The sequence below is a fragment of the Siphateles boraxobius genome, unplaced genomic scaffold, assembly GCF_051911475.1.
Source record: "Siphateles boraxobius isolate OS27281-9 unplaced genomic scaffold, OSU_SipBor_1 12, whole genome shotgun sequence".
Classification (NCBI taxonomy): Eukaryota; Metazoa; Chordata; class Actinopteri; order Cypriniformes; family Leuciscidae; genus Siphateles; species Siphateles boraxobius.
This window is the reverse complement of record NW_027508722.1, coordinates 34,669,690-34,741,778: the sequence shown is the minus strand read 5'-3', so window position 1 is coordinate 34,741,778 and position 72,089 is coordinate 34,669,690. Positions and strand designations below refer to the sequence as shown.

Here is a 72,089-nt window from a genome sequence, read left to right as displayed (position 1 = left end):
TGGCTAATAGTCGTTATTTTCTCATATGGCCTCTAGGTGGCAGAGCTTAGTTATACAATCACAAACAGTTTCTATAGTCACGTGACCTTTAAAATGCACATCATTTTACGAAACATATGCATTTGTAGATTTGTATATATATATTTTTTAATATATATATATATACATTTTAGAGTTGCAGGGATAGTGCACATTAATAAACATTTATGTAAATGTGTCAGTTTAGCCAACTTGGCTGATTTTACAGTGATCATCTTTCATCACACTGCACCATGAGGGATCTCTGATCCACCAGCATCCTGGAAATTGTCAGTTCCCTTTCGAGGGAACTCGCACTGCGTAGTTGAAAATGACTCTTTGGGGACGCTCCCTTAGCGTGCGTCTCTGAAGTATGAATGAAACTGTTCCAATCCTGATTGGTGTTGCGTCATGACGTAACATGTGACGGCATAACCGGATGTATAAAAGCGACGCCGGCACACACACACACTAGCTTTTCGCTCTTCAGCAAGCGCTCTATGTTACGACTGTCTGTCTTATATGGTGTTGTTTGGCTGATTCCTCATATATATATATTATGGCCAGCCAACAGTTCAGAATGTGTGTGCACCCCTGTCCTTGTTTTATTACGGATGGGGACACGCATGTTTTGTGTGTGAACTGTTTGGGAGCGCAGCACGCTCAGGCTGCTCTCGAGGGAGCTGCCTGCGTACACTGTGAAGCACTATCCATGAGGGTGCTGCGCTCCTGGCTGGCGTGCTTTGATGAGCGCGGTCAGGCTCGCGTTCCCCGCGGTTCTGGTCCCGCGTCTGTTGAGGCGGCGCGGCGACTCAGATCGTGGGGTTCGCAGCGGGATCTTGCAGATGAGAATGAGACTGCTGCGGCACTTTCTCATTCTTCATCTGAGGATCCCGAAGCCCCTGTGAGTGGTGCAGAAGCCCGCGCTGCGGCTTCTTCTGCCCACGACCAGGTCCCCGGTGCTTGAGCTCTCTGCTTCCGAGGAGGCAGAGGTGATCAGCATCGAGGATGACCGTGAGTCGAGCGCGCCAGTTCACGGCCAAGCTTATGAGGAGCTGGTGGAGGTTGTGACTCGAGCCGTGGCCAGACTTAACATCAGCTGGCCACAAGATGAGCAGGGAACGCGAGTCAGAAGCAAGTTAGACAGGTTTCAGGAGGCGAAGAAGCAATCTGCGGCGTTCCAGCAGTTCCTCCCCCGTAAATCCAAGTCCAAATCGAGTAGGGTGGGGCAAGAACATCAGCCCCAGCCATCAACCAGCTCCTCACACCGTCCAGAGCAAAGGGAGAGCGTTTCCTCTAGAGCCCCTCCTCCGGGAGGTTGGCAACGGAGGAAACGCTCCCAGCAGAAGCCCCCCAGCCAGAAGGGTGATTTGAGGGATGTCTTTCAGGCTAGGAGGGCTTCAGGAAAGAGGTCCTAGCCAGTGTGGTGGGACCACTGAGGGCTGTCCCCTCCGTTGCAGAACAACCGAGGTTGTTCTCACAGCGGAGCCCTCAAGGAAACGATGTGAGTTGCCCGCCGTCGGTGACGCTTCGGGCCGCATCATCTTCCAGCGAACGCACTGTGCGTCGTTTTTCTCAAAAAATTAAAAACGAGCATCAGTTATGGTCACGAAAGCCATATCGACTACAGCCTGCCGGTCTTCCGCTTCAGGGGGTCGAGAAGGATGCTTGAAAAACACCAGAGGCCAGTCTCGAGAGGCTGGTCCCCTTAGTAGATTCTGTAGAGGCATGGTATCATCTTCCCAACATATCTCCATGGGTCCTGCATATAATAAAGTCAGGGTACAGACTGCAGTTCGGGCACCGCCCCCCCAAATTTTCTGGGGTGGTGCAGACTACAGTGGTTCCAGAGCAGGCTCAGGTGATGGAACAGGAAGTGCAATCTCTGCTGCTAAAGGAGGCCATAGAATGTGTTCCTAATTCAGGCAGGGAGTCCGGATTTTACAGCCGGTACTTTATAGTTCCAAAGAAGGATGGGGGGTTGAGGCCAATTCTAGATCTCAGGGTTTTGAATCGGTCTCTGAGGAAGTTCAGGTTCAAAATGCTCACTATTCCTGTCATCGTGAGTCAAATCAGATCCGAGGACTGGTTTGTCACGATATATCTAAAAGACGCCTATTTTCACGTATCCATCCTTCCATGTCACAGGAGGTTCCTGAGGTTCGCTTTCGGGGGCGAAGCTTACCAATATCGGGTTCTTCCGTTCGGCCTACTACTCTCTCCCCGCACATTCACCAAATGTATGGATGCAGCACTTGCTCCACTAAGACTTCAGGGCATCCGCATACTGAATTATATCGACGACTGGCTCATTCTGGCACAGTCTCGAGAAATGGCAGTTCGGCATCGAGATGGGGCCACATTCAAAAATTGGGGTTGAGACTCAACACAAAGAAGAGTGTGTTAGAACCGTCCCAGTCCACAACGTTTCTGGGCGTTGTGTGGAACTCGACTACGATGCAGGCACGCATGTCTCCGGCGCGTATCGAGTCCATTCTGGCGATGGTGTCCAAGTTAAAGCTAGGCCAGGCCACCACTGTAAAGCAATTTCAAAGACTACTGGGCCTCATGGCAGCGGCATCCAACATTATACCTTTGGGCATTCTACACATGAGGCCCCTTCAGTGGTGGCTGAAAGCCAAGGGGTTTTCCCCCAAGGGGAATCCATTTCGTATGATCAGAGTAACGCACAGATGCCTTAGTTCTCTAATAATATGAAAGAAACCTTGGCTCCTGTCCCAAGGTCCAGTGTTAGGAGCGGCATGTCGCCGGAAAACCGTCTCGACAGATGCCTCTCTCATTGGCTGGGGCTCGGTCATGGGCGGCCGCTTTGCCAGGGGTCTGTGGCAGGACCATCATCATTTTTGACACATAAATTGTCTAGAGATGTTGGCTGTGTTCAGGGCTCTGAGGAGCTTCCTTCCAGACATCAAGGGTTACCATGTCCTAGTTCGATCGGACAATACATCAGTGGTAGCTTATCTGAACCGACAAGGGGGACTCAGATCGCGCTCTCTGTGCAGACTGGCGCATCAGGTTATTCTTTGGTCCCGAGGGAAAATACTGTCTATCAGAGCTATGTATATTCCGGGGGTTCAGAATCAGGGAGCAGACATCCTGTCAAGGCAGGGGCTGAGGCCCGGGGAATGGAGACTTCATCCAGATTTGGTGAAGTTGATATGGGAGAGGTTTGGACCCATGGAAGTGGATCTATTCGCGTCTCGAGAGACGTCCCACTGCCCACGTTGGTTCTCCCTCTTACATCCAGCCCCACTGGGGTTGGATGCCATGGTACAGGCCTGGCCGAGGCTTCGCCTGTACGCATTTCCCCCGATCGCTCTGCTTCCGGCAGTCCTGGATGGGTCCGTCAGGAGGGCATCAGTCTACTTCTGGTTGCCCCAATGTGGCCGACCCGAGTATGGTTTTCAGACATAATTTCACTCCTGATAGCTCAGCCATGGCAGATTCCTCTGAGGAGGGATCTATTGTCTCAGGCGGAGGGCAAAATCTTCCACCCTCACCCAGAGCTGTGGAAACTGTGGGCCTGGCCTCTGAGGGGGTTCAGTACCTAAATGCTGGTCTATCAGCCGGGGTGGTTGAAACCATACTTAGCTCTAGGGCTCGTCTACTAGGAGATTATATGGCCTCAAGTGGAATGTTTTTGTCACTTGGTGTAGAGAACATAATTTAGACCCAGTTAACTGCCCGGTGGCTTCAGTTCTGGAGTTTCTTCAAGATCGTTTCTCTGCGGGTCTCTCCCCTTCCACGCTTAAGGTGTACGTGGCTGCCATTGCGGCTTTCCACGCGCCATTAAGTGATGGGCCTCTGGGGTGGCACCAGCTGGTCATTTGTTTTCTCCGTGGTACTTGGAGGATGAGACCGACAACCAGGTCCAGGGTTCCGGCCTGGGACTTGGCAGTGGTTCTGGAAGGGTTATCCCTGGCCCTCTTCGAACCTCCTCAGTCGGCTTCGCCTGAAGATCTTACTTACAAATTGGTCTTTCTCTTAGCCATCACCTCTCTTGAGAGGGTGGGAGATCTCCAAGCCCTGGCAGTGACACCAGCTTGCTTGGAGTTTGCCCCTGGCAAGGTTAAGGCCTTCTTGCACCCGAGACCGGGCTATGTGCCTAAAGTGCCTGCTAATACGGCTAGGTCTACGACCCTTCAGGCGTTCCATCCTCCACCTCATGTGTCGGCAGAAGAAGAGAAGCTTCATTTGCTCTGCCCTGTCAGAGCTTTGAGTATTTACCTCGAGAGGTCCTCTTCTTGGAGGAGGTCCGACCAACTGTTAGTGTGTTTTGGTTCACCTACAAGAGGGCTCCCGGCATCCAAGAAAACTATTAGTAACTGGATTGTGCAGGCTATTGCCTTGGCTTATGAGGTGCGCAATTTGCATTCACCTCTGGCCATAAGGGCTCATTCGACTAGAGGCATGGCGTCCTCTAGGGCCCTCCTCTCGGGAGTTCCCCTCCAGGAGATCTGTGAGGCAGCCGGTTGGGCTACCCCTCACACTTTCTTTCGGTTCTATAGTCTACACCTCCCTAGTACGCCTGGCGCACATGTGCTCTCGTCCTAGCTGAGTGCCTGAATTAGTTTGACTCCAGGGCAGGCCTATTTCGGTGCGTGGCCTAGTGGGCATTCGTTCCCCAAAGAGTCGTTTTCAACGACGCAGTGCGAGTTCCCTCGAAAGGGAACGTCTCGGGTTATGACTATAACCCTTGTTCCCTGAAAAGGGAACGAGACACCGCGTCGTCCTGCCACGCCCCTTAGGGCCTGAGAGCATCTTGCTTCATCGCTAGGCTAGTGTGTGTGTGTGCCGGCGTCGCTTTTATACATCCAGTTATGCCGATCCATGTTACGTCATGACGCAACACCAATCAGGATTGGAATAGTTTCATTCATACTTCAGAGACGCACGCTAAGGGAGCGTCCCCAAAGAGTCGTTTTCAACAACACAGTGTCTCATTCCCTTCTCAGGGAACAAGGGTTATAGTCATAACCCGAGACGTTCTTCTCACAGACGCTGCAGCACGTCGCCTCTTCAGGTACAGGATAATTAATGTCAATCTTCTGTTTGTAGGGCACTTCATACTCAAAGTTTTTATTGTTTTTTTTTAATGTTCCTTGTTCTTCTCCAGAGCATCTTGAGTTTGTTTCAGCTCATTTTGCTTCTGTCATTTGAACGTGCTTTTAGATTACAAATATTTGCCTCCAACTTCTTCCGTTGTTGAAAGACATCTTGAGACATCTTCAGAGTTTTTGGTTGTATTGTGTCAAGAAACTTGAACAATCCTTCCATTCCTCTAAAACTGAGATTCCATGATCGTTCCTGTATATTTTCATCATCTTCATCATCTTCTTCAGCAGCAGCACCTGGCTGACAGTTGTCAAACAGATAAAACACTGGCTGATTCTGTTCATTCACTGCACACTTGATTTCAGCCTCTTTAACAGCCATCAGGGCATTTTTAGGTCGAGCTCCATTTGAGTGTGTGAAGAGTAAGATAATGTTTTCAGCATTATCTTTCCCAAATAAAGACTGAACAGAATTCAATATGTATATGAGTCTGTCAGAGAGTCGATTTTGATGTGCCTTAATCACCAGACACACTGCATCAATTTCATTGTTCTTTTCTGCTGATTTACATAAACTAAGCAAACTCATGGCGATCTGTTTTTCAAGATCAACTCCACGTGTGTCTCCATATCCTGGTGTGTCGATGATTGTTAATTCAGTTTGACTCTCTCGTAGATAAAACCCATAAACAGTGATGATGGAGGTCTGACTGTAAACTGATGTTTGATCACTCTGTTCATCTGTGATCTCAAACCAAACCTTGTCTTCTCTCTGAACACACAACATGTAGTTGATCATCGTATTGATCATGGTTGTTTTTCCTGTTCCTGTTTCTCCCATCATCAGAATGGTTTTATGGGGTTTGTTTTTGTCTCTCTCTCCAAAGGTCATTTTTCTATATGGTTCAGATTGATCTATATTGTCTGTCTTTGTTTGCAGATGATATCGAGCAGGATTTCCATCTTCAATTAATATGCTTTTCTTGATGAGATCATTTTTGTTCTGTATGTAAAGCATAAAAACACAATAACAATAAAGATGGTGATGCATTCATTTTGTACAATGTCATATTTTGAAATCATCATCAAATTATTAAATGTTCACCAACATCCCTGATATAATAAAAGCCCTTTCAAAATAACTCAAACAAGAAAAGGTAAGCATTATACATTTATCATTTGTCATTTTCCCTCATATGCTAAATGCCAGATTAGAATTGATGTAATTATTCTGTTTTGTATACTTTTATCATTAAATTCTTTGTAAGTACATTTGCATCCCACACGTCTTCTGTGACGCTAGTTTACCTGGTTACCTACAATAGAAACCTAAAATTGCCCTTTAATGAGATTCTATCAGCAATGCTTGTGAACATCAGAACAGTAATTGTGTTAGAGGGTACAAGTCATGTGTAAACTGAAAAGGCTGATATTTCATGAATCTGCATCATACCTTCGTGATAACTTTTGTGACATCAGATTCAGCGGTGTAGTCGAGTTTCCCCACCGCTGCACACTTAATATTGTACTCAGTATCTGGTTTGAGATTAGTCAGAGTAACTGTGTCCTGGTTCTTTGACACAGTTTGAGATGTCCAGTCTTTCTCTTCCTTCATTTTGTACAGTAATTTGTGCTCCTCTGTAGCAGAACACGGTGGAGACACTTTCAGATCCACTTGTCTATATCTGACATCTTTAATTATTGGACAGTCTGGTTTTGATGGAGAAGTGAAGCAAACAGATTCATTACATCCATTTTTATACAGAAGAATGCAGGAACCTGGATGCTTTTCATGCTCTTTTATGGAAACCATAAATGTACTGCTTTGACTGCTATATGAAGTCATCAGCTCTTTAAATGTTTTCAAATGTTCTATCATTTTCTCCCTGATGCTTCCAGTGAGCCATGATTGAGACGCCACATCAGGTTTCTTCTGTGGATTTCTCATCATTTGAGGATTCATGTAATTTTCTTGCTCCTTAAGCAACTCATCTGGCTGCTCAAGAGAACTGAAAGTGTAACAAAACACATTCTCCACCTGAATATCAGACAAATTTGAGTCCAAGCTTGTGTTCACTCCGGCTCCAAAGTCCATTAACTGTCGAAGAAACTCATTAACGGTGTTTAATTCATTATCTTTCACTGTGATCCACTCTTTCAGACTCTTTTCACTGAATGGAGACTCATCATGAGCTTGAAGAAGATCCATCAGAGCACAAGACTCTTTCTCACAAGCTTTAACTGACTGGATCACAGATTTAATTCGGTCACTGAAATCTTGTCGATACTTTTGGCAGTTTTGCTGGATATCTTGTATTTTCTTATGAAGTGCACTAAAAGTCGTTTCCCTGTTTTTTTCCAAAAGTACACTGCACTTGTCTTCAGTCCACCTTAGATTTTCGATAACAGACTCTTTGGCCTTGATGAGATTCTGGTTTATGACTGTGAGACGCGTCACATCACTCTCTACGGTGTAGTCAAGTTTTCCCACCGCTGCACATTTAATATTGTACTCAGTATCTGGTCTGAGATCAGTCAGAGAAACTGTGTCCTGGTTCTTTGACACAGTTTGAGATGTCCAGTCTTTCTCTTCCTTCGTTTTGTACAGTAATTTGAGCTCCTCTGTAGCAGAACACGGTGGAGACACTTTCAGAACCACTTGACTATATCTGACATCTTCAATGATTGGACAGTCTGGTTTTGATGGAGGAGTGAAGCAAACAGCTTCATTACATTCATTTTCATACAGCAGAATGCAGGAACCTGGATTATTTTCCATTTTTTTTGATGCAGCAATGAATTTGACTGATTTGCTATTGTTTAAAACAATCAAGTGTTTAAATACCCTCAGGTTGTTTCTCATAATCTTTTGGACGTCAGGCGTGAGCCACGTCTTGTGATCAGATTCAGAGCTTTTCTCTTCATTTTTTCCTTTTGTTGAAGGACTCAGGAAGGCCTTTTGTTTAGAAAGCAGAACATCTGTCCAGCTCAATGATGTGAAAGTGTAGCTGACCAAATGTTTAACTTCCAAATTCATTAAATTTTTATTGAGGTTGATTTGTACCTTTGCTCCAAAATCATTCAGTTGAGTGAGCAATGATTTAATTATGTCAGATTCTTCCTCTTTCTCTTTCAGCCATTGTTCAAGAGCGCTTCTTTCAAATGGAGATTCCTCATGATCATGTAGAAGATCGATCAATGCTGTGTCCTCTATGAATTTTCCACGGATCTTTGGTAAGAGAGAGCCGAGTGTCTTCATGAGACTCAATCTACACTGGCAGCAGTTTTTCTTCATGTCATTGATTTTGTCATGAAATGCAGTAAATGTCGAAGCTGGCGTGTCTGTCAGAAGATCACTGCATTTCATCTCAGTCGTACTCAAACTCTCAATTACAGATTCAATGCCTGAGCTTAAACATGTGCTGATTTCATGTTGAAACTTTACAACTCTTGAGAAAAGTTTGTCCAAAGGATAAAGCCAAACTCTCAGAGGAACCGCAAGCTCTTTGTTTTCTCCCAGCAGTTTTGGAAGATCTTCAAAAACCTTTATAGCATCTTCAAAAGTGGTCGGGTTACATGGTAGCTGGAAGTCGCCATAAAATGTACAGCTGAATTTTTGGACAGCTGTTTTCAGATTGTCATTCAGATTAATGTTTGCACCAGCTGAAATGCCTTTAAGCTTCCCAAAGACCGCTTTTACATCTACGTCTATCACTCTTTTATCCTCATCTGAAGAAACTTCTCTATCAAAAACAAAGCATGCATCTGCTCCGTACAGCACTGCGGTCACTACATGTGTGGCGACGTCATCGTCATAGTGAGCCGTGTCTCCAGAAGCGAAGTGGTTCATGATCAGTTCTTCAAACTTACTGGTTGAATGATAATGTAATGTCAGTCTCTGTTGATTGAATGATCTCTTGGTGTCCTTGAGAAAATTAGCAGCTCCAGTTACACTGATGAGTCCTCCTAAAACACTCAGTTTAAGACATCCATCAATATTCAGCAATCTAGACTTTTCCTCAATCGAGTCTGAAGCTGTGACTGTGAAAACTGTATTAATTTGGGGTGTCTTGCTTATGTTCTGCTGAAGCTGCTCTTTACTCCAAAGTCTGATTCCTGTAATGAAGAATTTTTTTTGTCTAAATACTTTATTCATTAAACAGTCATTTAATCAGCCCCTTTGCAAAATGCAGCTTGCATTTTCTCCCAGTAGAACACTACATTATTTTTGTGTTTCTTGTCCCCATTGACCATTCTCTTAATTTTATATTTAATGTATACATAAATGACTCTAAACAAGTGAATCACTAAATATAACACTGACAATCACATTAATAATGGCAACAATCATATTGCAGAGCTACCAAAACTCTCTCTCCTCCTGTAACAATTCCTTCCCTCGTACCTTAAAAATGTAAGCCCTAAAATTATTTTTTAAAAATTGTCCAGAAAGCTTATTTCATTTCATTTTGATATTTGTTTTTTAACTTTAAATTACTAGATTGTATCAATAAATAAAACAATAAATAGAAGTTAAGCACATTCTTCACAGTATTTCAAATCAAATTAAAAAGAACGTCCTGGTTGCGTGTGCAACCCACCGTTCCCTGAAGGAGGGAACGGAGGACGTAGTCGACGGTCGACTGAATGGGGATCTCGCTAGAGAGCCTATCCTCTTCGAGTACTATTGAACGAGCCAATGTAATTGCCGTGCGTGATCTGCATCACACACTCCGCCCCCGCGGCGCGGGTATAAATACGGAAGTGGATGCACGCACTAGTTGCTTTTCTCTGAGGAGCCGAGAGTAACCCGGGGTCAGCGGTGGTCCAGCGGTAGTGGCAAGGGGACTACGTCCTCCGTTCCCTCCTTCAGGGACGCAACCAGGACGTTCCCTTTAAGTCGATAACGTCAGAGGTAGTTGACGGTCGACTGAATGGGGATAACCTTTGAAAACGCCACTAACGCTGCCACCTTCCAGTGCCTAAACCAAAGCCTCCTGATGCCCCCGCAAATTTAAAGCGGGGTAGGTCAGGGCTTAGGCCAGGGAAGTCACTGCTGTTCCTACAGGACCACTGGGAAAGCGTTCCCTGTACATTGGAAGGAAGGGACGCTGCGGAAGCCACATCCAACCCAGAGGGAGGTAACGTGGAGAATACAGATATGAACTGGGCGGAAACCGGGCAGTCTAACATATGGAATGTCACTGGGGTGGCTCCAGCCTAAGACGGGGGGAGACACACCGGACTGTGATGGCAGAGAGACTCTGCCGAGGGAAGACACGGGCTCGCCACAGGGAGCCGTATCGTGGAAGAATACACATATGGGTCGCCGTAGGGACAGCAACATATGGACCCAGCCTAACACAGGTTCCACACTGCTTACGAGTGGTAGGTCTAACACCAGACGTTCCGCACGTCCGACGTCGGAGGGGTGTGGAGGAACTCAACAGGGTTCAATTTTAAGGGAACTCAACTGGAGTAGAAAGGCACACGTATCCAGTCCATAGGAGGGGAATGGCGGAGCAAGCCGACACTTGAACCGGGATCACGGTGAAACTGGCTTCATGAGAAGGGAGCCCACGGGAAGCAGCGGTTCAACTAGGTGTCGTCCAGCCCCCAACTCTAGAATCTGTTTAGCAAAGCATATCGTCAACGCCCAGGCGGAGCACTTTACACTCATCATAGAGGAGCTCAACACCTTAGTGGACATGTTGCATCTCGGATTTTTACCGAAATGAAGGCAAGCACTAGGTGCAACTTTGCATGGAAACAGCCTTCCCTCTCTGCTGAGTTCCAACATATATTTGTAGAGCTGGTCTGAGGTCTATGGCTTGCATTCTGTACACGTCCAAGCGAACGGACAGAGAAGCCAGGGCTGGATCTGCCTCCTCCAGGGCAGCGCTTGCAGGCTCACCACCTGCTCCTATTACGGGAGAGGTAGGAACCTTGGGCACAATCCGAGCCGGGGTCTCAGCTTGTGAGAGTTAGCCGGCCCAGACTCCAGGCACAATACGTTGACCGAAAGCGAGCAAGTCCCTACCCTCTAGTAGAGACCACGCGAGCAGGAGAACTGATATAACAGAATTTTTAACTCACTGCCTGCAGTGGCTCAGGGGCGGTCTCTGCAGTGCAGTCGCACCAGGGACAAGGCCCAAGAGGATAAAGAGGGACGCAAGGATTTACAAGACCTTGCTCCTCAGGAACATGACGACCAGAACCTGCTTCTGCACACTTTTGCAACACGATGAGCATCGTTTGAACATCATTTTGAGGGTGAAGGAAAACAGCCTACTCCAACCCATTTTGCAGGAAAGAGAGCACTGAAGTGATCGAAAGCTTTCAGGATCTCCTCTGGAGAGAAGACGCACTCAACGACTAGGTTCCACTTCTAAAGGCGTAAGCACGCTACCCATTTCTAGGGGGTGCTCGCAGAAGTGATGGTAACTATCACATGTCCCTGTGATAGCCACCTGAACCTCCGCGTTCAGATGTAAGACCGCCCGGAATCTCCGGGGGAAGATCGCGGGTGCCATCGTGCCCCGTCCCTGAAAGAGTTTTCAGGGGAAGTCAGGAAGGCTGTCGATGGGAACCAGGTCTAGTTGGGCCAATAAGGGGCAACTATGAAGACCTGTTCCTCTCCTGACTTGGCACGTAGGTGCAAGCGACGGGCGCAAAAAGACAGGAGCATTGCTCAACACAACATGTGAAGATCACTGGGCTTCAGGAGCATTTTCTGCTCAGCACTTGAGTGTGATAAGTTCACTGAGCTTCAGGAGCATTCCTGCTCAACACCTGAGTGTGATAAACTCACTCAGCTTCAGGAGCATTTCTGCTCAACACTTGAGTGCGAAGAACTTCACTGAGCACCAGGAGCATTTCTGCTCAGCACTGTGAGTCGCTTTTAGAAGGCTCACTGGGGTTAAACGCATTTCTGCGGGCCCCTGGGGTAGCTGAGAGCCAGTGTTTGTCCAAGGGTACTCCGCTCGATTTGTACAAACACTGGCAGGAAGACAAAACCGGAGGGGCAACTGAGCGGCCCCGGAATGGTCATGACCCAGCTGGACCCAGGGGATGGAGTCTCCACTTGCCCTGGGTATAACTGTCGTGAAGCTCGATGGCGGCACGATTGAGTAGAGCGGGAAGCGTCCTCAGAAGCTTCTGATTCCAAGGAGGAGGTGACGGGTGAGTTGTGACATGCAAGGGAAGCCTGCGCAACGGTCGCAATGTCTAACAACTCGAGGCACGAATGCCCGTGTAGTCGAGGGTCGCCCAGGCCCCCGTTAAAACACGCCCTTTGTACATGGCCCCTCTGTTGAAGAGGGTTTGGCAGCAGACCGGGATGAACTATAGTCACACAGGGTGAGCTGCTCTGCCACGGTCACCTCGGGACTCGATCATGAAGCTAGCGCTGAAGCGGTCACATATGGAGGAAGCCAATGGCTGCAACTACCATATACCCCAGGAGCCTCTGAAAGTTCTTTCAGTGGGACCCTTTCTCACTTCAAACACCAGCTGAACACATTCTCATTGGATAGACGTGTTAGACCGAGTCCATCTCCAAAACTGAAAAAGAAATACTCAGCCCGTGGGCGAGATTACTCTCTTCCAGTTGACCTGAAGACCCAATGGGCTCTGGAGCACTCGAAAGGAAGGACACTGTACTGATACTCCACCCTTACACGCAACCCACAGGATGGCCTGCGGTGCGGAAGGTAGAGATCTGTTTTTAAGCACGTCTTTCAGGTCGGAGCTGCAGACCAATCTGGGCCAAGATGGTCACGACCCACCACCTAGTAGCACGAAGAACGAGTTTACAACTGGCCTTCGTACCGGCTGGAGGAGCGGCTATATCAAATCCTTCGCCAGCAGGATAAGATAAGCACGCACAAGTCAGGAGCACTGCTCAACACTCGGTGTGATGAATATCACTGAATTTTCAGGAGCACGTCTGCTCAACACCTAATGTGATTACTATCACTGACTTGAGCGGGGTAGCCGAGCCTGAGGTGGGGCAGCAAAGCAGAGAGAGTAGTGTTAGTGTGCTGTGCAACACTTACCTGTCTCCACAAGCGGCAGGGGGCGCGTGAGAAGGCGGATGACCGGGTCCTCGAACGCACCAAGCTGCCTGCTGGGGACCAAGGGGGAGCTGAGGGGTGTAAGGCTATACAGGGTCACACCCGCCAGACTGGCCCTCTTGGGACCCAGGAACAGATGAAATTGCTCTCTCTTTGAAGTGTGGGTACCGCTTGCTCCGCTTTTTTTTCTTTTTTTTTTTTTTTTAGGGAGCCAGCAGCGGAACAGACACACACACAAACTAAGGCTCGACCCGGCCCTCACCCGGGGGGAGGGAGTGATCGTGCCACTCCAAGAGCATCTTATTCATTCCTGGGCGGCCCGCTCCGGAATGCTTTCGCTGTCGCTTGCCACCTGGCTTGGCAGGGCCTGGAGCGGGCTGGGCATCTCTACTGCGGCCGGCTCCATGCTGAGGCCTGGGTGGAGGCTGCTGCGGAGGGCCAGCAGGAGCGGCGGCCGGGGAACGCCCACGGCGACGAGCAGGCGGAGGAGCTGCCACCGGCGGCGGGTGGAGGCAGTAGCTGGCCACCGGGTCAGGATGTGCCGGATGACCTCCGTCTGAGCTTGAGCGGCAGAGAACTGTTGGATGCAGTTCTCGACCGCGTCGCCGACCAGCCCAACTTGGGAAATTGGGGAGACCAGGAACCGAACCTTGTCCGCATCCGCCATACCAACCAGGCTGAGCCAACGAAGGCGCTACTTGACCACCTAGGTGGACATCGCCAGACCGATCACACACGCTACGACACTCATGCCCCGGAGGGTGAGGTCGGATGCAGTGCGGTGCTCACCTATGAGCGCACGGTCTGGATTACCCTCGTGCATGCCATGGGTGCCCTTTTTAGCCTGCAGCAACGCCATGGCACGCAAGAGGAAGCGGCTTGCCCACAGGCTTTGTAAGCTCTGCCCGTCGGAACGGACGAAAACTCACAGGCCTTAGGGGGGAGACGAGGATCCCCCCAAAAGGCAGCGGCCGCCGGACACAGGTGCACCTGTGTCGACAGACCGCTCCAATGGAGGGACACCTCGCAACCCTTCACCGTTCCTCCATCAAGGGTAATGAGGGGGAAAAGCTATTCAGGCAGTTTCTGGCAGAGAAAGATGCTGTTTACCTCCTGATAAGCTCTCCATGCATTTCGGGAAAGAAAGGCACTGGGGCGGCGAGCTGAGAACCAGCGCGGCCCGCCCCAAGTTACCAAACTCCAGATTCCAACCGAGACTGAACGGGACACGGTGGAGGTTCCACTCGAGCCCGGCAACCTCGGCGGCCCGTTTCAGCATAGCTGATAATTCTGGATCCGGCTCGGGCAACATTGAACTCCCGGAGGGAGACAATGGAGCCGAGTCATCATCTCTAGAAGTCAGCTCACCCTCCGATGCTGCAATCGGAGTCCTGTCCTCCAGGGGAGCCCCGAGTGTAACCGCTGGCCCACCCATTACAGACGGACCAGCAGATAACACAGGAAGCTCCAGTGGTTGCAGTGGAAGGGAGGAGTGAGGAGCCCACAGGGAATGGTTACCGGGCGGGACATCCAACACTATCCTCCGGTCACCCATCCCACACAGCACCCGAGGGTGGGGCATGGTAATGGGGACTCGCTCTCCGCGAACGAAGGCGAGTCTCGCCCTCAACACTGCGACAATCATGTTCCCACAGTGAAAACATGAGCTGTCCACAAAAGCTGTCTCAGCGTGCTGTAAGCCCAAACACGTGACACAACAGTTGTGACCATCAGAGAGAGACAGGGAACGACCGCACCCAGAAACACACGGGCGGAATGACATCTTGAAAAAGACGCAAACGCACCCCATGTTGCTCTTTCAGAAAATAGGACCGTCACCAGTGCCGGAGCACACAGGGGAATGACCGCGGCAACACTGAACAGAGAACTGAAACAGTGAAGCACTCACTTTTCCGCCCTCTAACCAGCCATCAACACACACAAACATTTAGAAATTTGTTGCTGTTAAAACAGCAGTTGAGAGCTCAAAGCTCGCGATCACCACTGCACTCGCGCTGTAGAACACCAGCACTGGGAGAGTCTTCCTGAAGAACACGAACACACTCGCTCGTTGTAGACAACAGCACTCTCAGAGACATCAAACGATTGGCTCCGAAGCGAAAGGCAACTAGTGCGTGCATCCACTTCCGTATTTATACCCGCGCCGCGGGGGCGGAGTGTGTGATGCGAATCACGCACGCCAATTACATTGGCTCGTTCAATAGTACTCGAAGAGGATAGGCTCTCTAGCGAGATCCCCATTCAGTCGACCGTCGACTACATCTGACGTTATCGACTGAAAGGGAACTCAACATTTCATGCATAAAGCTGTTAATTCACCTCAAAATATCTTACATTGAATGTCTGTGCTGACCACTTGTGGGGGAAAAAAAAATATATATAACATGATATTTCATGACTCTTGCCAATAGATGGCCTAATAGCTCTATGTGGAGCAAATGAGCTGTTCCTCTGGGTCCTAAAGTCAGTTCCGTTCAGTATGTATTCAGATACACATGTAGACATTATAAAATATTTTTTTGGTAAAGGTTTAGCATTTTTAGTTAGAATTTTGAGCATTTCTAGGCTTTTTTTTATGTATACTGAAGCATTCCTCGTATTCCGTTAATTTCTAAGGAGGTCAAATTGACCCACGAGGGAAGAATTTGTAACTTCTTTTTATTACAACCACATAAACTACTCGAATCCATTTTTTTTAATGATTTTTTTTTTTTATGTGTATTCGTGGTTAAAGTGCCACAAAAGTCCTTAAGTCTTTGACAACTGAAGATGAAGAACACTCCATTTTTTTATTTAAAATAAATAAAAATGAGTGTCAGGTCAAAATGACCTGAGGGAAGGATAAGAAACAATTCAAACTAAAGTAAATGAATAAAATAAATGATTAATGAAAATAAAATCATAAAATACTGAAAAATACACAACACAATTAATAATAAAATATCGATATATCACATTGAGTAACATGTCTGTTAAAACAGTAATATATTTGCTATGGGTATTTAAAGGCCGTAAGATGTGAATAAATGCTGAGAAAGCTTTTAATTTAGGGATTTGTATAGCCTACATTAATATAGCTAAATACACCTTTAAGTAAAACCTCGAAAATTACATAGTTGACTCTTGTTCCTGCTGACAATCATGAACATATTTATACACACATATATTTAAGCACTCTATTCCTTTTCTTTTCCCCTTTGTTGTCTATCTTTTTTTAATTTAGTTGCTTGTTCTATGTGTTATGTGTTTGACTATGTACAGCTGTACAGTATGTTCTTATTTATTCCCGTAGCCTCTTGGCCAGGTCATGTTTGTAAATGAGAAGTGGTTCTCAAACAGTTTACCTGGATAAATAAAGGTTAAATAAAATAAAATAAAATAAATGATTTAGTACGTTTGATATTGTTCTTTACTACCTCCTCATAAATAATAGATAGGCCTAAGTTATTTTACACTAATCATTTATTCGGCTTCACAGATTGTGATGAACAGTGGTTGATCACCTGGTACGAGAGCATCTCTCCTGAGGTCATACAGCATCCCCAGCTGGAAGGGTCTCCCTAGAGCTGCAGTCTCTATTGAGTTCACTCCCACTGGATCCATGCTAGACAAAACACAGTAAATAAGAAATCAACCAGTGAGATTACTGATATAGAGGTTTGACTGATATTTTTTAAAGCTAATATTCAGCTATCAATTCGGAAGTTGATTCTTAAATATGAGCTTTAGCGTTATCTGGTGAGTCTATAAAAAGCCCAATGCCTTAAAATTCCTCAATTTAAATAAACGTTTGTATTGCATTAAATTTGTCCAAGTAGGAAAATAGTCGGAATTCAGTCAATTTTTTTTGATAAACAAAAGGTGTATTTAAGGATATATGGATATCCTTAAATTATCGTATTATATGGATAAGGCACAATTGAATGGTTTCTCTAAACTTCAAATACAAAAAAACAAAGACTAATTTAGCCTAGAATGTAAAATAAGTCTTGTCTTACCCGGTCGAAGACAGTTGAGTATCTGTCATGACTGGTTTCCACAGCAATGCTGCTAAATAGGCTAAAATACAAATAAAATAGTTTTTTCCACAAAAGACACAATGCCCACTGAAGAAGACCTAACAAACCATTAACTTTAGATGAGAGAAAGTCGCCACGCAGCGCAAACTGTTTTTGACTGTGGAAGAGAAGCACATTCATATTCAGTCGAGCATATGAAATATGCGGATGTGTCAAAATACGAGGAAGTTCAGAATCACGGTGAAGAACCAGAGGCACAATGACAAATGAAACATGAAACTTAATAAATACTGTGACAATGCATGATTTGTCTGTGTTCATCAAGCAATGTCGGGTATTTTTTAAAAATAATAATGTGTTGTATTACACATTAATTTATTCATATATTATGCCTCAAACTGTTATCCACATATCGGATCGCAATCAGATTTCAAACTCGTCGGTGCGTTATGGGCTGACAAAATGGATTCAAATGTCTTAAATGTTGATGCTTACTGAAATTAAAATAATATTAAAAGGAGAAATGGCATCTGTGCTGATCATTGTGTATTTAGTCTTCCGTTACTTTATATGTTTTTTGTGTTTTTTTTTTTTTACAGTAATCAGGTGATAATTACGTTAATTTAATCTGTACTGTAGAACAATTGAATTCCTTTCCCTTTGAACACTCAGAACAGATTGATAATAAACCGAGTCAAAGGTGACATTTCATTTAAGTTTAGATGTTCTGAAATTTTAACAATGTGTTTGTGTATTGGTAATAACCTTTCATCGTGATGTAGGCTATCTGTTGTAGAATAAAAAATAATCACTCAATGATCATCAGGTTAATCCAAATCGTTGTTTTATTAAATGTGCATGTTCTGTGAATACAAATATAAATATGAATATAAACTTAGATAAAACACAACACAATATTAATAAAGCTTATTTGGTAAATAAATGTAAAATATAATACAATAGCCTATTACAATCTCTATGATGAGATACAAACTATGTGTGCGCTAGCGCTGTGCACATGAGCATATAGCTCACAGCTTTCATGATTGTAAAAATGCAAACATTTATTAAATAAAAAAACATTAATATTGATTCCAACTTTGCTGCATTTCAAAGTTAAACTAACTAATTTATACATGAAAAATGAACAAAAACAAAATGCTGGTTAAATTAATTTATTGATATAAGTGAAACAAAAATGAAAGCATTTAATATTCTCTCTGTATATTCTCAATAAACACGTGAAGCATGAAGCACTAAACACAAGGCCCAAAAATGTATAGTAAAGCAGAGTTTAGAAATGTCATGTCATGTCAATGTCATATCATGTTTTTCACCTGTTATGATAATCAACAGTTTCTCATATGGCCTCTAGATGACAGTGCTTTATAATACAGTTAAAATATAACAGCCTCTTAATTACAATGATTAGGCTACAGTACATGCACATAATTTTATGATTAATTACAATGTTCTAGTTTTTTGTAATTAATTTAGCAGATGCAGTTTATTTAAAGCATCTTAAAAATGGAAAATACAAGCAAGTGTGATGATAGAAAAATGTTAGATTCATAAAACATTGCAATTACAATCAATGATAATATAGCTTAACATCACATGAAGGACATGCTTTTGAACACAGCAGAAACATTTTTAGGATCCTATTTTCAGAGTTTTAGCATCATTTGAGATGAGGCATTATTTGTTTATTTTTTGTATTTATTGTATTTCAGTGCTTGGTTTCATCTTTTCCTGCTCTCTTCTTGGTGTCTTCAAGTGTTTTGGCTTTTCAGGCTCATTTATTTCCTTCAGCTTCTTAATCAGAAAATCAATGTGCTGAAGTATGTTCAGGGAATCAGTGAGATTTTCTCCAGAGTTATTTTCTCTTTCTCCAGTTCTTGCAGTTCTTCTTCCAGCTTCTTGACCACAGACACACCGTCTCAAATTCTGTCATAATATTTCTTCTTTAACTCTTCATACTGGATGTCCTTTTCTTCTTTGTTCTTAAAGGGTCACTCCACCCATTTGCATTAAGAGGTCCATTGTTAGACAACCAGTCATACTATTGAATGGTCGTGCAACATTCTTTCATTTTCCCCTGAGACGAGAGAAATCTACTATTTACCTTTTTCACTTCCTCCTACAATGACGCAAAAATCGTCATTTGACGTCATTGTAGGAGGAAGTGTAAAAAGGGGGGATTTCTGTATAGACTACAAGCACAAATTTCCACCCTTTCAAACCCGACCATAGGGGGTTGTGCCTAATGCGCTAACAGAGCTATCACAGATCAGTGGGTGGGACTTCACTTGCAAATACTGAAAGCAATATCAGCCATCTTGTTTATAAGCTAAGCTAACAAGCGCTGTGGATATAGGAAGTTACGACAATGACGGAAGAAACTAAACATGATATGGAAGTAGAGGATTTTGAAATTCTGCTGCTCGAATCCGCTGTTCGTGGCTATCTTTACGAGCCGCAATATAGTGAAGAGCAGCTGAGGCTGATGGAGGATCAGGAGGTGGCTGCCTGTCGCGGACGAGGAGCCCGGACTGGGTCGAGCTGAGGTGGGCTGCTGGTGCGTGTGCTCTCGCTGTGCACTACGGACACAGATAGAGTCCGTCTGCTGCAGAGAATTTCAACGATCGCAATTTCTCCTGGACGAAATCTCTGAATCAGACGACCACACGGACGTTTGTGTTGTGATGTGAACCATCCTAGTTTCGCCTGACTGAACATCCAGGTATCATGCAATACTTCACCATATAGAAAGAAATACAAACGAGTAATTCACTAATGAGTTTGCCAATGTAACGGGGTTCGTTGTTGTGGGAAGAAGGAGGCTGGAACCGGCGAACATTTGAACGTTTTAATAGTAAAATAAACAAATACAAAACAGCCTTACAGAAAAAACACCTTACAGTGGTTATTTTTCATCCCACTGCACCAAGTTTTGCAAACACTGCAAGAGTTTTCTGACCCACCAGCATCCTGGATAATGACAGTTCCCTTTCGAGAGGTCTCTCCTATTGCGTAAGTAGCTTACGCTATGGGAAAACTCCTTTTCTCGAGAATACTGAAGTCTTTATGTAAAACGCATTGCAGCTGCACAGCTGACAGCAATGAACGAAGGAAGCTCGGTCATTGGCTGTGCTGCGGCAACTTGCTCGAACCAATGACGGGGCGACTCTGAATGCGCGACCTCCGGATTATTGAAGTCTTCGCCGCCGTCGAAAAGCATACCAGCGGGATTGCTACGAGGACGTCGGCAGCTTCAGCCGCCTTCGAACGCCATCCTACTGAGCCATCCGGCGTGCCACACACGCAAGTATCTTTACATCTGTTCGCCCTGCGACACTTGTAAAAGAGCAAATTTCTGAGGCGTTGTTTCAAATGCCTTCCTGCGCGTCGTGCAGAGACCTTCTCCCGGACAGGGATCGTCACATCATCTGCGCTCGCTGCCTGGGCCGGGACCACGCAGAAGCTGCTTTGACCAAGGGCGGATGCCCGGAATGTGATGACCTGGGTCTCTCCGCACTGCGGGCTCGCCTCGCCGCTTTCGCCGTGAGCGAGCCCATCGCCGCCACCCCTCTGTTTGAGCCGCGCAAGAAAAAGCGCCGCTCACAGAGGCTTCCTGAACCTGAGCTCAGTGACGTCACGCCGAGCCAGTCTCCGCGTGCTTCACCGCCGCTCTTGCCTTCCCCACCGCCGGTTCAGTTCACCCAGCCGGACCTACACCCCTCTAGCAGAGCGGTGGGCCTTGTGACTTTCGGCGCGTCCGAGGACGATGGGGGAATAGATGACTGCTTGTCCATCGACGCTGCATCGGACGACTGGCCGGGCTCCACTCTCGACCCCGCCCCGTCGACGCTAGCTAGCACGAGCGGGGGCTCCACCATGGATACCGAGATTATCCGTGTCCTCTCTAAGGCCGTGGAAGACCTCGGGCTCGATTGGTCTTCTCCCGAAGAACCAACCCGGAGCGGATTGGATGAGTGGTTTCTGCAGGGGCGCCAGCAGGCCCCTCGGCAAAGGCCTTCTCCCTTCTTCCCGGAAGTTCACGACGAACTCACCAAGTCGTGGAAAGCCCCCCAATCTGCGCGCTTAAAGCCTTCTTTTTCTTCTTCGCTCTCCTCTGTGGACGGCGCAAAGGAAAGAGGCAAGAGGGAACACCGCCCCTCGAGGAGGCCGTGGCCAATCATCTCTGCCCGCCCTCCACCACCGGATGGAAAGCCAAAGCTTCCCACCCCTCGAAGCCCTGCCGCACTACTTCTGCTCTCGCCGGTCGCGCCTACGCCGCCGCCAGCCAAGCTGCATCAGCGCTTCACTCAATGGCGGTACTTCAAGTGTTCCAAGCCAAACTTCTCCGCTCTATGGACGAGTCTGGCCCTGAACCCGAAGCCTTCAGGGACCTACGCAGCGCAACTGATATAGCTCTGCGAGCCACGAAGGCCACCGCCCAGTCTATTGGCCGTGCCATGGCTAATTTGACTGTTCTCGAGCGCCATCTGTGGTTAACTCTGACGGAGATGAAGGACGCGGATAAGGCGCAATTTCTCGACGCGCCTATCTCCACCAGTGGGCTGTTTGGACCGGCGGTTAAGGGTTTCGCCGAATTTCCTGCCCAAGCGCTCCAGCTCATCGCAGAGCAGACAGAGACCGCTACAGCCGCAGCGGGCTAGAACAGCTCCCACCGCCTCTCAGCCCGCGCCTCAGGCTTACACTCGACGCCGCTCCCGCTCTCACAACCGCAAGCCGCCGTCTGAGCGACGGGGTCCTCGGCCCAAGATTGTGCTGAACCCTGAGCCTTGAAAGCCGTCCTAGCCACAGGAATGAGAAGAGAGAGTGCGTGTCTCGCAAAAGCCGGACCACTCTCTCTGCAAAAGCTCAAACATTACCCAGTCCCCTTACAGGCGGCTGGATATGTCCATACAGCAGTCAATGGGCCAGTCAAAGAGCTCGCTCACCTGCAAACAAACGCCGTTTTTACGGCGACGCACAGAAAACACAAAAAGAGTCTTTTTCTGCCTGTGTCACTAAGGGTTCACATGTCCACAAAGTGTGCATTCCCAGATACTGACAAAACAGTGCCAAATTCATTCCCAGCTCAGGCTGCGCGCCCCATGAATGTAGATCACGTGCCTACGGTCATGTACGCACCACTACACACAAGCACTGTTCACACAGTTATAAATTCACCCCCAGTAAAAGCGGGAAACATTATAAAAGTGACGAGTGTGCCTACCACTGTTTATGCACCCCCACTTATAAACACTGTCCTTACAGTGTCAAACACAACCCCAGCTCAGGCTGCGAGTTTTACAGACACAGCGCGCGCTGTTGTAATCACACACGCGCCCATTCACTCAGCTGCTCAGCGCGCGCCCGCGCCTCTGAGAGCCACGAGCTCAGGCGATTCGCTGGCCGGGTCCCTACGTCACAGCGGCCCGCCCCTAGCCTGTATTCAGCCCATATCTGTACACGCAGCGGCATGGGAAAATATTCCAGATATGCCGAAATGGGTATTGGATATAGTAAAGCACGGATACTCGCTCCAGTTCACTCGCAGACCACCACGTTTTACGACTGTGGTCGAGACCAAAGTGAGAAAGGAGTGTTCACATGTTCTACGCACCGAGGTGCGCAAACTAATAGAAAAGGGCGCTGTGGAAACTGTTCCCCCCTCTATGAGCGAGGAAGGTTTTTACAGCCGCTATTTTCTCGTCCCGAAAAAGGATGGCGGTCTCCGCCCCATCCTAGATCTCAGACACCTGAACAAAGCACTAATGATTCGCTCGTTCAGAATGTTAACAACCAAGCATATCCTTGCGCAAGTACGCCCAGGAGATTGGTTTCTCTCAGTGGATCTGAAAGATGCTTACTTTCACATTCCAATAGCGCCTCATCACAGGCCGTTTCTGAGATTCGCTTTCGAGGGACAGTCTTACCAGTACACAGTACTTCCGTTCGGCCTGTCCCTGGCTCCCTGTACATTCACGAAATGTATGGATGCAGCACTTTCCCCCTTGAGACGAAGGGGAGTGCGAATACTGAATTATCTCGACGATTGGCTGGTCCTAGCACAATCAGAGAGTCAGTTAATAACACACAGATCTTGGATTATCAGCCATTTAGAATGCCTGGGTCTAAGAATCAATTTTGCAAAAATTGAGCATACTATCTCCCAGCCAGAGGATTTCTTTCCTGGGAATAGTTCTAGACTCGATGCAAATGACAGCGCGTCTCTCATCAGAGAGCGCGCTCACCATCCGGCGCCTTGCAACATCATTCAGGGCGGGCGCGCGCGCCCCCGTCAAGCGGTTTCAGAGGATGCTAGGTCTCATGGCCTCAGCATCGGCCGTACTCCAGCTAGGATTGTTGCATATGCGCCCTCTCCAACGCTGGCTCAAGAGCCGCGTCCCTACTCACGCGTGGCGTTCGGGCCACCTTTTAATCAGAGCGAACCACGGCTGTATAAAAGCCCTGACGCACTGGAAAGCCGCCGACTGGTACCAGTCAGGCGTGAGTCTGGGTGTGAACACAAGGAGAAAGATGATAACGACAGATGCCTCCAAAATAGATTGGGGGGCCCTTTACGAGGGCAGGGCTGTCTCCGGCTTTTGGTCAAACCCGGAAAAGCGCCTACACAAACTGTTTGGAGATGAAAGCGGTCGCATGGGCTCTCAGAGCCCTGCTTCCACATCTAAAAAACGAACACGTCCTGGTCCGAACGGACAACATGACGGTAGTGTCGTACATAAATCACCAGGGTGGACTCAGGTCGAGCTCCATGCATTCAATGGCCAGGAGACTCATTTTATGGTCCCAGCACAACTTGCGCTCGCTGAGAGCAGCGCATGTGCCAGGCGCCCTGAACCAGGGGGCAGACATGCTATTCAGAGACAAGATTCTCCCAGGAGAATGGGCTCTCAACCCGCTGACGATTCAGTGGTTATGGAAAACCTTTGGCAAAGCGGAGATCGACCTCTTCGCCTCCAAGGAGAACGCGCACTGCTCTCTTTTGTTCACGAAAAGCACTGACGCACTCGCCCAGAGCTGGCCGAGCCACCCCTTATATGCCTTTCCCCCGATCGCGATGCTGCCACAGGTCATCGGTCGGGTCAGAGAGGAGCAAAACACAGTGCTTCTGATAGCCCCACTCTGGAAGAACCAAACATGGTTTCCAGATCTGATGCAAATGCAATCTGCACCACGGCCGATTCCACTGAGGCCAGACCTCCTCAGTCAGGCCAGCGGGATGATATTTCATCCCCGCCCCGATCTGTGGGTCCTTCATGCGTGGCCCCTCAACGGGTTCCCAGGAACCTCACGAGCGGAGCACTAAAAACCATTGCTGAGGCGCGGGCGCCCTCCACGAGACGCTTATATGCTCAGAAATGGAAAGTGTTCAGTGACTGGTGTAATGCCAAGGGCCTGAACCCTGAAACATGCGAGATTACGAACGTACTCGCTTTTCTACAAGGGCTTCTGGAGGCGGGCCGCACCCCCTCCACGCTCAAAGTACATGTGGTGGCCATCACAGCGTCACACGACCCTGTAATGGAACGTCCATTGGGAAGAACGACCTAATTATTCGTTTCCTAAGGGGCGCTAGGAGGATGAACCCTTCACGCCCCCCCTCAGTGCCAATCTGGGACCTAGCTACTGTCCTAGACGCTCTTAAGGGGCCCCCGTTCGAACCACTCCGAACCGTGCACCTTAAACAGCTCTCGCTTAAGACTGCGCTCTTGCTGGCACTCGCCTCGGTCAAGAGAGTGGGCGACCTGCACGCGCTTTCGACAAGCGCTGCCTGCCTAGAATTCGGACCTAACGACTGCAGGGTCGTCCTTAGACCGAAACACGGGTATATTCCTAAAGTGCTCAACACTCCCTTCAGAGCACAGGTTATCTCCCTAACTGCGCTGTCGTCTCCAGCAGACGAACACGACGCTAATCTACTCTGCCCCGTTAGGGCTCTCAGAGTGTATTTGGAGCGTTCTGCCCTATTCAGACAGACAGAACAACTGTTTGTATGCTTTGGCGGCCGTACGAAAGGATCCGCCGTTTCAAAGCAGAGAATCTCTCACTGGATAGTTGAGGCTTCAGCACTGGCTTATGAAGCTAAGGGACTTCAATGCCCCTGGGGAGACAAAGCACACTCCACCAGGAGTGTGGCTTCTTCCTGGGCATGGTCGAGCGGGATACCCATCGAGGATATTTGTGCGGCGGCAGGCTGGGCCTCACCGTCCACATTTATCAGGTTCAACAACCAACAGGTCCCGACATTGCATTCCAATGTACTATCAGCATGATGCTAGTTGAAATACAAGTTCGTATCTAGATTATGTATGTGCTTGTGTCACACTGAGCGCCTTCTAGCCGCTCTATATTTTTTCCCACATATAAAGCTCGCCTCTGCCGGCTAGATGGACAATAACTTTGCTTTTCAGCTTAGGCACCTGCCTCTGGCTATCATAAGGCGAAGTTCAGCATGCACAGCGTTTTGCATGGTGTTCCCATAGCGTAAGCTACTTACGCAATAGGAGAGACCTCTCGAAAGGGAACGACTCGGTTACTAACGTAACCTCGGTTCCCTGAGAGGAGGGTACGAGTATTGCGTAAGCTGCCGTGCTTGTGCTTGGTTAGTTCGCTTCAGTCGTTTTAACCTAAAGAACTCTCATGACGGGGCGGCCAATAAATAGCTCTTGGCCACGCCCATCTCGACGGGCTCCGACGCGCGCGGGCGCGAAGCGTGCTCATTGGTCGCGCATTCAGAGTCGCCCCGTCATTGGTTCGAGCAAGTTGCCGCAGCACAGCCAATGACCGAGCTTCCTTCGTTCATTGCTGTCAGCTGTGCAGCTGCAATGCGTTTTACATAAAGACTTCAGTATTCTCGAGAAAAGGAGTTTTCCCATAGCGTAAGCTACTTACGCAATACTCGTTCCCTCCTCTCAGGGAACCGAGGTTACGTTAGTAACCGAGTCGTTCTCCTCACAGACGCTGCAGCACATTGCCTTATCCAAAACACAGCAGCTAGAAAATCAGAATCAGAATCAGAATGAGCTTTATGCTTAAACACAAAAAGGAATTTACATATATATATGACATGAGAACAGAAATTTAAATTAGACTATAAATAAATAAATAAATAAAAAAATAAGCAATAATAGTAATAAATATAGCTGCAAGCAGCAATTACCAGGGCCAAGCGCAAAAGCAGCCGACAAGACATGCCAACATGGCTGGGAGTTTCAGACCAACTACAGCAAGGAGCAGTTAAAGACATTTTAAGATGAATTTAGGCAAAATGGCTGAACAATCACATACAGTAACTAAAAATATGATTTAATGGATTATCACTTTCGACCAATAGGCGGCGCAGTTACAAAACTGATGTGATCGGAGTGAGGTGACAATAACACATACAAAATTTGGTGTCAAAATGTGAAAGCATTGCATAGATAAATCCTGAATAGTAATTTTGGCAGCATGCCTCAACTTTGATGCTGTGGTATACAAAAACGGTTTTGTCTATCGTCACGAAATCCATACGTTTTAGTCGGCACGGTGTGGAGATGATACGATTGGATTTTGGTGAAAATCAGACAAACGGTCTAGGGGGAGTTTGAAAAAGTAGGTATTGAATAAAAATCAAGATGGCGGACAGGAAGTTCAGCCGGATACGGCAAACTTGGTATCTATGTTCTCGGAGTGACCCAAGGAATCTATTAAGACCAGTGATATTTTAATAGGCAGATTTATTCAAAAGTTATTAGCATTTTTGTACATTTTATTATAACTTTTGACCAACAGGTGGCGCTGTCTCGAAATCTTTTGAATACCTTCAGGGGATTTTGCTGGTGGCAAATTCTGAGTTTCATAATGTTACAGCTATGCATTTGTTAAGGATAGCATTTTACATCACAAAACTGTATTGAAGTCAATGGGAACTCCATGTTTTGTTCTATTATAGCGCCACCAAGAGGCAAAATCCCACCATTTTTTTCATGTGTCCTCAGAATGAGCCCATACATGTGTGTGCCTAATTTAGTGAAAATATCTAAATTCGCTTCGGAGTTATAGACATTTATATGAAAAAACACGTCAAACATGACTGACACATGACTTTGATTGAATTTTACTACCCCTTACTATCAATATTTTGGCATTTGGCATTGATCTATGTTTAACCAGCTATGGTTCCAAACTTCTGACGATGGTTTCGTCTCGATCGGACTAACGGTTTCGAAGATATTAGCAAATGTTTTTTAAGCGCTAAATCACAACGCTACACAAACCGTAAGGCGAAACCTAGCATCGGTGGTATTGTTGGACTCGGCAAGGATTCAGGAACCCAAGTAGATGACTCCTGTGAAAATCAGTCAACCACAGCCAGAGTTATAAGTATTTGAAAATTTAATTTTACCACTAGGTGGCGCTGTTTTGAAACTTCTCAGGCTCCTTAAGAGCATCGTACTGATGACCCATACCGAGTTTTGTAACAATTGGTTCACGCGTTCATAAAAAACAGCATTTTAGCACATAATTCAAAATGGCCTACAGCCAAAATGGCCGATCTGGGAAAATTTGATATCAGTCGACTCGGCAAGATGCCCTGAATCTAACGAGACCAATCTTATGATTTTTGGACAAATAGTTCAGTACTTATAAGCAAAAATAGCCATTTTTCTTATCTCCGGACCAGTAGGTGGTGCTTTGCCGAAACGCAGCTTGTAGCCTCAAGTCATGCTTGTGATGACATGGACCAGGTTTGGTCTGAATACGACAAAGCGTTGCGGAGATACAGCCTTATGTCTGTTTTTGCAAGCACTACGTAAAATTAATTTGTGCGGTATTCAAGAACGGTTTGACGAATCAACTTGAATTCAATAAATTTTGGTCAGCCCTGCCTGGAGATGATCTGGTTCAATTTTGGTGCAAATCGGACAAAGGCTAGGACGAGTTCGCAAAAGTAGGTTTTTTGAACAATTGAAAATGGCGGCAATATTTTTATGACGGAAAATGACGTCATAGGGTGCAATCGAATCGGCATGAGCTCAGGAATCAGAGGAAAAAATAATTTTGTTGATAGGCCTTACGGTTCAAAAGTTATTAGCATAATAAAAGTGAAATTTTGGACAGGTGGTGGCGCTAGAGGCAATGAGTTAGAGAAACCAAAATTGGTGTATTTAATGTTGGGACTGTCCTCTATCAGAATGTCAAACCAAAACAACTTTCCCGCAAACGGTTCTATGGGCTGCCATAGACGCCCAGTCGGAAGAAGAAGAATAAGAACCGGAACAATTACAATAGGTGCCCGCACCTTCGGTGCTTGGCCCCTAATAATAATGTGGTATACATCTAGATGTTCTAGTGCACAGAGATCTGTAACGTCTGCCTGAGAGGAGAAGTGCAAACAGGTTGTGGCAGGGGTGAGAGGGGTCTGTGATGATGTTATCTGCCCGTTTCTTCACTCTGGCATTGTACAAGTCCTGAAGGTTGGGCAGGTGGACACCAATTATCTTTTCTGCTGTCCTAACAGTCCGTTGCAGTCTTGTATCTGATTGGCTGGTTGACCCAAACCAGACAGTTATAGAAGTGCAGAGAACCGACTCAATAACAGCTGAGTAAAACTGAGTCATCTGTGCCTGACTGGCAGGTTGAACTTTTTTCAGTTGACTAAGGAAGAACAACCTCTGATGGGCCGTTTTGACAATGGAGTCAATGTGAGTGTCCCACTTCATGGTGGTGCCCAGGAACCTGAATGACTCCACTGCTTCCACAGTGCTGTTCATGATAGTGAGAGGGGGGAGTACGGGGGGTTTTCTCCTGAAGTCCACTATCATCTCCACAGTTTTAACCGTGTTCAGCTCCAGGTTGTTATGACTGCACCAGACAGCCAGCTCTTTAACCTACTGTCTGTAAGCACACTCATCACTGTCCTGGATGAGGCAGATGACTATGGTGTCGTCTGCGAACTTCAGGAGCTTGACACAGGGGTCTTTGGAGGTGCAGTCATTTGTGTAGAGGGAGAAGAGCAAATGAAAATATAGATAAAAATGAAATACAAATAGAGTTCTTACCAGAACCAGGAAGTATGACCATATTAGCTCGGTTCTGTCAACACTGCATTGGCTATCTATTAAACATCATATACATTTTAAAATATTGCTGATTACTTACAAAGCACTAAAAGGTTTAGCTCACCAGTACTTGAGCGAGCTCTTAACGCATTATACTACTTCACGTCTATTGCGATCTCAAAATTCTGACCAGTTGATATATAATATCAAAATCGACTGCTGGTAAATCCTTTGGAATAATCTTCCTAACAATGTCCGGGAAGCAGACACAGTCTGTCAGTTTAAATCTAGACTAAAAACACATCTCTTTGACCTAGAATACACATAACACATTATCAACTTCTATAATTCAATATTAGGCTGCATAGTTTAGATCAGCCGGAACACTTCCCATAAATCCTGATGTGCTCATTACATCATAAGAGGAATGGCGTCTAATATTAGTCTCTCTGTTTATCCTGAGTTTTACCGCAGTCTGCCGGATCCAGGCCGTATCCAGATCTGATGAAGGACCTGCGCCTGGACACGACGACAACGCAGTCCTGAAGTGTCAACTAGTTTTCACCCGTAAAGGCCTCCTTCCCTTCCCTTTACCTCTGTACAGATAAAACGTTATCAAAATGATTCCAGTTCGCATGGATACGCGTAAACAACAAAAAAATCTGTATAATGCAGGCCAGACAAGGAATTTGGTGAGGTAAATTTGTAAAGAAAGACTACACACCAGCACACATTTATTCAAACGCACATATCTATAGACTAAACACGTAAAATGCATCTGCATGTTACATATCTATAGACTAAACACGTAAAATACACCTGCATGTTGTCACCGTTTTCACAGATTCACGTTTTTGAAGTTTACACAGAGAAGATAAAGTTTTTTTTTTTTTTTAATTCAAAACCTGCACCTTGGAACCTATTTCAAAGTTTGCGTTCTCGAGCCACCAAACACCATTGTCGTGCTAATGAACGGCCAGAACACATTAACATTTTTCTGTTTTCAGTAAAAACGGTGTCATGTAAGCGGCACCTAAGTTAATTACTAAGGATTTATGCAATTGAAGGGAATCAATCAAAACTTTAGCTGGACAATAAATTTATTCAAGAGCTCTGTTACTATTCAATCTCTGTTACTTAAATTTTCTAATCACTGTAAAGCTGCTTTGAAACAATCTATATTGTTAAACATTCTATATAATTGAAGGTGACTTGACTTGACTTGACTAACCTTGTCATCCCATATTCTGGCTCAGTGTGGAGCAAATGGGGGTTCGGTATCGAGATGTCGTCCTCGCCCACATGAAAGTATGGGGGTTAAGGCTGAATGCAAAGAAAAGTGGGCTTTCTCCATTACAGAGGACCACTTTTTCAGGTGTGGTGAGTGTCACGGGTGTGGTGCGCGCTGAAGAAGAGGCAGTCAAAAGGCTCCAATTCAAACATTTACTAATAACTCAAACTGGTACAGGCAGGCAAACGGGCAGAGGGTACACACACGAGGTAACGTCCATAACACCACCTTACATAAATGAGAACCGACCACGACTAACAGAACAGAAGGAAACTAAATACAGACAAAAATCAACGATAACGAGGTGATCACAGGTGACACGGATGATAAAGACGATGAACAGCTGGGTAATTGAGGGAGTGAGTTCAGGTGTGAAGACACGAGGGATTCAGGGAAGTGTAGTGCAGATGAAGACGGAGTGGTGCAGATGAAGACTGTGACAGTATGCCCCCTTCAAAAAGGCGCAACCTCACGCCGTAAAACATCAAGAGGGGTGGGGGTGTGGCTTGCCCTGAAGGCTGAACCGGGTGAGGCCATCTGTGGCAGGAAGCCTCCAGGGTGGAGCAGGCTGTGCTGGCGGCCATGGCGGCGGCCATGGCGGAGACGCCCCTTCGGGCGGCCATGGCGGAGACGACCCTTTCCTGCGGCCTGGGACCGGGACAGGCTCAGGTCAAGTCAAGTCAAGTCAAGTCAAGTCACCTTTATTTATATACCGCTTTTTACAATACAGATGGTTTCAAAGCAGCTTTACAGAGATAACAGGAAAATAGTGTTGTAATAGTATTGTTAAATATAGAATTAAATGTCCCCAGCTAAGCAAGCCTAAAAGCCAATGGCGACAAAGGCGAATAAAGACGTTAAAGGCGACAGTGGCAAGGAACCAAAACTCCATCAGGTGACAGAATGGAGAAAAAAACCTTGGGAGAACCCAGGCTCAGTCGGGGGGACAGTCCTCCTTCGGCCAATGAACAGTGTATGATTATGATTCAGGCAGCATTATAGGTCAGAAGTCAAATGGGATCAGAACTTTCACAATATTTATCCAGTTCATCTGGTTGGGGTCGGAGTGATGCCGGTATGGAGACGAGTTTGAGGTGTCCATGAGGCCTTCACAGTGTTGATGAGGCTGGCACTTCAGGGATGCGTTGTCTTCTTGTCCATGTGATGGTCCTTCATCAGATCTGGATACGGCCTGGATCCGGCGGTTTGCGGTAAACCTCGGGATAAACAGAGAGACATCCTTCTTATGATGTACAAAGTACATCAGGATTTATGGGAAGTGTTCCCGGTTCAGGCTGATTTAAACTATGCAGCCTAACATTGAATTATAGAAGTCTATAATGTGTTATGAGTATGCTAGGCCAAAGAGATGTGTTTTTAGTCTAGATTTGAACTGACAGAGTGTGTCTGCTTCCCTGACAATGTTAGGAAGATTGTTCTGAAGTTTTGGTGCTAAATAGGAAAAGGATCTACCATCAGCAGTCGATTTTGATATTCTAGGTCAGGGATGGGCAACTTCGGTCCTGGAGGGCCACTGTCATGCAGAGTTTAGCTCCAACCCTGACAACTCCAACTCTTTTCTAGTAATCCTGAAAACATTGATTAGCTTGTTCAGGTGTGTTTAATTAGGGTTGGAGCTAAACTCTGCCCTCCAGGACCGAAGTTGCCTATCCCTGTTCTAGGTATTATCAACCCTCCCGGAATTTTGAGATCGCAATAGACGTGGAGGATGTCTGTGTGGGTAGAAAGTTCAGTGCACTTCTAACCACATCCTGTTGTTTTTTCAAAAGAACAACAAGTTTCTTAAATCACCAGCCATTGATATGGCAAAATGTTTGTTTTAGGCCTGTGTGTGTACTATGGCAAGCTGTTTTCGCTTAAGTTCCCAGCGTTACTTGTAGTAATTGCATTTCTACTAGTAAGAATTCCATTAGAGCGCTCTACAATTCAATTCTTACTAGTAACAATTATGATTAGAGAGCTTTCTAATTCAATTTCTTACTAGTAAAAATGCATTTAGAGAGCTCTCTATCCCAATTTCAATTTCTTCAATTTTGAAGTGTTAAAATTAATATTCAAACTTATGTCAGTGCAAATGCATGCTTCTGCTGGAGTTCAGTGTATGTAGCAGGTTAAATGTTCAGTGCACTTCTAACCATATCCTGTGGTTTTTGCAGAAGAACAGACATTTTCTCAAGAGACGTGCCATTGGAAGGTTTGGCAAAAAGTTTGTTTTAGGTCCTCTACTATGTCAAGCCATTTACACTTAAAATGTTCCCAGTGTTACTCATAGTAATTGCATTTTTACTAGTAAGAATTCAATTAGAGAGCTCTACAATTAAATTCTTACTAGAAACAATTATGATTAGAGAGTTCTCAAACATGCCAATGGAAGGATGTGGCTAGAAGTGCACTGAACAACACCTACATATACAGAACTCCATTTGCACTGGCATATATGTTTGAATATTAATTTTAACCTTTTAAATATACTCAAGAGTACATAAAATGTTTATATTTTGCATTCATCTTGTTCTAACATTAAAAAAAGGCTTGAAATTCAGGAAATTCATCTTGACTTTTGGTGACCACAATATCTGAATATATTACTTAAGATTTAACTGGATATTATAAAAAGAGTAATTTCCATTGATTCACATTTAATTTAACTGAGAATTTATGATAAAAAAGTGGGTGGAAAAACACAGAAAAAAACTGGATTGCATCTATTACTCAGTGATTGCAGAGCACCTTGCCCTCTTTCCTTTAGTGAAGGCAGAGGATGGACAGTTAAAAAATGAGACGCAACCTCCTGAAAATGCTGACATTGGTTATACATTGAGCTGTAGCCGACAATATATCATTTGACCTGGGATTTGATGCTATCCTGTGGTTTCTCTCATGCTAACCGATTGCTTTATCAGGTAATTATTCATATTCCTGAATCAGTATTAAATTTGAGAGAACACGACACTTACCAAAAGTGATTACATGAAACAACACTTGACGAGGACACAGGGCAAACATGAGGGCTTAAATACACACAAGACTAATGACCGAACAAGACACACCTGTGCACAATAAAACCATGAACTAATGACAACATGACAACACAGAACACATGGCAGGATCACATGAGGGCCAGGGAATCACATGACAAGACAGGAAACAAACCAAAACAAGAGTTACAAAGTGACTGACATGCTATTTTGTGTTATTTAAAGAGATTAAGGTATACATCAGATGGCAGTGCTTATAATACAAATACAAACAGCCCTTTAAACAGACAATGATTACATGCACATTATTTTAATAAATAAAAATATTATAGCCATTTGTTGCTAGTATCACTTTTAATAGAATCTAGTGTAAACATTTTGCTGATGTAAACTCGCGCTCGATCGGCCCAAAGTCCAGCATCTGACCAGCACGGAAGGTCTTTACGTGTTACTGTCTTTTCTCGTGGCAAAGTATTTTTGATTAAATGCTATACATTTTCTCATATGTATTGTCTCGTTATTTCATCTGACTCCATAAATGAAAAGGTTTTAATTATATCTGTGCATCATATATCTGGGCCCTGAGCTCTCGTTGCGTTTCATTATACTAGTGCAATGCCCGTGCAAAATCTGTTTTTGTGTGTTTTTAGTAATTGTTGGTTTGGTATGTTTGAGTTGCTGAAAAGCCGAGGCTACTATTACACAGGAGCCTAAACTCTGAGAAAAAGATAACGTTAAGCGCACCAGAATAAAATATGATATTCAGAATTAAACAGCGTAGCTGACTTACAGATTCAGTTAACATCCACAAATGAATAAGCGCGACGATTCAGGGAGCAGGCTACACAGTGAACTCCGAGAAAACACTACGCTAGAGCAAACAGTTTGTGAATAGGCTACTACAAATGATGGCCATGAATAAAATATAATATTCAGATATTTTTAAACCACAACTCTCTAATGTCAGAATGTTTATTTTGGGGAGTGGCCACTCAGTGTGCAGTGTGAGAGGGGGAGTGGCCAGCGGCTAGAGCGGCAAAAGGGTGTGCTTCTTTTACAGATATATTTAACGATATCTTTTGCATTTCTAATCCAAACAACGTCAAACTTGGCACTGCACTTACTCGTGCCCGTAGCAAGACACCCAAGTTTGAAATCCATCGGACTAACGGTTCGAGAGATATGCGAATAACAGTGTGCCCGTTCAAAATCCGTTTTTGTGCGTGTTTTTAGTAATTGTTGGTTTGGTGTGTTTGAGTGCTTATTGTTACAATTACACAATAAAAGTTCAGTGACATTTTTATTTGTGCATGGTAGAAAGCATACTGATACTGACATAATGACATACAATATGGAAAATTGAACTACATGGTTGCAAAACAATTTATAATGGTGATATTATATTATAGGAGTTTAGATTAGATTACATTAGATTTACATTAGTGTCAACTTTGTTGACATTGTGCAGATTACAATTATAGAGACAATGAAAGGCAGTTAGCATCTTTTATGTTTAGTTGGTGAATAGCATAGGCTACTATTACACAGTAGCGATAACGTTAAGCGCACCAGAATAAAATATAATATTAAGAAGTAAACAGCGTAGCTGACTTACAGATTCAGTTAACATCCACAAATGAATAAGCGCGACGATTCAGGGAGCAGCGACACAGTGAACTCTGAGAAAACACTACGGTTGAGCAAACATGAATAGGCTACTACAAATGATGGCCGTGAATAAAATATAATATTCAGATATTTTTAAACCACAACCTTCTAAACATCTTCAATGTGTGCTTCTTTTACCGAGATATGCCAATAACAGACACACGCAGACAGACATTTCTGTAATTTATAGATAGATGTATGTGTGTCTGTGTATAGGCTATATTATATTTATATATACTGTGTATTATATGTGTGTGTGTGTACTGTATATTTTCTTTAATCGTGATTAATCGATTTGACAGAATGTATGTGCAAAATCAGTTTTTGTTTGTGTTTTTAGTAATTGTTGGTTTGGTGTGTTTGAGTGCTCATTGTCACAATTACACAGCAAAAGTTCAGTGACATTTTTTATTTGTGCATGGTTGAAAGCAAATACTGATACTGACATAATGACATACAATAAATATGGAAAATTTAACTACATATATAACTAACTTCCCTTCTCATAGCTCTCTCCATAACGCCGTCAGCAAACCACAAATTATGAGCCATTTTCCCTTTTCTTTTGGCTGTTTGTAATGTAACTGATTGTTAATGCTGGTTGCCAAGGTAACATAGAGTCTTAGACCTAAGTTAGCCTGGGGTAAGGTGTCTAATTTTTTTGGTCTAAATTAAGTCAGTCTTTATTTTTGTGAAACAGTCTTACTTGCATTAGACTAGTCTATGAGCAAATTTTAGACTTGTCTAACACTATAGACCGGTCTAAAATAGCTTTGTGAAACAGGCCCCAGAATGACTACAATATTCAGAAGTAAACAGTGTAGCTGACTTAAAGGGATAGTTCAACCAAAAATGAAAATTATGTCAGTATTTACTCACTCTCATGTTGTTACAACCCCGTAAGACCTTCGTTCATCTTCGGAACACGTATTAATGCCACTGAACTTTTATTGTGTAATTGTAACAATAAGCACTCAAACACACCAAACCAACAATTACTAAAAACACGCACAAAAACGGATTTTGAACGGGCAAATCTGTTATTCGCATATCTCTCGAACCGTTAGTCCGATGGATTTCAAACTTGGGTGTCTTGCTACGGGCACGAGTAAGTGCAGTGCCAAGTTTGACGTTGTTTGGATTAGAAATGCAAAAGATATCGTTAAATATATCTGTAAAAGAAGCACACACTTTTGCCGCTCTAGCCGCTGGCCACTCCCCCTCTCACACTGCACACTGAGTGGCCACTCCCCAAAATAAACATTCTGACATTAGAATGTGCCTATTCACAAACTGTTTGCTCTAGCGTAGTGTTTTCTCGGAGTTCACTGTGTAGCCTGCTCCCTGAATCGTCGCTTACGCAACACGAGAGTACTCTCGTAAGAGAACACTCTCGGTTACTAACGTAACCTCGGTTCTCTCTAGATGAGGCAACAAGTGTTGCGTAACCCTGCCGTGCTTGTGCTACGTTCTGGTTTCGCTCCAGTGTGAAAAACCAAAGAACATCCTATCTGGACTCGGCTTATATAGACATAAGCCACGCCCATTCTGGCAGGACATGACGCGCCAGGGCGCCCGTGCCCTCATTGGTGCTTACATCAAGAACAGTCCATCGATAGGCTGTAGCAGTTGCCACAGAGCAACAAATAGGCACGCGAGCTGCTTCGCCTGGGTCTGCTCTGTGCAGCAATGCGTTTTAAACTAATGCAAAATTAAGGATAATTTTGGGCTTCAGTATTCTCGAGAAAAGGGGCTTTTCCCATAGCGTAAGCTTGCTTACGCAACACTCGTTCTCTCATCTAGAGAGAACCGAGGTTACGTTAGTAACCGAGAGCGTTTTTCAAGATGGCGGAACGACATGTAAGCCTCCATGGACTTACCTGTCCCATGTAAATAAAGATAAGAAATTCTTCGCTTACGAGGATAAGTCAGATCATTGGCAGAGGTAATTTTACACCAATGAGGACATTATGAATAAAGACATTGATTTTAGCTAATAAAATACTTAAACTGCACAGTGTACCTTTAAGAAATGTTATCTGCAGTCACTGCAACTTGGGGCAGTTTAATATGCAAAAAAAAGAAGAGTTGTATTCTGGTGAAGATAAATCGGATGGATTTTCATCTGATAAGTTAAAGTGATGGTTGGAAATATTGTTAAATAAAAGTGATCTGTGAATTATTGCTTGCAGCTATATTTTAATAATAATTAATATTAAGAACATTTATATGTAATCACAGTAGCAGATTTTAATAACAACCATAATCTTTGTTAATTGGTAAAATGTGTTTCTAACGGCCCTATTAATAAGACTAAAATGACGGTGACTTGTATAGTCCTATCCTTCAGGAGAATCTGCCATGACTGGTTCTGGATTCGAGAGTTCTGCAGGTTACCAAACAATTGTTGCTAAAAAAACATTGTGTACATAAAAGGGGAAAAAACATTTTTTTGAAAATTATGTGATTTGCAAGAAAGCTTAAAATCATTTTTTTTACTGATCTTTCTGTGGGTTAGATAATCTTTTTATCTTTCTAAATGTGGTTCCAAATCCTGGTGTATTAATGATTGTTAAATCAGTTTTTGGACTCTGAAAACTGGGGCAGTCTATAAACATAAAAATGATTAAACATAATAAATGTAATCTGCACTGCAACTTGGGCAATTAAACTGCCCAAATTCTGGTGAAAATAAATCTGATGGATTTTCATCTAAGTTCAAGTCAGTAAGGCATGTTCAAGTCATGACAAGGGTGTTTTATGAACGCATTTCTGTTGCTTTCTGCTTTTACAATGCAAACGTGTAAATGTGTAAATGAAACCATGACAAAGAGATAGAATTTGGAAAAACGTGAGTTAAAAAATCAATGGTAACGACATCTAATCAGTTACAATGTGATGTTGGTTCAACATTTTGTGTGCAATCTCAGAAAATAAAGCTGCAAATAAAAGACATTAAATCTCTCAAGATCTCAGCAGAGGAGGATTAAACAACTCCACAAACAGCATTACCAGCTTCACTTATTACTAACCATATTTACTTTCTTTCATACATGTCCAAAAGTTTTTTGCATACTTTTTTTTTTTCAGAATATATGACTGTCACAACACTGTTGGGTCTCACCCTGTTGTATCAAAGAGATGGTATACAACTACACTGAGTATATTTAAAGTGTTAAAATTAATAATAAAAGCCAATGCATTGCATATGCTAATATTGTCAGTGCAAATGCATGCTTCTGCTGGAGTTCTGTGTATGTTGCAGGTTTAATGTTCAGTGCACTTCTAACCATATCCTGTGGGTTTTTGCAACAGAACTACCGGCCATTGGTATGGAAAAAAATGTGGTGTGTGTGTGTGTGTGTGTGTGTGTGTACTTTGGCAAGCTGTTTTCGCTTAAAATATTCCCAGCGTTACTTGTTGTTATTGTATTCTTACTAGTAACAATTATGATTAGAGAGCTCTCTATTCCAATTCAATTGCTCTTAAATTCAAAATGTTAAAATTAATATTCAAAAACATAGTCATATATTCTGAAATTGCATTTGCACTGACTTGTCACAACACTGTTGGGTCTCACCCTGTTGTATCAAAGAGAAGGTATACAACTACTCTGAGTATATTTAAAGTGTTAAAATTAATATTAAAAACCATATGTCAGTACAAATGCATGCTTCTGCTGTATGTTCTGTGTATGTTGCAGTTCTGTGTATGTTGCAGGTTTAATGTTCAGTGCACTTCTAACCATATCCTGTGGTTTTTGCAGAAGAACAGAAATTTTCTCAAGAGACGTGCTGCCATTGGAAGGTTTGGCAAAAAGGTTTGGTAAGAATTCAATTAGAGGGCTCTAAAATTAAATTCTCACTAGTAACAATTATGATTCGAGAGCTCTCAATAAACGAACCGCAAATACACTGAACAAAATTATAAACGCAACACTTTTGTTTTTGCCCCCATTTTTCATAAGCTGAACTCAAAGATCTAAGACTTTTTCAATGTACACAAAAGGCCTATTTCTCTCAAATATAGTTCACAAATCTGTCTAAATCTGTGTTAGTGAGCACTTCTCCTTTGCCGAGATAATGGTGACCATCATTTGCCTCACGCAGTGCAACACATCTCCTTCGCATAGAGTTGATCAGGTTGTTGATTGTGGCCTGTGGAATGTTGGTCCACTCCTCTTCAATGGCTGTGCGAAGTGGCAGGAATTGTGTACAGATCCTTGCAACATGGGGCCGTGCATCATCAGGCTGCAACAAGAGGTGATAGTCGTGGATGAATGGAACAACAATGGGCCTTAGGATCTCGTCACGGTATCTCTATGCATTCAAAATGCCATCAATAAAATACACTTGTGTTCGTTGTCCATAACATACACCTGCCCATACCATAACCCCACCGCCACCATAGGCCACTCGATCCACAACGTTGACATCAGCAAACCGCTCACCCACATGATGCCATACACGCTGTCTGCCCTCTGCCCTGTACAATGAAAACCTGCACTCACCCGTGAAGAGAACACCTCTCCAAAGTGCCAGGCGCATTCGAATGTGAGCATTTGCCCACTCAAGTCCGTTTCGACGACGAACTGCAGTCGGGTCGAGACCCCGCTGAGGACGACGAGCATATAGATGAGCTTTCCTAAAACGGTTTCTGACAGTTTGTGCAGAAATTCTTTGGTTATGCAAACCGATTGTTGCAGCACATTATCATTTTTATATAATCTTTCTAAGCGAACTGAGTGAAGAGAAGGATGTGTAAAGGGAAGGAAGTGGGGAGAGAAGGAACAAATGTGGAGGAAGGACAGGGGGGAAAGAAGCTTTCCCACAACTTCACTCTGTGGGGTGTGAAGACAGTATGTGTTTGTGTTGTCCATATCTCAGGAGATCAAAGTATCTAAGGTTATGATCAAGCTACATTTGATAAAAATCAACTGTCCATAATGTATAAGGTACATTGACAGACAGCATGTTAAAATCTGCTCAGGCCGCCATTTTCTACCTCTTCACAAAAACCAATGACATACAACCATATTGTGCATGTTATTTCTTTACAGACAGTGATGTTCAAATTATTCAAATGATGTGGATTTGAAAAAGTGAATGGATTGTAAGGTAATAATATTTCTTAACCAGAAAATATTCAGTGAAATGATTGATGCACATGAGTGTGTTATGTCGATGTTCTTAGTTCCAACATGATAGTCAGACTATGTTTTTGACGGATGTGATAACGTGCATGTGGAATGAACTATGTTTGATTGTTGAATAATTATAAAACATCCTGGAATTGTTTGAAATGCTTTTTGCGTAGTTCATTATACGTATTTTATTGAATTAAGTTTATTTTGTTGTTTTAATAAATTACATGCTTAGAGACTGACATGGTTTGCCAAAAATGTTACATTCAGCCGTCACAAATTCATTGACTTTGAATACCAAAGGAATGGTTTTGGTGAACAATGTTGTTTTTATTGTCTCTCATAACTAAAATCTTTTATTTAATCTCATGAAAATGCAGATCCTAATGTAAATAATAGTGAAAATCACTTTTAAAAACTGTTGTTCCATTATTACCAATTAGCAGATTTAGACTCATCTCCATCTTCAGTTAAGATGCTTTTTTTAATTAATTCATACATTTTGCATGATTCTTCATTTAAATTGGCCATATTTTCTTTTCTCCCATACGCAAATGTAATATTACATTTCCATGTATGAAATATGTGAATACAAGCAAAGCATTTCATATTGTCTGTATATTTTTATAAAGCATGAAGTGACCATGATTACATGTCATAATTATTATAAATATCCATATGCACACTGTTTGTTGCTTTTAACAATAACACAGCTTTGGTTATATAGCAGTAATAAAGAAAAAAATACAGTTATTAATATAGGATTTTACATTAGTTAATTTAGCAGACACTGTTTATCTAAAGCAATTAATTTACATTTGAGGAGAGTACAAACAAGTGTGATGACAATTTTTTTTTTTAAAGAAGCAGAAACATTTTACGGATACTTCAGATTTTCAGTAGCAGTGGAATAACCTGTGTTTATTTAATTTTAAGTAATTTTGTAATGTATCCCAGTGCTCCAGTATGTCCTTCGCCTGTTCTCTTCTTGATGTTTTCCAGTATTTCAGCCTTTTCAGGTTCTTTTATTTCCTTCAGCTTCTCGATCAGAAAATCAATGTGCAGAAGTGTGAACACAGAATCAGTGTTGAGTGCGATCATCTCCAGAGTATACACACAGTGAAAAGCTTCAATCACCAGCTTTATTTTCTCTTTCTCTAATTCGTGCAGTTCTTTTTCCAGCTTCTGAACCAGAGACACACTGCCCCCCCCAATATTACCACCATAATCCTTCTTTAATTGTCCATATGTCGTCTGCTCTGTCTTTTTCTTAATTTTATATATTTTTGCTTCTTTGACATGTTTGCTGTAGTGGCATTTATTTGTGCACACTCTGCAGTGATCATCTTTCATCACACTGCACCGTGAGAGGTTTCTGGCCCACCAGCATCCTGGATAATGACAGTTCTCCTTACAGACTGTGCAGCACATCGCCTTACTGGCTACAGAAGTATCAATATCAACCTTCTCTTTATAGGCCACTTCAACTTCAAACTCAAAGTTCTTATCTTCATTGACATCTTTCTGGTGATGCTTAATAACTTTTTGAGTTTGTTTCAGCTTACATTGTTTTTCTTCCATCATTTGAACACGTTCTTTTAGATTAGAGATATTTGCCTCCAGCTGTTTCCGTTGTTGTACTACATCTTGAGACATCTTCAGGCTTTTTGGTTTTATTGTGTCAAGAAACTTGAACAATCCTTCCATTCCTCTAAAACTGAGATTCCATGATTGTTCCTTTATATTTTCATCATCTTCATCAGCAGGTTCTGACTGACAGTTGTCAAACAGGAAAAACTGCTGATTCTTGTCATTCACTGCACACTTGATTTTAGCCTCTTTAACAGCCGTCAGGGCATTTTTAGGTCGAGCTCCATTTGAGTGTGTGAAGAGTAAGACAATGTTTTCAGCAATATCTCTTCCAAATAAAGACTGAACAGCATCAAATATATATTGTTGTCTGCCAGAGAGTCGATTTTGATGCGCCATAATCACCAGACACACTGCATTTATTTCATTGATCCCTTCTGCAGATTTACATAAACTAAGAAAACTCTCAGCGATCTGTTTATCAAGATCATGTCCACGAGTGTCTCCATATCCTGGTGTGTCGATGATTGTTAGATCAGTTTGACTCTCTTGTGGATAAAACCCATAAACAGTGATGATGGAGGTCTGACTGTGAACTGATGTTCGGTCACTCTGATCATCTGTGATCTCAAACCAAACCTTGTCTTCTCTCTGAACACACAACATGTAGTTGATCATCGTATTGATCAGGGTTGTTTTTCCTGTTCCTGTTTCTCCCACCATCAGAATGGTTTTATGGGGTTTGTTTTTGTCTCTCTTTCCAAATGTCTTCTTTCTGAATGGTTCTGTTTTATTAAAATTGTCTGAACTTGTTTGCAGACGGTATTGAGCAGGATTTCCACATTTAACTAAGATGCATTGGTTGATGATTTTGTCCATTTTTAACAATTTTAGACTTAGTAATTATTTCCTCTGTAATATTAATAATGAAAAAAATGACGTCATCAGTTATGAGACAGCACATTCGTGATAAGATTTTTATGGAAATACTATTCAGGCTATTTAATAACTCAGAAGAAAACACTTTTCTTTTAAAAATTTATATATTTAATTAATAGGTCTAACTTCATTAAAATTCATTGTGAATTAGGTAATTTGGTCTGTGCATGATGTAGCACAAAACTACGAAGCCCCTAAAGAGACGTGGAGGTAGAACAAATTTTGAATGGGAGACAATACAATATTTCAAATCTTTTGCGTTTCCCCGAGAAACTTTGCGTTCCCTCACAAAGGTTTAAAAAAATATATAGTATATATAAAATATCTATTAAAGAAAACCTCTCGGTTACGTATGTAACCCTAGTTCCCTGATAGGGAACGAGACGCTGCGTCAAGCTGTGGGAACGCCTCTGCGTGTGTGCTTCATGAAGCACGTATGGAATCAGTCCAATGGAGAGACGGAACGTCATAGGCGGGTGACGTCATCGACCAGGAAACTATAAAGCACCCCCAAAATACAAGCGCGACAGCTTCTGATAGGCCTGAAGGAAGCGCTAACGGGCATGCTGGGAGTATGGCAAAACGACGCAGCGTCTCGTTCCCTATCAGGGAACTAGGGTTACATACGTAACCGCGACGTTCCCTTTCAAGGGAACTCGAGCTGCATCAAGCTGTGGGAGCGCCAATACCCACGTCGCCATAGGAGCAAATGACCGTCATGTGGGAACTAGCGCACAGAGAACGAGAGCACCTGCGCCCCAGGAGTGGAACTTAAGTCCAATTCATAGAACTTAACAAATGTAAGCAGTGAGGACCACCCAGCCGCATCACAAACATCACTTAGCGATACTCCTGACATCAATGCTTTAGAAGCAGCCATACTCCTAGTAGAGTGGGCTCGTACAGCCAAAGGTGAAGGCTGACCAGCCGACTCATAAGCAAGTGAGATGGCCTCAACCACCCACTTGCTCATTCTCTGTTTAGACGCGGGACACCCTTTCCTGGGTGGTCCAAAGCACACAAATAACTGTTCTGATTTCCTCCACAGGTTAGCTCTGTGGACGTATGCGTCTAACGCCCTAACCGGGCAGAGAAGGTTAAGTTTCTCCTGATCTGATGACACAAAAGGAGGAGGATAGAAAGCCTGCAGCACTGTAGGTCTAACAGCATTAGTAGGGACCTTAGGGACATAACCTGGTCTAGGGTATAGAAAAGCCTTAACCATACCAGGCGAAAACTCCAGGCACGAGGGTGCAACTGACAGGGCCTGCAAATCTCCGATTCTCTTAAGTGAGGAGATTGCAAGCAGAAAAAGAGTTTTGTAAGTGAGAAATTTCTCAGAATCTTCCTCAATAGGTTCAAAGGGGGCCAAAGAAAGGCCCTCTAGTACAATGGCCAAATCCCAAGTCGGCACCCTCGTACGAACTGCAGGCCTCAGCCTCAAAGTGCCACGAAGGAAGCGAGTTATAAGTGGGTGTCTCCCAAGAGAAACTCCACTGAAAGGGACATGGAAAGCAGCTAGTGCCGCCACATACACCTTTAGTGTGGAGGGGGATAACCCTGCAGAGAAACGCTCCTGCAGAAACTCCAGCACTGCACCCACTGGGCCGTTAACTGAGTCCTGCCGGTGTTCTGCACACCAAGAAGTGAAAAGTTTCACTTCAGGGCATATAACTTCCTCGTGGACGGAGCTCTGGAGTGAAGGATGGTCTCAACAACCTCAGTTGAGAGACCAGATTCTAAGAGCTGGGCCCCCTCAGAGGCCAAGCCCACAGTTTCCACAACTCTGGGCGGGGGTGAAATATCGTACCGCCCTCCTGAGAGAGAAGATCCCTCCTGATCGGAATCTCCAAGGGAGAGCCGTCCAGAAGAGAAATATGGTCCGCGAAATATACTCGGCTACTAGAAGTAGGCTGACCCCGTCCCGGCGAACCCTCTCCAGAACTCCTGGTTGCAGAGCAACCGGGGAAAAAGCATACAGACGTGACCTCGGCCACGGCTGTACTAGAGCGTCCAACCCCAGAGGGGCTGGCTGACTGATGGAGAACCACAGATGACAGTGCGTTGTCTCCTTGGAAGCGAATAGGTCCACCTCGGCGCGACCGAAACTCAACCAAAGGAGCTCCACCACCTCGGGGTGGAGCCTCCATTCCCCCGGCCTCGGCCCCTGCCTTGACAGGGAGTCTGCTACTACATTCAAATAACCAGGAAGATACATAACTCTCAGAGACCGTAACTTGACCTAGGACCACATGAGGATCTGATGGGCCAACTTGTAAAGTGGACGCGACCGCAGGCCCCCCTGATGATTTATATACGAGACCACCGACATGTTGTCTGACTGAACTAACACATGATGACCTCTGAGGTCTGCTAGGAAGTGTTTCAAAGCTTGGAACACCGCCAACATCTCTAGACAATTTATATGCCATGATAGATGATGGTCCTGCCACTGACCTTGGGCTGGACGACCACTCATGACCGCCCCCCACCCTGTGAGGGAAGCATCCGTCGATAGCGTTACGCGACGACAAAGAGCCCCCAACACAGGCCCTTTGGACAGGAACCAGGTTTCTTTCCACATGACCAGAGCACGAAGGCAGCGCCGCGTGACTTTGATCGTGCGGAGGGGATTTCCCCTCGGGGAGAATCCCTTGGTCCGGAGCCACCACTGCAGTGGTCTAATGTACAACAGGCTGCAAGGTATAACGTTGGACGCTGCTGCCATCAGACCCAACAGTCTCTGAAACTGTTTTACTGTGAGTAGCTGGCCTAGCTTTACTTGTTTCATAGCTGAAAGAATCAAAGCGATGCGGGCGCGACTTTCTCCGACCCGGATCGCTTCGATTCTTTCAGCTATGAAACAAGTAAAGAGATCGAATCCCAAACGACACCCAGAAAAGTGGTCTTCTGAGAAGGAGATAATACACTTTTCTTTGCGTTCAGCCTCAACCCCAACTTTCTCAAATGAGCGAGTACAACATCTCGATGCTCAACCGCCATCTGTTCTGTCTGAGCTAAAATCAACCAATCGTCGATGTAATTGAGGATACGAATGCCCTGAAACCTCAGGGGCGCTAAAGCTGCATCCATGCATTTCGTGAAAGTGCGGGGAGATAAAGCTAGGCCAAATGGAAGAACCTTGTACTGGTACGCCTCGCCCCCGAAGGTGAACCTCAGGAACTTCCTGTGTTGTGGAAGGATGGAAATATGGAAGTACGTGTCCTTCAGATCTAACGTGACAAACCAGTCCTCGGATCTGATTTGTGACACGATCTGCTTGATAGTGAGCATCTTGAATTTTAGCTTCCCTACCGAGCGATTCAACAGGTGCAGATCTAAAATTGGACGCAACCCCCCATCCTTCTTTGGAACGATGAAATATCGGCTGTAAAAACCTGACTCCAACCTGGGAGGAGGAACCCGTTCTATAGCCCCCTTTTGTAGGAGCGCTTTCACCTCTTGTTCCATTACCAGAGCCTGCTCGGGGCCAACCACTGTGGGCAGAACCCCCTCAGGGCACCGAAGAAGAGCGGGCACCGTGTAATGCGGTGAACACCTCTCTCCCACGGCAGGGACCACCCTCAGCATCCTGACGCCAGTGGCGTCAGGACTTCCTCTTTGCCGAAGCCTTCTTAGCCATAATAACTGTCCTCAGATCAGTTTTGCCAGAAGACTTCGGCTGAGAGTGCCGCGTCTGGTCCCACTGTTTGGAAGGGGGAGCGCGAGACGCGACACTCTGCTTCTGTTGCGCCCTATGTGAGATTTAACCATAGATGCCTCTCTGCGGCCACAGGGCTGCCATAGTACGGCCCATTAGCTTGGTCGACTCCTTGGTGGCGCGCAGAGATAAATCTGCAGCCTGACGCAGTTCGCGAACTAAGTCAGTGCTGACCTCTTGAGTGTCACTCACATCCTTTAATAAGTCAGCCTGGTATGCCTGCAAGATGGACATCGTGTGCAGGCACACCGAGGCTTGACCGGCCGCCGAATACGCCTTACCCACTAAAGCTGACGTACTTCTAAGAGGCTTAGAGGGTAAAAGTGGTGCTTTAAAATAAGATGCAGCTTCAGCAGAAAGATGACTAGCAAGCGCCTCTTCTGCTTTGGGCATCGCCCCATAACCATGAGATTTAGCCCCCGCAATGTTTGAATAAGTGGAAGTTTGAGGGCTAAAAACACGATAAGAGACCGGCTTTTTCCACGATCTCGAAACCTCTGTGTGGAGATCAGGGAAGAAGGGCAAGCACCGGCGTGGAGGTTGAGAACGGGAAGGCAAAAATCTTTCATCTAATTAAGATTTTTCTCTAGACTCCTGCCTAACAGCTGGCCACTCGATGCTTAATTTAGAAACAGCACGAGTGAGCACCTCCATAAGCTCCTCACTTTCGGGAGAGCGAGATGGCGAATCATCGACATCTCCCGCATCCAGACTAACAACATCCAGATCCTCAGAACTGGATAGTTGCAGTACTAGGGCCTCAGTTCGGGGGGAAGAAACCGCAGAGCGTGCTTCCGAACCCGAGACTGAGGCACTGGATCTAACAGGTAAGGGCTGAGATAGGACAGAGCCCGTCTCAAGCCCCGCTGTTAGATCCATCTGCGATCCCCACGAATGACGTCGCCGCTCAGCCTCGGCATAAGCGGGACCCGATCCGCGGGGATCGCGAACCGAACCACTCTCCTCAAAGAGTGATCGGCGGGAGCGGAGCATTCTAAGAGGCAAACGCTCGCAATGCTCACAATCAGCCCCCTCGAGAGCTGAGTGGGCATGCTGCACTCCCAAACAAACAACACATAAGCTGTGTGTATCCCCGCCCGTTAAATAGCGCGAGCAGGGAGGAACACACTTCTTAAATTGTTGTTTGCTCGCCATTGTCTCTCAATATAATATATATATATAGTTTTTTGAAATAGTGAAACTCCTGCTTAGTGACAGACAAAAACACTTGAGACAGATCCACATATAGCGCTTACTGAAGGCAAAGAAGCTGTCGCGCTTGTTTTTTGGGGGTGCTTTATAGTTTCCTGGTCGATGACGTCACCGCCTATGACGTTCCGTCTCTCCATTGGACTGATTCCATACGTGCTTCATGACGCACACACGCAGAGGCGTTCCCACAGCTTGACGCAGCTCGAGTTCCCTTGAAAGGGAACTGCTGTGAGCTCGGACAGACACTTCCTGTTTAATGTCCCTGGCAGTGTTTCAGAGCTCCTCCGTACATTAACAATGGAGCATTTCATAGTGTTTGAACTTAGACTCAAATATAAAGAAATGTGGTCAGTGCTTAACTCAAGGAGTTAGTGAAGTTGGCAATATATTTACAGATACGAAGTTGTGAGCTAAACATTGTTAAAACACAAATGACCACTATAATTAAAGCTGCTAGCAGCATTTAGCCGTGTTCAAGCAGTTAAGGCAGTTAAGCGCATAAGCTTAAAAGACATTAAGTTTTATGTAGCAAGCACTTAACCACTGACATCATAGATGGAATAGACCATGTTTTAGTATGATTTACCATGATTTACCCTGTTCTAGCATGGTTTACCACAATTGAACACATTCCAGTATGATTTACCATGAATCTAGCATGATTTACCATAGTTTACCACGATATACCAAGTTCTAGTATGATTCACCAGGATTTTCCCTGTTCTAGCATGGTTTACCACAATTGAACATTCTAGTATGATTAAATATAATTATAGCATGATTGACCATAGTTCATTATCTTAGTTTACATTGATTTACCATGTTATAGGATGATTTACAATGATATACCACATTCTATAATGATTTATGATGGTTTTGAACATTTTGATATGAACATTATATGATCATAGATGGAAAAGACCATTTACAGCTAATACAGGCAATTTACCATACACTCTAAAAAACGTTGGGTTATTTTGTGTACCCAATAGCTGGGTTAAAAATATTGGGTCGTTCTGTTGGGTTATTCGGAACATTTATTGGGTTGTTTCTATAACAATGCAGCCCGTTAGGTTGAAATTCAAATTGCAACGGTTGACCACCACAGCTGACAGAAGATACACGGGTGTGATAATATTACACTACACAGTATGTATATTGTAGCCTATGTTATTATTTTTTTTCGTTATAACATGACTTTAAGCTCTTACATAGTATTATTGCCGTTTTTCGTTCTAAATGTTCAGCCAATTATTTTTATGTTTATATCTCCCCTGTATGACTGCTTTTTGTCCGCTATCTGCAACTAACGACACCAATATGGCCATATAGCCAGCCAATTTCTTAGTACTCGGTTGTGATACTCTTCCTAACTTTCTATGTTCTTTCCAATACTTTTTGGGAAAGTTATTAATATTTTCAGATATTAACCGGCGCGCTCGGCTTCAAGACGCAGCGGAAGCCTGGTCCATCCATCCTGTGTCGCAGTCACTTACAGGAAGTATGCTGTGTTATATAAAGGCCTACATTGTGGCGCAAATGTTTACTTGGGCTATCCCAACTACAGTGTGAATTTAAAATACTACAAAGTGTTAAACTAGGGTGACCATACGTCCTCTTTTTCCCGGACATGTCCTTTTTTCGGACCTAAAGAAAATGCGGCCGGACGGGACGCCATTCATTGCGTGCTTTTTTTTTCATTGCTTTAGATCCCTCCTTAAAAAAAAAAGTTTTATCTAGACAACTCTATAAAGATTAAAAGTTATAAAAGATAACTACTCAATAAGATAGTAAGTTATTACAATAGTCAGTTGAGTTACATAACACTTTTCAGATCGCCACATGCCCATTAAATAAAATGACGGTTGGTTGAGACTTTATTCCTTTATAATAAACTTTAACCTATTACTTTTTAAATGACACATCAGTAAAAGGACATTTTAAATGGAGGTAATTTACCACAATACATGGCAATTGCAGAAGCTCTATATTATAATATAATATAAATAATAAAAAATATAATAATATATATTTATATTGATAAACAGATGTCCATACTTTCATTGTTACTGCACCTTATTACATGGCTTGGTTGAATTCTAATGTAGAATGCGGTATGTTATTTGTTGATAACAGACCGCTGCTAAGTATAACACACCGTTGCCATGAAAATTCTAACCGTAGATACGGATTCTAACCGTAGATACGGAACAGACTATTTTCTTTAGCGGAAGCAATACAATCGTTTTTAAATCAATAAACTCATTTTTAAATCAATATTTTGTGTCAAATTATTGATTTATTTGGTAGGTAGCCATGTAATAAGCGGGATAATGCGAGGCGGTTGTTAAAGCGAATACAACCCCTTCAGGCTGATTCAAGCTCCGCTTCACGTCGGGGTCATAATCAGCCTGTCGGGGTTGTATTCACTATAACAACCGCCTCGCTCTACATTATCCCTTACATATGAGGTGTTGGTGTGATTTTAACTTTTCTTTTTCTTTATTAATTTTTAGATTGCTCAGGACTTTGGTATTTTATACCCACATGCCAAAGATAAACTTTTTGAAATTTGGGGACATGCATCTCAGCGAATCCTTTCATATTGCAGGACTGAGAAGAGAGCCTTGGATCTTCTTCCTGTTCAGACTAACATTTCTTCTGGTGAGAAAATCCTGAACAACAGCTCTGTACTTTCATGTCAAGTTATACTATTTTGTCTATAATGTAATGCACTTGTTTAAATTAATCCATTGTTCTTTCTGTTTTATGTAAAGACACTCTTGGAGATGTTGCTTTAAAAACCCTGCCAGCTATCTTTCCTCCATAGAGTGCCAAAGTTATGACGTCACTTTGTAGGCCAAAACGCGAAGTGAGTTAGCATTTTAGCACTTCCGGTTCTCTCGCCCTAAAGTCTATGGGTTTTTTGAATGGGTTTTTGCTAAATCGCCTGAAATAAGGTCTGTGGTTAACAAAGCCTCTAAATATTTTCACGTTTTGATCTATGACATAAAACCCACCAGTTATAGCCTGCTTGTGGTTTTTTAAACTTTATTGTGTCTGCTTGTGGTTTTTAAAACTTTATATAGGCTTCAAAATGTATAAATTTTGGATTAACTTGTAAAGATTATATTGATAGACAAAACGTGTAAGGGTCACAACTCTTTGTTGAACACAGATCTTATTTTTTGCGATTTTCCAAAAGTCTATGGGGAAAATGCATAGCTTTTCGATCGAGGGAACCCATGCGCCGCTAACTTCCGAGTTGTCCTACAAAGTGACGTCATAACTATCGGCACTCTATCGGTCAAAAGTTCAGTATGGCGTACCACAAGGCTCAGTACTAGGACCGCTGCTGTTCGCTCTGTACATGCTACCCTTAGTCAATATCATTAGGAAACATGGAATTAGTTTTCACTGTTATGCTGATGATACTCAGCTCTATATTTCCTCAAAACCTAACGAAACTTACCAATTCACAAAATTAACGGAATGCATAGCTGATATAAACAATTGGATGACTAGTAATTTCCTACTACTAAATTCTGAAAAAACACAGATTCTAATTATTGGACAAAAAACTTCCACACGCAATATCCTAGAATACCGTCTAACACTTGATGGCTGCTCTGTTAAGTCTTCGTCGTCAGTTAGGAACCTGGGTGTGCTCTTTGATACCAATCTCTCATTTGAAAGTCACGTGTCTAGTATCTGTAAAAGTGCATTTTTCCATCTTAAAAATATATCTAAATTATGTCATATGCTCTCATTGACAAATGCGGAACAATTAGTTCATGCGTTCATGACCTCAAGGCTAGATTATTGTAATGCTTATATGGGTGGTTGCCCTGCACGCTTAATAAACAAACTACAGCTAGTTCAAAACGCAGCCGCTAGAGTTCTTACCAGAACCAGGAAGTATGACCATATTAGCCCGGTTCTGTCAACACTGCATTGGCTCCCTATTAAACATCGTATACATTTTAAAATATTGCTGATTACTTACAAAGCACTAAATGGCTTTGCTCCCCAGTATTTGAGCGAGTTCTTAACGCATTATAGTCCTTCACGTCTATTGCGATCTCAAAATTCTGGCCAGTTGATAATACCTAGAATATCAAAATCAACTGCTGGCGGTAGATCCTTTTCCTACTTGGCACCAAAACTTTGGAACAATCTTCCTAACATGTTCCGGGAAGTAGACACAGTCTGTCAGTTCAAATCTAGACTAAAAACACATCTCTTTGGCTTAGCATACACATAACACATTATAGATTGCTATAGTTCAATGTTAGGCTGCATAGTTTAGATCAGCCGGAACCGGGAACACTTCCCATAAATCCTGATGTACTTTGTACATCATAAGAAGGATGGTGTCTACGCTAATATTAGTCTCTCTGTTTATCCCGAGGTCTACCGCAAACTGCCAGATCCAGGCCGTATCCAGATCTGAGGAAGGACCATCACATGGACACGATGACAACACATCGCTGAAGTGCCAGCCTCATCAACACTGTGAAGGCCTCATGGACACCTCAACAAACTCATCTCCATACCGGCGTGATGACTCCGACCACTAATCAGATGAACTGGATAAATATTGTGAAAGTTCTGATCCAACCTGACTTCTGACCTATTATGCCGCCTAAATCATAATCATACACTGTTCGTTTGTTGGTCAAAGGAGGACTGGCCCCCTGACTGAGCCTGGGTTCTCCCAAGGTTTTTTTCTCCACTCGTTCACCTGATGGAGTTTTGGTTCCTTGCCACTGTCGCCTTTTTTCGCCTTTATTCGCCATTGGCTTTTGGCTTGCTTAGTTGGGGACATTTAACATTTAATTTTGAATTTAACAATACTATTACAACTTTACTTTCCTGTTATCTCTGTAAAGCTGCTTTGAAACAATTTGTATTGTAAAAAGCGCTATATAAATAAAGGTGACTTGATTTGACTACAACTGTTTATTTGTGTTTTTGTGTTCCATGTTTCTTAGAACTTAAAACATAACTCTAAATTAATTTTAACATTATTATTCTGTGCCTGGAGGTGTTCCCTCAACACGTCGCCTTATGAGGCAGTTTATAATTGCATTACTTTTTTTATTTTATTTATTGAAACAATTTCTTGCCTTTAGGTAAGTACATCAAAACAATTGCAACAATAACTTTTGAATGCAATGTCTAATTGAATGTAAATAAAGCATTTTTAATATACTTAAGTTGTGATTTATTTATTTACATGGCAATAATAGTAATTATAATTAATATTAATAATAGGTTGATTAAAGCATTTTGGCCAAATAAACCAACAGATTCGTTTTTTGTAACCCAATTTATTGGGTAAAACTAGTTACCTAATTTATTGGGTTAAAATAACCCAACAATAGGTCGGTGCTATATCAACCCACCATTGGGTTAGCTGTTGGGTCGTTTTTTACCCAACTTTTTTAGGTGAATAGGACATATATGGTTTTGAAGCTTTTTAACAGTTATTTTTAATAGTTATACCTATGGTCCGATCTCCATGAAACTTTGCATGCTTCTTCACCATGTTATGACACATACAATTTTTTCTTTTCGTTTAGGATTTATAGGCCTTTGACCTTATTTTGACAGGCCCATTTTCTCAATGACCCTGTTACAGCCACTCAAATGCAAAAGTTCAACTTTTTTTCGATAATTATTTATCTAGAGAGTCCAGAGAATAGGCCTAGACTGGTTTGGTTCCGATCGGGTGAAAAACCAGGGACTAGTTCGCAAAAGTAGGTTTTGGACAAAATTCGACATAAGGGAATTTTTTTGCCTAAATCAAAATTGGAGTTACATTCTCTCCGTCTTGAGCCAAGGATCACAGTGGTGTAAAAAGCTAGATTCAAAGTCAAACGGTCTAGGAGTTGTGAGCAACTTAGTACTTTTGGTTGCTGCAGCACCACCTATGGGCCAAATGGGGGTTATACTCTGATAGGTTCTCCCCAAATTGAGGCCTACCATCTGGCTGAGTTTCTCAAAAAAAATCCTAACAATTACAATAGGTTTTCAGCACTTCGTGCTTGATCACCTAATTATACCAGGGTTCCGGACTGCGACCAAATTGGTCGCATATGCGACCATTTTTTGAGAATGTGCGAGTTAAAATGTTATGTGGTCACATTTGTGCGAGTGGACGCTTGAGCAACAGAACGCCGTTGTATCAGCTGCTCCAGTCCGTAACTTATGTTCAAAATGAACGAGTAGGTTACATCATGAATCCATTTTCCAAACCGTGTTTTTGACTTATTCTGAATCACTACGGTATGCCTATAATAAGTGTTTATATTCGGACTATTTTATCCCGGGGTCGTCTCGAATGCGGAGTAGCCCAGTGCCTGCGTGACTCGCCATAGACATTAACGGAGAGAAGTTCCGTCTACAATGTTCTTCCGCAAGAAACGTGCAGTTTATTTATTGACGAACGTAGACGCCACGCGCATTGCACACTGATGGTGAAACGCGCCAATTGCGAATTCACGAAATAAGGCATATCAAAATTATAAAAATGGTCTCAGGAAACACAGAGCCCCTTCCTCCTACGTCTTTTCAGCGGTTATATTTTTCTCTGTCGAGCGATTACTCTCATGATCGCTCGACAGAGGAAAAGGAAATTATTATAAAATGCAGAAGGCAAGGAGTGTGAGATTTCTGGTTTTTGTTACAACTATAAACTTTGATAACTAAAAATCTGTATCACTTTATTATAATACTCTAATCTTTTAAAATGTAATGCATACATTTGAATGTTTAATGATTTTTAAAAGATAGATAGATAGAATATGATTCAAATGTAAATAGATAGATTGTATATAATTCAAATGTAAAATGCTTAAAATTACAGATTTAAATTACTGTACAAAATCCATGAAAATCCTGAAATTTGGCAATGATAATTAATATATTACAGGTATTTCTGCTGCAACCCAGAAAGCCTTTGCTAGCCTTGGTCCATTAAAACCACTATTCATCAGCATGCATTGATTAATCCCATGGCATACATGTAGCACAAAAAAAAAAAAGTGCGACCAAATCATATGCTGGTGCGACCAACTGAGAAAGTTGGTAGCACCAGTGCAACCAGTGGAAAAGTTAGTCTGGAGCCCTGAATTATACTAAAGTAAACAACGAGCTACAATCCAATTTTTCTCTAAATGAGCTTTATAATATAAATTAATCTTTATGAGCAGGTGACTGAAAGACAAGTCCGAAGGGACCATCTGCAAATTGCAAAACCCTTTTGCACATTTTATATCATGAAAAATATTAAATAACTTCACTCTGCAAACACTATGAAATGCTCCATTGTTAACGTATGGAGCTGTTGAAACACTGCCAGGGACATTAAACAGGAAGTGTCTGTCTGAGCTCACAACAGTTTTTGCGAGGGAACGCAAAGTTTCTTGGGGGAACGCAAAAATATTTTTTTCTCCCATCCAATTTTTTTCCACCACCACGTCCCTTCAGGGGCTCCGTACGTACAACAGATGCTCACAATTATCCACATAAATAAGTGACCAAAAAAATAATTAAATTATTAATCAGCACCGTTATTAAAACAACATTTAGATACCACACTTACATTATTGTTACCTCTTTGCGCTGTGCCTGAGTTGCTTGGATGCAGTTTATGGCGTGATCTGGTCGTCATGGAAATTACTCTGAAGATGAGAGAATATTCAAACACGGAAAAGTTCTGTATTTAGTTTATTATAATCAGCTGAAATCCGGAAAAGAGCAGAAAAACACAATGTTAACATTTCCTCCTATTATTATTAATACAATTAGACACAGATGATTTGTGACTGTTTTGATGATCAATTGATTAAAATTTGTGATGATGAGATCACAAATCAGTAATATATTATTTAATTATAATGATGAATTACTCAGTGTACAATGTATATGTAAACTTACATAAATACTCATGTATACAACTGTCTTTAATGAATCCTTTAAAAAAAAAAAAATTTAATAAAATTCACATAGCCAACGAATCAGATAATTCATAATGCAGTTAATAATTAAATAAAATGGATTTACTTACAATGTGATGTTTTGATCAGTCCATCCTTTCTCAGCTCACACTGAGAATCTGCAGACAACTAGAACAGAAAGCCTATTGTATATTGAAGCCAACATCCTTTTTCTAAAGGTCATGTGATTTATGCGAACACATGTTATTTATTTATACAAAATGCTCCAGGTAGACCGAGTGTAATAAACAAAACTCAGCATCTCTAAAGAGGTTGTTCATGTTAGTTCTAGGCAGGGCTAGATTTACCTCATATTATGATATATAATAGGCAGAATAATCTTTGGGGCGGGGACGGGGAGGAGTTATGATGTTTGACTGACAGTTTGAGGAGCCAATCGAGATTTAGTCACAAAGCTCTATTTCGTACTTTTCTTTGGTTAAATATTTTCAGAACTCTTAGGCAGATGTAAACAGTGAGCAATAATAATGATTGTAACTAAATAGTAACAGAATATGGAGGTGCAAGGTTTCTGCACAAAAGCAATGATAATTTTAATCATGTTAATAATACATTAAATTTAATTCAATTCACATTTATTTGTATAGTGCTTTTCACAATACATATCATTTCAAGGCAGCTTTTATAGAAAGTGCATGAGTCCATATTACAATTTAGAGTGATCTTTTATCAGAGGTAACTGTCTAAGTTATGCATTTCAGAAATGGTACATATACAAAATCACAGTTAGCGAAAAATGTATTAAATTTAAACAAAGTAATAATTTAATGCAGAAACAATGAGCTCATTGAATTAATGAATACTAGTTTGTTAACAAATGATTGGCCATGGAGAAGCAGATCCGCGACTACAGGAGAAGCAGGCCCAGCTTCAGGAACGGCGAACAGTGCTGGAAATTTTCGGGGTCGACGCTCACAAATCCGAGGCAAGTTTTGCAGGGCGCTATCAAGACTCTGACTTCCTTTAATCCATGTGTTTCTCGGCACAGGACTTGTGCACCCAGAATGCGATCATCCCAGGTCTCCTTCACTCCGGCGCCGACACACCATGGAACTTGGGTGATTCAGCAGCGGAAGACTTGAGTCAGGCCATGGGCCAGAACCTCTCCCCCTCCGTAATCTTCGATTTTTTTGTGAAGTTTTGTGATATAAGGTAAAGTGAGGTCAACCTCAACTATGTCCTAGGGCTGGGCGGGGCGGGGCGCATTCGGTACGCCATTAGAGTATCGCAATGCCTACAGTGGGTGGTGTACATAATGTTCTCTTACGAGAGTATCTCTCGTACTGCGTAATATCTTATGGGAGTATTATCGTATTATCTTATGTAATATCTTATGGGAAAAACCTCTTTTCCACGAGATATTGAAGCCAAAAATGATCCTTACTTTTGAATCAATGTAAAACGCGTTGCGACAGCATGCAGACATAGGCCTGCGTGCCTATTGGCTGACCTGTGGCAACAGCAGCAACCTATCGAGAGAGGCCCTGCGCCAGAATAGGCGTGGCCTTGGCCTATAAATACAGCTCGACAGGCTGATACAAACTGATTTTCATCTCTTCAGGGAAGCACTATTGCATCGCTGGATCCGGAGTGAGAAGCCGCGCCGTCTGAGAAAAAGCCTTCTGCGGGACGAGCCTTCGAGCCTGAAGCCCCTGGCCTTCACCTCGCCGCCTTCAGCCACCGAACCTTCTACGCTTTCCAGCGTTTATATCCTTTCACTGCTAAGAGTGTGTGTTCACCGCTGCGACTCACACTCTCTCTCTGTCTATATCTCTCTTCTGAAAGAGCTGCGTCTTTTTAAAGATGCAAATATCCTGCGGCTCGTGCCGAGCCACACTCAGCGACAGGGACCGCCATGTCATCTGCGCTCCCTGCCTGAGGGAGGATAACGCGGCACTCGCGCTCGTTGACGGCGGATGCCCTCATTGCGAGCTGATGCCCATAGTGACTCTGAAGAGTCACCTGGCATCCTTCTCAGAGCCTGCTCTAGCGCCCGCTGTAGTGCCGCGCCGTGCTCAGCGGGTCCCCGAGTCTTCTCCAGCCAGTGAAAGCTCCCCGGTTCGCCCGCCAGTTTCACCAGCTTCACTCAAGTCACTCACTGACGGACAACGGCCGCCGCGCGCCGCCGCTTTCGCTGTTTATGACAACGAGATAGCTGCATCTGTAGAGAAGGCCAGCTGCTCTATCCTGGCGTTGGACAGTGAGGATTGGGCGAGCTCTGTGGACCTCCCCCCTTCTGCCCGCGAGTCGTCAGGGAAACGGGCCAGCATCAAAACCGCGGCTAGCTTTCTTTACGTTATAAGAAAACTACCCCACCCCCCGTGGGCATGCGTCACCGGCGAAATGAGGAAAGAGTGTGTTTTAGTCCCGCCGAGACCGGACCAATCTCCATTTCTCAAACATTTCTCAGCTCCTCGTAGTCTGAGCGGCTGAAAATGTCAATATTGCAGCAATGAGCCTGTTGTATAACACGCAAGCCTGCAAACAAACGCCGACACACACAAAACTGTGATGACGCTCTCTTATTTGCTCAAGCTAATTTATGCTTTTGTCATTTCCCCATGTGGCTCAGTGGCGAATCTCAAAGCCTTCGCACGGGAGACCCGTGTTCAATCCCAGCTCTCGAAGCAGATAAAAATTTAGTCTCGCCGCGGCCAGACTTTCATCGAAACTTTTCGTTTGTTCAGTTCCAGAAAATGCGACTGTTCCAGTGTATTTTGCAGTAAACAAGCCGGTACCATGGCCCGCTTGCCTGCATACAAATGCCGTTTCCACAGCAAAACAGAAAAATCATATAAGCAGTGTATTTTCTGGTATTCCGGCCACAGCCGATGGTGTCATGAGTGTAATAAAAATGCCCACAGCCCAATGTTCATTTCTACTTACAAACACAGCCTGCCACAGTGCAGGGCTCGCACAAATGAGATTGAATGTGCACGCTGACGACGGTGTTCAAGTCTCGCCGCGGCCAGACTCCACCGAAACTTCTCGCTTGTTCAGTTCCAAACAATGTGACTGTTTCAGTGTATTTCAGTAAACAAGCCGGTACCACAGCCCGCTTGTCTGCCCACAAATGCCGGTTTCACGGCTACCCAGATAAATCCCCAAAAGAGTGTACTTTCTGGTGTTCCGGCCACGGCCGATGGTGTTATGAGTGTTGTAAGAATGCCCACGTCTCAGTGCCCATTCCCACACACAGACACAGCCCGCCACAGTACAGGGCTAGTACTATTAAAATCGACTCACGTCGATTGTGCATTAAACGTAGTGAATGTGCCCACGACACAGTGCCCACAAACACTACACGAAGCATGTCCCACGGTTTCGGTAAAAACGAAACCAGCACACATTCAGTCAGCTCAGGCCGACGGTGCTCTCAGTGCAGTGAGTGTGCCCGCTGTCCCGCCCCCGCATTCCCTCACAGACATGCTAAACCCAACGGGTTCGTCCCGCTCGCCCTCTCTCCACAAACTGTCATAGAGAAGTCGGGTGCGGCCAGGCTGCCCGCTGTGATCAGCCCCCTGCCTTGTACACTGCAACACAGTGTTTATTTCTCAGCACACTGTTATGCCGCTATGCCGCGGCCAGAGCCCAGATTTCATTCTACCTCTAGCTATTCATGCAGATGCGTGGGCAAAGCTTCCCGGGGTATCAGAATGGGTGCTGAACACTATAAAAAGAGGCTATTCGCTTCAGTTCGCTCGATGTCCCCACCGTTACACGGTGCGAGTCGAAACTATGGTAAAAAACGAAGTAACTCATCTACTTAGAGCCGAAATAGCGAAACTACTGCGCAAAGGGGTCATAGAACATTTATCTCAGGCTCAGAGCGAAGGGGGTGTATACAGCAGATATTTTCTGGTACCGAAAAAAGACGGGGGTCTGAGACCCATTCTAGATCAGCGACAGCTGAACAGAGTGCTTGTGAAGCGCCAGTTCAGAATGCTTACAACCAGGAAAATCCTCACGCGAGTTCACCAGGAGGACTGGTTTGTGTCAATAGATCTGAAAGACGCCTAGTTCCAAATACAAATAGCGTCACGTCACAGGCGATTCTTGAGATTCGCCTTCAAGGGCCAGGCATATCAATACACAGTCCTGCCGTTCGGCCGGTCCCTGGCACCCCGTATGTTTACAATGTGCATGGACGCGGCTCTCGCACCCCTGAGACTTCGGGGCATGCGAGTTTTGAACTACTTGGACGATTGGCTGATTTTAGCTCGATCACACTCAGAGCTCATAGAACACAGGACCACATTACTCGAGCATCTCGAGAATCTGGGTCTCACAGTCAATTGTGCGAAGAGTTCGCTGTCTCCCAGTCAGAAAATTTCTTTTCTGGGAACAGTGCTGGACTCGCTGTCCATGACAGCGCGTCTGTCGCCGGAGCGCGGACTAGACATTCAGCGTGCCACGAAATCCTTCCGCCACGGCTCTATAGTCCCGCTCAAAAGGTTTCAGAAAATGCTGGGCCTCATGGCCTCAGCGTCTTCGGTACTCCAGCTGGGTCTGCTTCGCATGCGCCCACTGCAGTTATGGCTGAAAGCGAGAGTTCCACTCCGGGCATGGACCTCTAGTTTGTTTCGCCTCAAGTTCGATCTAAAATGCGTCTCAGCCCTGGAAACTTGAAAAGCAACCGACTGGTATCAGTCAGGTGTGAGTCTGGGGACTTCCTCGAGTGTGAAGGTGGTGTCCACGGACGCCTCCACCTCGGGATGGGGAGCGCTGCTCGAGGGTAGACCGTTCTTTGGCCAGTTGTCAGAATGGGAAAAGCTTCTACATATAAACTGTCTAGAAATGATGGCAGTCGACAACGTGCTACGGCGCTTCTGTCCCCAGATAAATGTCACCACGTCTTGGTCCGGTCGGACAAAATATCAGTGGTGGCATACATAAATCACCAGGGCGACATCAGGTCCCGAAACCTTTACAGGCTGACGGAACGCCTCCTGGTCTGGGCTCAGCACAACCTGCTTTCACTGAAAGTAGTGCATGTGCCTGATCGCCTGAAGAAGTGAAGCGTATAGGGGACTTACAGGCGATCTCAGTAAGCGCGTCATGTATGGAGTTTGGGCCTAATGACTCAAAAGTCATACTCAAACCAAGGCACGGGTACGTGCCCAAATCCCTCAACACACCGTACAGGGCCCATGTTATTTCCCTGTGCGCCCTCGCGGTTCAGACCGAGCAGCTCTTCGTTTTGTTTGGGGACGCTTCAAGGGACTGGCCGCATCAAACAGAGCCTATACAGATGGATAGTCGATGCCATAGCGCTGGCTTACACTTCTAAGGGCCTGCAGTGTCCTTTGGGTGTCAGAGCGCACTCCACGAGAGGCGTGGCCTCATCGTGGGCATGGTCTAGCGGGATTTCCTTGCAAGATATCTGTATGGCGGCAGGCTGGGCCTCGCCGTCTACATTTAGAAGGTTTTATAACCTAGAGGTTCCCGCCTTACAGGCCAAGCTGCTGTCGGTCTAGAATTCAGTACTATCTGCCCCGCTGCGCCGGCGCAGAATGCTGAGTTTTGCTTGTGCATCGCTCAACTGATCGATTGAACAGCTCCATGGGTGTTGAATAACCCGTACTGTTACCCAGTTCAGGCTGAAAACGTTCACCCTGTCTGCGTGAAACACTGTTAACATAACTAGCTCCTGTAGGATACTATTTCATGGGGAATGATGCTTGCAGCCTCTCTTCTCCGACTCTCTGTGAGTCTATGGTGATTATGCAGTATATGAGCCCCTGGCTTCTGCCCTTGGGACTTTGGTGTCGGATCCCAGTACGCACGGCATGTTGCATTGTGTTCCCCATAGCGTAAGATATTACGCAGTACGAGAGATACTACTCGGTTACTAACGTAACCTCGGTTCTCTCTAGAGAGTGAACGAGTACTGCGTATCTTGCCGTGCATACAACAGCTCTGGTTCGCTTCAGCGATGAAAACCAGTTTGTATCAGCCTGTCGAGCTGTATTTATAGGCCAAGGCCACACCTGTTCTGGCGGGACGGGACGTAAATGGGCGCAAAGCGCCCCCATTGGGTATCACGTCATGCAGGGCCTCTCTCAATAGGCTGCTGTTGTTGCCACAGGTCAGCCAATAGGCACGCGGGCCGCCTTGCCTATGTCTGCATGCTGTCGCAACGCGTTTTACATTGATTCAAAATTAAGGATAATTTTTGGCTTCAATATCTCGTGGAAAAGAGGTTTTCCCCATAGCGTAAGATATTACGCAGTACTCGTTCCCTCTCTAGAGAGAACCGAGGTTATGTTAGTAACCGAGTACGTTTTTTTCGTTTTGGTTTTGAATATCATTACACCCCTTGATTATATAAGAAAACGTGGAATTAGGTTCCACTGTTATGCCGATGATACCAAGTTATATATTTCATCTCTAAATTATCCAAGTTAACAGAGTGTGTTAAAAATATAAAATATTGAATGACCTGTTAAGTTCTTGTTACATTCAGATAAGACTGAGGTATTACTTATTGGACTAAAAACCAGTACACAAAATCTCTTAGAATATAAATTGCATTTAGAAGGATGTACTGTTACTTCATCCTCTACAGTTACAGACCTTGGCGTTATAATAGACAGCAACTTGTCTTTTGAAAATCGTATTTCATATGTTACAAAAAACAGCCCTCTTCCACCTCAGAAACGTCGCTAAGCAACATAACATGCTATCTGTTTCTGATGCAGAAAAATTTGTTTATGCATTCATGACCTCTAGATTACTGTAATGCGGCTGATTGTCCTACACCCTCAATAAACAAGCTAAAATTAGTCCAAAATGCAGCTGCTAGAGTTCTCACTATAGGTGTTACGTCCCTTGAGTCTAGGGTTGGAGGAACAAGTAACAGAATAAAAATGATGTAACGTGTGGAGACAGCAAGGTTCAATTCCCAACACCAGTGCTTTAACAAAAATAGAAAACTCAATGTCAAAAATATATATTTTTTAATAATGTGTGGAATTTCAAGGCTTCAAGAGGGAGCAAAGCCAAAACAACACAGATAAACCCTCAAACTATTAGAAAGAAACTAACTAAGCTACAAAAAAAAAAAAAAAAAAAAAAAAAACTAACTCCCTAACGCGTAAACAACATATCCCTTCCCAAAGAATAAACAATATAAACTGCATGAATATTTATAACAACGCACGCCATGCTCTGTGAAATGTTGCTGCTTAAATCACACGGCTCCCTCTCCTCCTCCAATCACAGCAGAGAACCAATCATGTCAGGAGTCAGGTGGCAGTCATTAGTTCCTGCTTATGGGAAAGTAGAGAGAGAAAGAAACAGCAAGAAAGGAACAAATACAACAAAAATAAATCCTTGGACGTAACATTAGGTTACGAAAATATGATCATATAACACCAATTTTATCATCTTTACACTGGTTACCTGTTAAATTTTGTATCAATTATAAAGTATTGATACTGACATTTACTGGACTTGTGATTACTCGAACTCTGAATCAACATGCAATACTGCAAAATAATCTAGATATCCATTTGTTAACATGTATTCATTACTTCAATGAGCTCATTGTTTCTGCCTTAAATTAATAGATTGTTTAAAGTAAAATACTACAAAGTATATTTTAGAGTGAGCTCCAAAATGGCTAAATTATTAGAGAAGATGTGGAATGGGTGTGGGACAGAGAGAACCCTTTCAGACAATGGGGTGTCAGAACTACATTACAGACCACAGCTTTTACAACAGGAGCGACTTTATTTATATTAAGAGTGTTAAACTGTAACAGGATAAAAGCATGGAGATTTGGATGTTCTGGGTTCATTCTGACGCTGGTGAACCCAAGGTGCGTTGTGTACTTTGCCACTGCTTTGCTGTAATAAACTTCATCTTTGAGATCTTCAACATCCACATACTTTTTTCTTAAAACAAATAAACAACATTAAAACTTTAACAAATTGAGTCTGAGATTGATGACAGTTATCTAAAAAGATTTGAAAAACTAAAATCTGAATGTTTGTACTGAAATGCTACTGATATGTTACTTGCATAATAATTTGAAAAACAGTGTAAATGTATAGTATAATGCGTCATTTGGGATACAACCAATGTGTAGCTATGGTGACTTTATTTGATTACCTCATGATATAACTGTTCTAAAACCTGTGACAAGTCCCTGTTTTCCATATAGACATATGTCCCAAAAATATTTGGACACTTTAGTAACAAATTAAAACATCTGAACATCATTACACTACTAGATTAAGTGTCTGTATGTCTGTCTCAAATGCTGCAGGATCTTTTCGCTTCACTAATGTCACTTTTCTTCATCATGTCTGAAGTCGCAGTGTGTTGGAATCAACAGGTGTTTTGGTGATTTTTGGCTTCTTGCAAGTGCAGGCATCCAGCAGAGGAACCACAGGTGAGACGAATCACATCTAACAATAAAAAAAAATCCTCCAGCCAGAAAAAAACACTGACTAAAATTCTTATTGTAAATTTTGTTTGAGTATTGTTCTTTACCGTAATGACATTTTTATATTTTATGTAATGTTATGGCATTCAAACTTTCCAAGTTAAACTTTAGTGATCAATTACTTTTTGGGGACCAATTTATATATAAATACAATGTATGGCACAATTATTGCAGTCATAATCGCATATATAAAATCATCTCTGATTTCCTGACCCTTGATTTCCTTTTATAGTTACTAATGTATCACAATAGTCTTAGATTTTCTTTTTCTACTCCCTTCTTGATGTCTTCCAGTGTTTCAGCTTTTTCAGGCTCATTTATTTCCTTCATCTTCTCAATCAGAAAATCAATGTGCAGAAGTGTGAGCACTGAATCAGTGTTGAGTGCGACCTTCTGCAGATTTTCCACACAGTGAAAAGCTTCATTCACCAGCTTTATTTTCTCCATCTTTAATTCTTGCAGTTCTTCTTCCAGCTTCTGGACCAGAGACACACCCTCTCCAATCTTACCATCATATTTCTTCTTTAACTCTTCATATGTCTTCTTCTCATTTTTTGTTTTTGTTACATATATTTTTGCTTCTTTGACGTGTTTGCTGTAGTGGCATTTCTTTGTGCACACTGTACAGTGATCATCTTTCATCACTTCGCAACTTGAGGGATCTCTGGCCAACCAGCATCCTGGATAATGACAGTTCTCCTCACAGACGCTGCAGCACGTCGCCTTATAGGCTAAACTAAGATCAATATCAACCTTCTCTTCATAGGGCACTTCAACTTCATACTCAAAGTTCTTATTTTCAATGATGTGTTCTTTGTTCTGGTCCAGAGCTTCTTGAGTTTGTTTCAGCTTATTTTGCTTTTGTTCCATTACTCTAACACGTGTTTGAAGATTAGAGATTTTTGCCTCTAACTGCTTCCATTGTTGTAAAACATCTTGAGACATCATCAGGGTTTTTGGTTTTATGTTGTCAAGAAACTTGAACAATCCTTCCATTCCTCTAAAACTGAGATTCCATGATCGTTCCTGTATATTTTCATCATCTTCTTCATCAGCAGCGTCTGACTGACAGTTGTCAAACAGGAAATACACTGGCTGATTCTTGTCATTCACTGCACACTTGATTTCAGCCTCTTTAACAGTCGTCAGGGCATTTTTAGGTTGAGCTCCATTTGAGTGTGTGAAGAGCAAGACGATGTTTTCAGCAATATCTCTCCCAAATAAAGACTGAACAGAATTAAATATGTATATGAGTCTGTCAGAGAGACGATTTTGATGTGCCATAATCACCAGACACACTACATCTATTTCATTAATCCCTTCTGCTGATTTATATAAACTAAGCAAACTCATGGCGATCTGTTTATCAAGATCAACTCCACGTGTGTCCATATCCTGGTGTGTCGATGATTGTTAAATCAGTTTTACTCTCTCGTAGATAAAACCCATAAACAGTGATGCTGGAGGTCTGACTGTGAACTGATGTTCGGTCACTCTGTTCATCTGTGATCTCAAACCAAACCTTGTCTTCTCTCTGAACATCTAACATGTAGTTGATCATAGTATTGATCAGAGTGGTTTTTCCTGTTCCTGTTTCTCCCACCATCAGAATGGTTTTATGGGGTTTGTTTTTGTCTCTCTCATCAAATGTTATTTTTCTATATGGTTCAGATTGATCCAAATTGTCTGAACTTGTTTCCAGATGGTATCGAGCAGGATTTCCATCTTTAACTAAGATGCTTTTCTTGATAATTTTGTCCATTTTGCATAAATCTTGACTTAAACTAGAATTTTTTTTCTCTGTAATGTTAAAACAGAAAAAAACATGTTATTGTACAGTATATGCAAGATGTTTTGTTTTATTATGAAGCAAAAGTACATTTAATATGGTACATGTTTTTATGATAAATATTTTAATGCATACTTATATTAAACAACTTAAAACTCATATTAAAATTGTATGTAACCAAAGTTAAACCTTTGTAAACTGATTTCTAAATAAGCTCCTTTTTAGTTCACAGTGACATTAAGGTAAAGATGCATGTGCAGAATTTAATAAAGATAATTAATAATGTTAATAATAATAAATTGTTTAGCTGGTAAATCTTACCAAAATTGTATATATCTATGGCGAGATTTATTTTAGCCAAAGTCATAAATAGCCTACTCAACTCTGCAATGAAGTATGATTGTACTTTTTTTCTGTCTTTTCTTTTAAATATGTGATATATTTCTCAACGATATTGTGAACAAAAACAAAAGGGCAAAAAATATAAAATTTCAGAGCAGGCATTTTCACATGCAGCCTAATAGAGTGTTTTCACAACAAGTCATCAATCCGGAAGTCAGCCATTTTGGAGGCACTGAACGTAAACAATGCCACTAAACGGACTTGCATAGTTGGCTGATTATTGCTGCTGAAAAATGGTTGTGTTTCGGTCTGTACTAATCGGTCGCGCCGGGAAAAAACATTTTGAGTTCTATAGACTGCAAAAAGTTAAAGAGAAGAGTGCAAAAAACGGATGAAAGGCGGCGTTTGTGGTTGGGAGAGGCACAACATCAGCCACATGTGTAAATGAAGCGTTGACTATGGCTAAAATGTTGACGTAAAGTAGTTAACTATGGCTACATTCACACTGTCATGATTTCCATTACACATTATGATTTGCTTTCGCCAAGATAAACACCACTCAACTCAGCCCAGCTTACTGACCTCTACTTCCTTCTTGCTGCTGAGACCTAACCACAATCTCACAATCTCTCCGCAACCCAACCATACGCGCCAACCCGTTTGACTAAGGCTGTCGAGCCCCACTGGTGCTTTAATATGCAGTTTCAGTGGCAACGGTTCCGTATGGCATACCACCTACCGCAAAACACAATATCTGCCCAACCACCCGTCATTCACGCAATATACACAGGAACGTAATGACTGTAAATACTATACAACCTATACAAATAAACCAACAGACTCTTCAAGTTTTCATGAATCCTACGAAACCGTAGCATGGCGGCCTGTACACAGCCAGCTAGAATCTTTCCGTCTCAACCACAGCCAGTTGCTGCTCCTTTCTGCTGCTTCAGATAAGTTCTTTACTGTGCGGCGCAACTCTTGGCCACTGAATCCGACGTCTCTGAGGAACCGGGTTGTAGAGTGTGCCACAAAACCTCGACAACCCACTTCCACTGGATAAACCTGGACTCTCCATCCTCGCTGTTCTGCTTCAGTGGCCAGATGAGCATACCGCAGTTTCTTCCTCTCATATGCCTCATCTACCGCATCCTCCCATGGCACTGTTAACTCTATCAGTTGAACAATGCGTGCTGATCCAGACCACAAAACAATATCTGGTCGTAGATTAGTGGTGGCAATCTCAGGTGGAAAAATAAGCCGTTGATCAAGATCAGCCAGCATCTTCCAGTCCCTAGCAGCTTCCAGTTGTCCTGGGCGAGAATTGGTGTTAGCACCTTTTCTTGGTGGTTGCTCGCCTGGGCAGAGGAATATTGTCTTCTGCGTGTAATGTTTTGCTAGAACAGGCGGCAGCTTATTGGTCATACTACGCTTGCCTTCCAATGCTAAAGCCAAACAACGCAATACTTGGTCATGGCGCCAAGTAAACCGACCTTGGCTAAGAGCCGTTTTACATCCTGTCAAAATGTGCCTTAATGTGGCAGGTGATGAACACAAAGGACAAGAGGGATCCTCTCCTACCCAGAGGTTTAGGTTCTGCGGTGATGGGAGAATATCATGTGTTGACCTAATAAGGAAACTGATCCTACTCTCTTCCATTGACCAAAGGTCTTGCCAGCCCATTTTGCGTTGTTCCACACTCTCCCATCTCATCCACTCTCCCTGCTTGGCCTGGGAAATGGCCTTTATACATATCATCCTCTCCTCCTGCTTTCGCACCTCGTTGACTACCAGCTTCCTCCTTTGAGCTGGGCCTGCCTTGTGCCATTTAGGAGGAGCTAAACTGAGCCCAAAACCCCCTCTTCCATGCTGTACCTGTCCCACGATATCCCCAATTTGAAGGTCAGCCTTTGCCTCTACTACAGATTTCTTTGCTGACCACTTTCTACCAGTTTTTACCACAGGGGCTGCCTCCCTTACACATTTGTCGCGTGACTCTGCTAAAGTCATTTCCAGTCTGACCTTGGCACACTTAAACTCCTCGGTTAAAGCAGAGACTGGCAGCTGCATTATTCCTTTACTATAAAGTCCCAATCTGCTGAGGCAGCGTGGAACTCCCAACCATTTCCTGATGTATGAACTTATTAACGCTTCCAGCTTATCCACTGTTGTCAAAGAAACCTCGTACACAGTCAGTGGCCACACCAACCTTGGCAGTAGACCAAACTGAAAGCACCAGAGTTTTAGTTTGCTCTTCAACTTATGCTCTTCAACCCTTCCACTGCTTGTCGTCTAATTTCTCCCACTCGAACTGTGTCCTTTAGATCCCCATCGTACCATCTCCCAAAACTCTTCACTGGCTTCTGAGAAACTGTTGGTATTGCCTCACCATTAATGAAGAATGTTTTATCTACTACCTTGCCTTTAATTATTGAGATGCTCCTTGATTTAGAGGGCTTAAATTGCATTCGTGCCCATTCAATATTATCTGTTAACTTCCCCAATAACCGATTAGTGCAGGCTACCGTTGTAGTCATTGTTGTCATGTCATCATGTATGCTCTGAAGAAGACATCATGTATGCTCTGATTGGTGGTAGTCGCATCCCAGAAGCCAAGCGCTCTCCTCCTACTACCCATTTTGATGCCCTAATGATTACTTCCATTGCCATGGTAAAAGCCAGTGGAGAAATGGTGCATCCTGCCATTATTCCAACCTCTAAGCATTGCCATGTAGTGCTGAATTCTGGCGTTGAGAAACTAAATTGCAAATCTCCAAAATAGGCTTTCACTAAATTTGTTATCGACATCGGTACCCTGAAAAAATCAAATGATTTTGATCAAATGATCAAATGAATGAAGTCCTTCTCTATATGATTTTGCAGCTTCCATGTGTTTTTTTCCGTGGTATAGACATCATAAATTAGTGTAACAATGTGTTCAGTAGTACATAAACAGTGCAATCCATGCTGTTGTTTAAATCCGAGTGTCTCCAATATGGCCGCACATACGGGTAACTGACCAAATCGTGACGTAGGTGCAAACCCTTTATAAATGCATTGAAATATAGACAAAAAGAATGTGACGTCACGTGTTTCACTCCGTGTTGCATTGTAGGAAGGCGTCGACATCTTTGAAGGATACGCTAGCCGTTGCCATGGTAACTTCGACAGTGAGACCGCGAGAAATAGCGAGAGAGAGAGAGAGCAGCTTGATATTTGTTTGTATTTTTGCTATAAGGCACAGTTTCTTGGGAATAAATTGAGAAGGAGGAAGAGAAAGGAAAGGGTCTCTATCGGGAGAGACTAAATAACAACGGCAGGCAGCAGTATTTAGAGAAACTGCTTGACATCAACAACATAGACCTGTACGACCTGCTACAAAATTACCCTGACATGAATATCTGTGACTGTGGTAAAGAAACAGTGACAATGTTACAAACTCTTGGCTTACTCTGGCTATTCTCTGCTGTCTCAGACGACGATATGTTTGTCCCGTTTTAGCCACCGTAGCTTCTTCGAAAGGGGGGGGGGGGGGGGGTGAGCAGTGGGCTGAGCCCTTAGTGCAACTCGCAACCGAACAGCTAGATGTCGCTAAAAAAATACACACTGCACCTTTAAGGGAATAATCCAAACATCTCACATCCTGTTTATCATCACTCTAAAAATGCAGTCAACCAAACACAGAAAAAGTTATTCGGCTCAAATTATATTGTCTGCTGTACAATCGTGACTACCGATCTACCTTTGCAATGGTGTTATGCCAACGTTTTTGCGCGTGTGAAAGATGCTGTTTAACGTGGATACTGGGACACTAAAGTATAAACCATTGTTAGCATAAATAGTTTAGCATCCAAGTGCGAATTTAGAAACATTTTGATTCATGCCGAATGAGGGAGAAGCCCGACGCTGATTTGACTTTCACTTTAAACAGGCTAGACTAAATTCGTTTAGGCTTTAATATAAATATTGTTTTTCCTCATAAATATGTTTCATTCTGGTTTTGCATTGAATACCGTTAAATTTAAATAATTTGTTGTGGGAATAGGCTAAAATACATGTTGATATTGTTTGTAAACATTTAGTTCTATCCGTATTTAAAGGAGTAGTTCACTTTAAAAAAAAACTTTTGCTGATAATTTACTCACCCCCATGTCATCCAAGATGTCCATGTCTTTCTTTCTTTGACCGTTTGGTACCCCATTAAGTCCATTATATGGAGAAAAATCCTAGAATGTTTTCATCAAAAACCTTAATTTCTTTTCGACTGAAGAAAGAAAGACATGGACATCTCGGATGACATGGGGGTGAGTAAATTATCAGCAAACGTTTTTTAAAAAGTGAACTACTCCTTTAACATTGTTTTTGAATGTAGCTAATAATAAAATGCGACGGGAGGATAAAAAACTAGGCTATTTGCTTCTGATACAGGTGATAAAGTATGATAAAGGCACGATGTGCTGTATAAATTCTCTAATGTGGATAAAGGCATATTACACGTCACCGTTTATCATACGTTCTTTTTGCGAGAAAAGAGGTCGGTTTAACGAAATAACATCTCGTTATTAGCCTAAGAGAAAGGATGTTGTTAAAACAACGTCTCGTTATTACGACATAGGCCAATGGAAAAAATAATATGTGCAGCAATACGTCACCGTACGTTAGAATTCTTTCAGAAGTTGAACTTGCAGTTTATCAAGCAATTTGATCCTAATAAACTCTAAATAAATGGACCATAAATATTACTTCAGAAAAAATATGTGAATCTAAATAGAATAATTGAAATTATTTATTTGCATGGAAACATTAAAACTTCTAATCTTAATTAGTTTTATATTCTGTGTTTTGTATTAGCAGATACCTTAGCAGTAAATAATATATATATAGTATAGATACTGATAGATATTTGAGATCAAATCATATTACTAAATTTAATATCAAACTATGTATAAATATAAAAAAATTATATGGCTTCTGTATAACATTATACTTAATACACACTATGAAGAATATCTTGACAGTCATCAGATAATTCATTTCAGTTCATAATTCATTAAAAAGGACTTACAATGTGATGTTTTAATCCGTCGTTCTTCAGCTCACACTGAGAATCTGCAGACAACTAGAACAGAAAGCCTATTTCATACTGAAGGCAACATCCTTTTTCTGAAGGTCATGTGATTTATGCGAACACGTGTTGTTGTTTTTTCTTGTTTTTTCAGATACAAAATGCTGCAGGTAGACCGTGTGATAAACAAAACTCAGCATCTCTAAAGAGGTTATTCAATGATATTTGTACTTTGCAGTACATACATTGCAGAAATGTGTGATGCCAAATATTAAGCATGTAGACAACTTAATAATATTTTATAGCCTTTTAAAATAATTATTAAGAGATTAATATACATTTGTGTCAGAGTTTGTTTTGCAGTCACCACTGAAGAAATGATTAGAACATGTAATCCTTCAGATGAGATGTTAAACCGAGGTCCTGACTCTCTGTGGCCATTAAAAATCCCAGGATGTCCTTCGGAAAAGAGTAGGGGTGTAACCCTGGTATCCTGGCCAAATTTGCCCCGTGGCCTCTATCCATCATGGCCTCCTAATCATCCCCATATATACTTATCGGCT

At 43.3% G+C, this 72,089-nt stretch overlaps 2 protein-coding genes and 1 pseudogene across 3 annotated transcripts; all 3 read right to left on the bottom strand.

Annotated features, from left to right (window-relative positions):
* Window positions 1-5,115: 5,115 nt before the first annotated feature.
* On the bottom strand, window positions 5,116-17,427 carry LOC143726271 (uncharacterized). Its single transcript, XM_077219212.1, has 4 exons — window positions 17,188-17,427; window positions 16,693-16,793; window positions 6,547-9,209; window positions 5,116-6,096 (listed from the first exon to the last, which is right to left on the bottom strand). The coding sequence occupies exons 1-4, from the start codon at window positions 17,214-17,216 to the stop codon at window positions 5,173-5,175; spliced, it is 3,717 nt and encodes a 1,238-aa protein (XP_077075327.1). The 5' UTR covers window positions 17,217-17,427; the 3' UTR covers window positions 5,116-5,172.
* A 23,274-nt stretch (window positions 17,428-40,701) lies between these two features.
* Window positions 40,702-56,154, bottom strand: LOC143726245 (uncharacterized). Of its 2 annotated transcripts, none has more exons than XM_077219209.1 (3): window positions 55,929-56,154; window positions 55,464-55,542; window positions 40,702-42,894 (listed from the first exon to the last, which is right to left on the bottom strand). In XM_077219209.1, exon 3 carries the CDS (start codon window positions 42,859-42,861, stop codon window positions 41,314-41,316), a length of 1,548 nt encoding a protein of 515 aa, XP_077075324.1. In that variant the 5' UTR covers window positions 42,862-42,894; window positions 55,464-55,542; window positions 55,929-56,154; the 3' UTR covers window positions 40,702-41,313. The 2 variants fall into 2 exon arrangements, with proteins under 2 accessions (XP_077075324.1, XP_077075325.1); XM_077219210.1 differs by having other exon boundaries at window positions 55,475-55,542.
* An 8,385-nt stretch (window positions 56,155-64,539) lies between these two features.
* Window positions 64,540-66,092, bottom strand: LOC143714245 (uncharacterized; annotated as a pseudogene).
* Window positions 66,093-72,089: the final 5,997 nt, after the last annotated feature.

What these genes read in the sequence shown, in the direction of transcription:
- LOC143726271 (XM_077219212.1), bottom strand. Translation starts at nt 17,216, where the DNA reads ATGACAGATACTCAACTGTCTTCGACCGG. An exon ending in ACTCAACTGTCTTCGACCGG is followed by an intron (nt 16,794 to 17,187) that starts GTAAGACAAGAC and finishes TGTTTTGTCTAG; the next exon opens with CATGGATCCAGTGGGAGTGA. An exon ending in TCACAAAAGTTATCACGAAG is followed by an intron (nt 6,097 to 6,546) that starts GTATGATGCAGA and finishes CTTTACATACAG; the next exon opens with AACAAAAATGATCTCATCAA.
- LOC143726245 (XM_077219209.1), bottom strand. Translation starts at nt 42,861, where the DNA reads ATGGACAAAATCATCAACCAATGCATCTTAGTTAAATGTGGAAATCCT.